This window comes from Triticum urartu, chromosome 2A, assembly GCF_056163025.1.
Source record: "Triticum urartu cultivar PI428250 chromosome 2A, HENAU_Tu73, whole genome shotgun sequence".
Taxonomy (NCBI): domain Eukaryota; kingdom Viridiplantae; phylum Streptophyta; class Magnoliopsida; order Poales; family Poaceae; genus Triticum; species Triticum urartu.
The window spans coordinates 616,712,250-616,784,338 of record NC_141874.1 but is presented as its reverse complement, the minus strand read 5'-3'; the positions used below and the strand labels follow the sequence as shown (position 1 = coordinate 616,784,338).

The window sequence follows — 72,089 nt, the reverse complement described above, 5'->3', positions numbered from 1 at the left end:
AATAGTAATGCTCCAAGTATGTTAATCAAGCAATTATGTCTTATCAAAATACCATAGCCAAAGAAAACTTATCCCTACAAAGTCATATAGTTTGGCCATGCTTCATTTTCGTCACACAAAATGCTCTCATCATGCACAACCCTGATGACAAGCCAAGCAATTGTTTCATAATTAGCCTTTTCAAACTCTTTCAACTTTCACGCAATGTATGAGCGCGAGCCATGGACATAGCACTATGGGTGGAATAGAATATGATGATTGAGGTTGTGTGAGAAGACAAAAGGGAGAAAGTCTCACATTGACGCGGCTAATCAATGGGTTATGGAGATGCCCACCGATTGATGTCAATGCAAGGAGTAGGGATTGCCATGCAACAGATGCACTAGAGCTATAAATGTATGAAAGCTCATCAAAGAAACTAAGTGGGTGTGCATCCAACTCGCTTGCTCACGAAGACCTAGGGAATTTGAGGAAGCCCATCATTGGAATATACAAGCCAAGTTCTATAATGAAAAATTGCCCCTAGTATATGAAAGTGACAAAATAAGAGACTCTCTATCATGAAGATCATGGTGCTACTTTGAAGCACAAGTGTGGAAAAAGGATAGTAACATTGTCCCTTCTCTCTTTTTCTCTCATTTATATTTTTTTATTTGGGCCTTCTTTCTTTTTTCTTTGTTTTGGCCTCTTTTCTTCCCTTTTTTTATTTTTCGTCCGGAGTCTCATCCCGACTTGCGGGGGAATCATAGTCTCCATCATCCTTTCTTCACATGGGACAATGCTCTAATGATGATCATCACACTTTTATTTTCTTACAACTCAAGAATTACAACTCGATACTTATAACAAAATATGACTCTTTGTGAATGCCTCCGGCGGTGTACCGGGATTGCGATGAATCAAGAGTGACATGTATGAAAAAATTATGAACGGTGGCTTTTCCATAAATACGATGTCAACTACATGATCATGCAAAGCAATATGACAATGATGATGTGTGTCATAATAAATGGAACGGTGGAAAGTTGCATGGCAATATATCTCGGAATGGCTATGGAAATGCCATAGTAGGTAGGTATGGTGGCTATTTTGAGGAAGATATAAGGATGCTTATGTGTGATAGAGCGTATCATATCACGGGGTTTGGATGCACCAGCGAAGTTTGCACCAACTCTCAAGGTGAGAAAGGGCAATGCACGGTACCAAAGAGGCTAGCAATGATGGAAGGGTGAGAGTGCGTATAATCCATGGACTCAACATTAGTCATAAAGAGCTCACATACTTATTGCGAAAATCTACAAGTCATCAAAACCAAGCACTACGCACATGCTCCTAGGGGGATAGATTGGTAGGAAAAGACCATCGCTCGTCCCCGACCGCCACTCATAAGGAAAGCAATCAAAGAACACCCCCTGCTTCAAATTTGTCACATAATGTTCACCATACATGCATGCTACGGGACTTGCCAACATCAACACAAGTATTCATCAATTTCACAATTACTCAACTAGCACACCTCTAATATTACCACCTTCATATCTCAAAACCATCTATCAAGCATCCAACTTCTCTTAGCATTTAAAATTTATAACCAAAGTGAATTACCATGCTGTTCTAAAGGACTCTCAAAATGATATAAGTGAAGCATGAGAGATCAATTATTTCTATAAAATAGAACCACCGCCGTGCTCTAAAAGATATAAGCGAAGCACTAGAGCAAAAACTATATAGCTCAAAAGATATAAGTGAAGCACATAGAGTATTCTAATAAATTCCAATTCATGTGAGTCTCTCCCAAAAGGTGTGTACATCAAGGATTATTGTGGTAAACTAAAAAGCAAATACTCAAATCATACAAGACGCTCCAAGCAAAACACATATCATGTGGCAAATAAAAATATAGCTCCAACTAAAGTTACCGATAGACGAAGGCGAAAGAGGGGATGCCTTTCGGGGCATCCCCAAGATTAGGCTTTTTGGTGTCCTTGTATTTTACCTTGGGGTGCCTTGGGCATCCCCAAGCTTAGGCTCTTGCCACTCCTTGTTCTATAATCCATCAAATCCTTACCCAAAACTTGAAAACTTCACAACACAAAACTTAAAAGAAAATCTTCGTGAGCTCTGTTAGTAAAAGAAAAAAAACACCACTTCAAGGTACTGAAATGAACTCATTATTTATTTATATTGGTGTTAAACCTACTGTATTACAACTTTTCTATGGTTCATGAACTCTATTACTAGCCATAGATTCATCAAAATAAGCAAACAACACGCGAAAAACAGAATCTGTCAAAAACAGAACAGTCTGTTGTAATTTGTTGGTTTCCAATACTTCTGGAACCCCAAAAATTCTAAAATAAATTTCTGGACGTGATAAATTTATATATTAATCATATTCAAAAGGAATTAACTAAATATCACTCTGCAGTAAAAAATGGCAGCAATTCTCGTGAGCGCTAAAGTTTCTGCTTTTTTACAGCAAGATCAAAAAGACTTTCCCCAAGTCTTCCCGACGGTTCTACTTGGCACAAACACTAATTAAGCACAAAAAAACACAACCGAAACAGAGTCTAGATAAATTGTTTATTACTAAACAGGAATAAAAATCAAGGAATAAAAATAAAATTGGGTTGCCTCCCAACAAGCGCTATCGTTTAACGCCCCTAGCCAGGCATAAAAGCAAGGATAGATCTAAGTATTGCTATATTTGGTAGGCAATTCTTCAATAAGACACCTATAACTCTTAGGAGTTTCTTTCTTTTTATTAACTATCAAACTCCTAGGCACGAAATCAAGAAAATCATTTGTAGCAAAAGGTTCCTTAAGGATAGTGAGGAAGTTGGGGTGAACACTTATGGATTTGAGGTCTGAACTTCCCTTACTAGAAGTTTCACCCTTATTTTTAGGAACATACATCATTTTAGCAATCTTAGCATTAGAAGGAGTATTTTTCACAGAAGAAAAGGCAGACCCTAGGTTGGTAATAATATCCTAAATTTTATCAATTCTAGTGGAATCTTGATCTATCTTTTCATTAACCATAGGTCCCTTTTCTTTAAAAAAATTAAGAGCAACTCCTACCTTCGATCCATATTGGGTAATTTGGTTATGGATCTTTCTATCCAAATTTTCAATCAACTCTACTGTGGCAACTTTATTTTCAATAATTTCAAGTCGTTGCATCGCGTGTTTCAAAGTTAAAATAGTTCCATTAACCAAAAGAGGTGGTGGGCCAAACAAATCTATCATAGCATTATAAGAATCAAAAGTATGGCTACCCAAGAAATTTCCTCCTGTAATGGTATCAAGAATATATCTATTCCAAGGAGTGATGCCTACATAAAAATTGCGAAGAAGAACGGAAGTAGATTGCTTCCTAGTAGATCTATTTTGCGCATTGCAAATTCTGTACCAAGCATCTTTTAGATTTTCTCCCTCCCTTTGTTTAAAATTAAGGACCTCATTCTCGGGAGATAAAGGAGTAGATAAAGGACTAGCCATAACGACGAAGCAAGCAAAGAAAGGGCGAATGAAAAAGATGGCGAATAAAACGGCAAGGGTGAAGTGGGGGAGGGGAAAACGAGAGGCAAATGGCAAATAATGTAAAGCGAATGATAAGAGTTGTGATGGGTACTTGGTATGTATTAACTTGGCGTAGATCTCCCTGGCAACGGCGCCAGAAATCCTTCTTGCTACCTCTTGAGCACTACGTTGGTTTTCCCTTGAAGAGGAAAGGGTGATGCAGTAAAGCAGCGTAAGTATTTCCCTCAGTTTTTGAGAACCAAGGTCTCAATCCAGTAGGAGACCACGCGCGAGTCACCTCATACCTACACAAACAAGTAAGAACCTCACAACCAACGCGATAAAGGGGTTGTCAATCCCTTCACGGCCACTTGCAAGAGTGAGATCTGATAGAGATGATAATAATAAGATAAATATTTTTGGTATTTTTATGATATAGATTGAAAGTAAAGATTGCAAAATAAAATAGATTGGAAACTTGTATGATGGAAAATAGACCCGGGGGCCATAGGTTTCACTAGTGGCTTCTCTCAAGATAGCATAAGTATTACGGTGGGTGAACAAATTACTGTCGAGCAATTGATAGAAAAGCGAATAATTATGAGAATATCTAGGTATGATCATGTATATAGGCATCACGTCCGTGACAAGTAGACCGACTCCTGCCTGCATCTACTACTATTACTCCACACATCGACCGCTATCCAGCATGCATCTAGAGTATTAAGTTCATAAGAACAGAGTAACGCCTTAAGCAAGATGAATGATGTAGAGGGATAAACTCATGCAATATGATATAAACCCCATATTTTTATCCTCGATGGCAAAAATACAATACGTGTCGTTTCCCTTTCTGTCACTAGGATCGAGCACCGCAAGATTGAACCCAAGGCTAAGCACTTCTCCCATTGCAAGAAAGATCAATCTAGTAGGCCAAACCAAACTGATAATTTGAAGCGACTTGCAAAGATTAACCAATCATACATAAAAGAATTCAGAGAAGATTCAAATATTGTTCATAGATAGACTTGATCATAAACCCACAATTCATCGGATCTCGACAAACACACCGCAAAAGAAGGTTACATCCAATAGATCTCCAAGAGAATCGAGGAGAACTTTGCATTGAGATCCAAAGAGAGAGAAGAGGCCATCTAGCTACTAGCTATGGACCCGAAGGTCTGAGGTAAACTACTCACACATCATCGGAGGGCCATGTAGTTGATGTAGAGGCCCACCGTGATCAATGCCCCCTCCAGCGGAGCTCCGGAAAAGGCCCCAAGATGGGATCTCTTGGGTACAGAAGGTTGCGGCAGTGGAAATAGGATTTTATGGTGCTGCTGGATGTTTTTGGGGTATGTGAACATATATAGGAGGAAGGAGTAGGTCGGTTGAGCCACGAGGGGGGAGGGCACGCCTAGGCGGGTAGGCGCGCCCCCTGCCCCGTGGCCGCCTCGTTCGTTTCTTGACGTCCACTCCAAGTCCTCTGGATCACGTTTGTTCCAAAAATCATGTTCCCGAAGGTTTCATTCCGTTTGGACTCCGTTTGATATTCCTTTTCTATGAAACACTGAAATAGGAAAAAAACAACAATTTGGGCTGGGCCTCCGATTAATAGGTTAGTCCCAAAAATAATATAAAATGTATAATAAAGCCCATTAACATCCAAACCAGATAATATAATAGCATGGAACAATAAAAAATTATAGATATGTTGGAGACATATCAGATTTCTCCTTATCAACAAGTGGTGCGAGGGACAATGAAGACCGCACCCGAAGGTGATACTTCGGGGGCCCAGGGTTTGGGGCATGCAGCCCCTTTGGGGACCAACAATAAAGGCCCCGAACTATCCGGTTTACAGCCGGCGATGACTCTAGAGTCGAACAAACACATCTCTTTGAAGGGAGTCCGTACTCCCATCACCGCTTCCAGGAATCAGGAGGCACCGGATACCTTGATGGACGTGTTGCAACATGCGTCCATCTCAGAGGAACATCGTACCTTGATGGGTACGGTAGCTGAGAGGATTCTGTCCGCGAGAAGCGGATTGAATGAAGCCTTCACAGGCCTGCTAAGTGGCTTCGAGGTATGCAATGTAATATCTTCAATTGCACTTTACATGCAAAAAATGCACCTGTGTATAGATAGTAGCCCCTAAGACTCCGGTTGGCGTCCGATAGGAGGCAATCAGAGGATCAAAAAAGATATGCCCAGGAAATAATCTAACTAAGTGGAACACAGGTTGTTTCATCCACGGCGACTGCCCATGCTATAGAGGTTGCCGATCTGAAGCGGAAACTTGATGTGGCGGATGACGACATCACGCTTATTTACAGGCGGCTTGACGAGGCGCAAGGTATGTTTTGGGGCATTCAGTATATGTATGTATAATGATACGAGCACAAAGCTGAGAATTATATACTGAAATATGCATAACTGCAGATGGTGCTACCGTGGTTGAGACCCTGCGGGCTAAGCTCGTTCGGGCCAAGGAGCAAGCCAGTATGAGTAATATGGCTGCCAAGAAGGCAGCTGAGGAGTTAAAGGCTGAGGGAGTCCTGGATTAGGGGGTCTCCGGACAGCCGGACTATATCCTTTGGCCGGACTGTTGGACTATGAAGATACGAGATTGAAGACTTCGTCCCGTGTCTGGATGGGACTCTACTTGGCGTGGAAGGAAAGCTAGGCAATACGGATATGCATACCTCCTCCTTTGTAACCGACCTTGTGTAACCCTAGCCTCCTCCGGTGTCTATATAAACCGGAGGGTTTTAGTCCGTAGGACAACATACAATCATTCCATAGGCTAGCTTTTAGGGTTTAGCCTCTCCGATCTCGTGGTAGATCAACTCTTGTACTACTCATACTATCAAGAATAATCAAGCAGGACGAAGGGTTTTACCTCCATCAAGAGGGCCTGAACCTGGGTAAAACATCGCGTCCCCTGCCTCCTGTTACCATCCGCCTTAGACGCACAGTTCGGGACCCCCTACCCGAGATCCGCCGGTTTTGACACCGACATTGGTGCTTTCATTGAGAGTTCCTCTATGTCGTCATCATTAGGCTTGATGGCTCCTTTAATCATCGATAGCGATGCAGTCCAGGGTGAGACTTTTCTCCCCGGATAGATCTTTGTATTCGGCGGCTTCGCACTGCGGGCCTACTCGCTTGGCCATCTGGAGCAGATCGAGAGTTACGCCCCTAGCCACCAGGTCAGGTTTGGAAGCTTAAACTACACGGCCGATATCCGTGGAGACTTGATCTTCGACGGATTCGAGCCCCTGCCTAGTGCGCCACACGGTCACGATGAGCATGATTTAGCTCTACCATCGGACAGTGTTCAGGAGATTGCACCGGCAACCGCTCTGACCCTCAATTCGGAACCAGTTGCGCCATCCATGGACGGGTGGATAGACCCCGCCACGGAGGCCATATCCTCAGCGGCGATCGAGCCGAGTATCGACCTTACCCTTCATGAGAGCCGTGATGCCAAGCTGCCGGATCCTTCCCCGGCCACGGACTCCGAACCGCCTGTGCCTGTGCCTATCGAATCCGACTGGGCGCCGATCATGGAGTTTACCTCCGCGGATATCTTTCAGCACTCGCCCTTCGGCGACATACTGAACTTATTAAGGTCTCTCTCCTTGTCAGGAGAGTCCTGGCCGAACTATGTCCGGCAGGATTGGCATGCGGATGACGAAGAAAGTCGCCACCCACCCACCACCCACTTAGTAGCCACTGTCGAAGATTTGACCGACATGCTCGACTTCGACTCCGAAGACATCGACGGCATGGACGACGATGCAGGAGGCGAACAAGAACCACTGCCCACAGGGCACTGGACAGCCACCTCGTCAGATGACATATATATGGTGGACACACCCAAAGAAGGCAATGGCGACGGGACAGCGGAGGATGACCCCTCCAAGAAGCAACCCAAGCGCCGACATCAGCGGTGCCGCTCTAAGTCTCGCCAAGGCAAAAGCGGTGATACTGGCACATGAGATAATAACACTCCGGACAGTGCCGAAGATGACAACAATCCCCTCCAGCAAGATTTAGAACAGGAGGACGGAGAAGCCAGCCCTCCCGAGAGAGCGACAGATGGAGAGGCGGAGGATGATAATTACATGCCTCCCTCCGAAGATGAGGCAAGCCTAGACGACGACGAATTCATCGTGCCTGAGGATCCCATCGAACAAGAGCGCTTCAAGCGGCGACTTATAGCCACGACAAATAGCCTTAAGAAAAAGCAACAGCAGCTTCAAGCTGATCAAGATTTGCTAGCTGACAGATGGACTGAAGTCCTTGCGGCCGAAGAATACAAACTCGAACGCCCCTCCAAGAGTTACCCAAAGCGCAGGTTGCTACCCCGACTGGAGGAGGAAGCACCAAAACATACATCTCCAGCGTATGACGTGGCTGATCGGCCACCTCGTGGCCGCGATAGAGAGGCATTTCAGCCAAAAGCTCAGCCCGCACCCCGACGCCACTCGAATAAAAATGTCAAGGCATGGGGAAATACGCCAGACCTGCGAGACGTATTGGAGGACAAAGCAAAACACGCAAGATCGATCTACGGATCACGAGGGCGCGCCACTATGCGAGACGATAACCATCACGCCGGATACAGTAAAAGTAAATCTGGCCGGGCCGAACACAGCGGACAAGACTCATTTGAGCTGCGTCGCAATATAGCCCAATACGGAGGCACTGCACACCCCCTATGCTTCATAGACGAAGTAATGGATCACCAAATCCAGAGGGTTTCAAACCCGTAAATATCGAATCATACAACGGCACAACAGATCCTGCAGTATGGATCGAGGACTTCCTCCTGCACATCCACATGGCCCGCGGTGACGATCTACACACCATCAAATACCTCCCACTCAAACTCAAAGGACCAGCTCAGCATTGGCTCAACAGCCCGCCAGCAGAATCCATTGGCTGTTGGGAAGATCTGGAAGCCGCATTCCTCGACAACTTCCAGGGCACTTATGTGCGACCACTAGATGCCGATGACTTGAGCCACATAATGCAACAGCCAGAGGAATCGTCCAGGCAATTCTGGACATGGTTCCTGACAAAGAAAAATCAAATAATTGACTGTCCGGATGCAGAGGCCCTAGCAGCTTTTAGGCACAACATCCGCGACGAGTGGCTCGCCCGGCACCTTGGCCAGGAAAAGCCAAAATCTATGGCAGCCCTCACGACACTCATGACCTGCTTTTGCGCAGGAGAAGACAGCTGGCTGGCTCACAGCAGTAATATATCGAAGAACCATAGTACTTCGGATACCAAGGATGGCAATGGCAGGTCACGTCGCAACAAACACAAGCGCCGCATCAACAGCGACAATACCGAGGATACGGCAGTCAATGCCGGATTCAATGGCTCTAAACTCGGTTAGTGGAAAATGCCATTCAAAAGAAGCACTCCGGGCCCGTCCAGTTTGGACCGTATACTCGATCGCTCGTGTCAAATACACGACACCCTCAACAAGCCAGCCAACCACACCAACAGGGATTGTTGGGTGTCCAAGCAGGTCGGCAAGTTAAATGCCGAAAACAAAGATAAGGGGTTGCATAGCGATGACAAGGAGGACCCCCGGCCGCCGAACACCGGAGGACAGAAGAGGTTCCCCCCACAAGTGCGGACGGTGAACATGATATACGCAACCCACATCCCCAAGAGGGAGCGGAAGCGTGCACTAAGGGACGTATATGCGTTGGAGCCAGTCGCCCCAAAGTTCAACCCATGGTCCTCCTGTCCGATCACCTTCGATCGCAGGGACCACCCCACTAGTATCCGTCATGGCGGATTCGCTGCACTGGTCCTAGACCCAATCATTGACGGATTTCACCTCACTCGAGTCCTTATGGACGGCGGCAACAGCCTGAACCTGCTTTATCAGGACACAGTGCGCAAAATGGGTATAGACCCCTCAAGGATCAAACCCACAAAAACGACCTTCAAAGGCGTCATACCAGGTGTAGAGGCCCATTGCACAGGCTCAGTCACACTTGAAGTGTTCTTCGGATCCCCGAATAACTTCCGAAGCGAGGAGTTAATCTTCGATATAGTCCCGTTCCGCAGTGGCTATCAAGCACTGCTCGGGTGAACCGCATTTGCGAGATTCAATGCGGTACCACATTATGCATACCTCAAGCTCAAGATTGCAGGACCTCGGGGGGTCATCAAAGTCAATGGAAACACAGAGCGCTCTCTCCGCATGGAGGAGCACACTACGGCCCTCGCCAGAAGCGCAAATCAGCCTCTTAAGGCAATCCACCAGTTCGGCGATTAAAAACCCGAACACCTTCAAGCGCGCCCGGAGTAATCGGCAACCAGACCGCCTGGCACGTTCCGAGCTCGCATAGCAATGCGGCCCCCGCCCCAGTCCCAGCCAAACGGCGAAATCCGTGCCACGCGTACATAATTACGCATTGAAAATACCATGGGCACAGGTGGGGAGGGGGCACGACTATGGCACGCCCCAAGACGCGGCTCAACCGCACTAGGGGCTTCTCGCTTTGTTCTTTTTCTCTCTTTCAGGACTTTAATCTCTGGAAACCCTGTCCGGCAGTATGATTGCCAGACATACGATGCAACAACCAAGGAGGCAGAAAGCTACGTCGCACCATGGAACTCCCAGGTGGCTTCTGATAACGAGTGAAATACCTGCTTTAAATACCATTCCTCAGCTTGCCCTTGGAGGGGACATGTCAAATAATCCTACTTTTTGCTTATCGCACTACTTGTATCATTCTGCTTCGACGCACCTTATTGAATAAACAATGCATAGCACTAGACTATTATCGCATTCTTTATTCTTCCTTTATATATATATATGTTCATTCACGACATTCAGCACCCGTACACTCTGGTACGGCCAATATGCCAGGGGCTTAAGCATACCCCATAATACGGCATGAGAAGTCCGAACACTTTCGACAGTGCGGCACCCCGAACTTATAGCATTATATGCATCAACTCCGAATCATGTCTTGGGTCAATAGTTGGGTTTGCCCAGCTCCCATGTTTTGGTACCTTACGTTCCGCTATATCAGCTAAGGTAGCACTGGGAGAACTACTGTGATTGTGCCCCGGTTCATATGGGCCAAGCACCTCAGTAGGGAAAGCTAAAACTGACTGTCATGATAAGGCGAGAGCTGCTCGCTGTTCGGGAGGTCTCGAGTCCCTAAAGACTTATGCCGCTTAGAGCGAGGAGTTGGCTTTGTCCGACTTAAGGCGTGTATAGCGCCCCGAATTCGGCCTTCCGAATACTAGGGGCTTTGCCAAAATTTAAAATTGTAGACTTCTATGGCCAAGTGAGAGTGATAAAGCATTATAGTCCGGTTGCCTTGTTCGTTGTGCTGAGCACCTCCCTCGAAGGACCCAACAATGGGAAAAAGAGTGCTCAGGTTTATCCCGAACACCCCAGCACTCGTGGCATGGGGGCAGAAGCCGACGACTGGCCATCTCTCAGATTCGATAAACAGCCGCACATAAGGTAATATTTTAAATTCAAACAAGCGTTGTATAGCGCACATGAACAAGTTTTCATAATACAGGATCACACGAGCAAGTTCATTCAAAAATTACATCCTTCGCACACTCGTCCGCCACAAGACGGGCACCCTTCAGGACACCCTCATAATACATCTCGGGGTGGTGATGCTCCTTGCCCTGCGGCGGCCCCTCCTTCTCCAGCTTCTCGGCGTCCATCTTGGCCCAGTGCACCTTTGCACGGGTAAAAGCCCGGCGGGCACCTTCGATACAGACGGACCGCTTGATGACTTCCAGCCGTGGGCAGGCATCCACAAGCCGCCTCACCAGGCCAAAGTAGCTGTTGGCATGGGAGTCGCCAGGCCACATCCGGACTATAAAGCCCTTCATGGCCTGTTCGGCCGCCTTGTACAACTCGACCAGTTGCTTCAGCTGGTCGCTCATAGGCATCGGGTGTTCAGTCCCAGTATACTGAGACCAGAACAACTTCTCCGTTGAGCTTCCCTCCTCGGCCTGGTAATACTTCGCGGCATCCGACACGCTGCGGGGCAAATCTGCGAATGCTCCCGGAGAGCTTCGGACTCGGGTAAGTAACAAGTAATTTACTTTCACATGCTTGCTTTGCATATTGAATGCCTTACCCGCCGCTATCTTCCTCATCGCCTCAATTTCCTGGAGGGCCTTTTGGGCTTCAGCCTTGGCATGCTTTGTGCTCTCGAGGGCCGCGGCAAGCTCGGACTCTCGCGTCTTCGAGTCAAGCTCCAAAGCCACGTGCTTCTTTACGAGAGCCTGGAGCTCTTGCTGCACCTCGCCCACCCGTGCCTCTTGTTTTTCCCGCTCGGTGCGTTCCTCGGCCGCTTTGTTTTCGGCCTCGGACAATGTTTGCTTCAGGGTCGCCACTTCGGTCGTGGCCCCTGGCACATTCATGATGATCCTGTCATTTAGCAACCACATTTTCTTTTTTATATAGACAAGGTATTACTTACCTTTGTTCTCCTTGAGCTGCCTCTTGGCAAGGCCGAGCTCTTTCTCGGACCGCTCGAGGTCCTGCTTCAGTGCGGCGACCTCCACAGTCAGTGCGGCAGAGGTCAACAGTGAAGCCTGCATACGCATACAGACATACTTATATTAGACTCCTGCAGATATTATTTGATCCTCTATTTGGCTTTTCTTTGTGAACACCAAACAGAGCATCAGGGGGCTACTGTCTATGCGGTAATATTTTCGTATATTTTAAATACTTACCTCAAAACCTGTTAGAAGGCTGGCACAGGCTTCAGTCAGTCCGCTCTTGGTGGACTGAACCTTCTTGATCACCGCACTCATAATAGTGCGGTGCTCTTCGTCGATGGTAGCGCCGCGAAGCGCTCCCAGCAGGTCGTCCGGTGCCTCTGGATGGACAGAGTTCACCGGCACAGATGGCTTGCCCCTTTTGGAAGGGGGCCGCCTGCCCGAGTCCGGAACCACTGGAGGTTCCAGCGCGGTGTTCGGCTGAGGGCCGAACTTGGAGCCCCTGGGAGCCTTGCTCCCTTTGCTCCTGGAGTCCGGAAGGTCACCTTGAGGCGCCTCCGGGACTGTCTCCCCCCGGCTCGGTTCCCCTTGAGACAATACCTCGGCATTGTCCGTAGGGCAAGGAGAGGCGGCGGTTGGAAGTGTATCACTATTCATGTCTGACGAGTCCAAGGAACTGTCCGACGATGATACGTCGATACGGGCTTGGGGTGGACTGCATAATCATATTTGACGTTAGGAGAAGTAGTGCGAGAAAGGTATGCTATGAGTTACTCTGGTGTCCGAATACTTACGACTTCGCCAGTGGCTTGGCCCTGAGCAGCCACTCGTCTTCGCCGTCGGCGGCGGCGATGGAGCAGTCCGGAAGGTGAGTCATTCCCTTCTTGGACCCTTCGGCCTCCCCGGTTGGGGCGGCCTTCCTTTTCTTGTCTCCCCCGGCTGGAGGGGGAGAATCTTCATCTTTCTTCTCCTCGTTTTCACGGGAGGAGTGCGTCGCGGTGTTATCGTACGATGAGTCCGATACCACCTGGCACCGGGAACTCTTTCGGGTTCCCTTGGCCTTCTTCTTGGTCTTCTCCAGCACCTCATAAGGAGCCAGAGTCCGCATCTCCACCAGGAGAGCGTCCGCAGGGTCTTTGGGCAGAGGGGCCGGACAGTTAATCTGCTCCGATGTCTCCACCCAGTCCTGTCAAAGGCATGGGAGCTCAGACCCCGCACATGGTTAAGCTATGGGAAATAAATATCCTACAAGATGTACAGAACTTACCGAATTCACAGGGCGCTTCGCGCTTAGCCCGCAGTCCTCGGTAAGAGAAGGAGGGACCTCGGCGCCCTTGAACAACACCCTCCAGACGTCCTTATGCGACGTGTCGAAGAGCTCGTGTAGAGTCTGGTGCTGGGCCGGGTCGAACTCCCATAAGTTGAAATCCCGTTGTTGACACGGGAGGATCCGGCGGAAGAGCATGACCTGGACTATGTTGACAAGCTTAAGTTTCTTGCTTATCATGTTCCGGATACACTTCTGGAGTCCGTCCAGCTCCACCAATGAACCCCAGGACAGTCCCTTCTCCTTCTAGGAAGTGAGCCGCGTGGGGATTCCGGATCAAAACTCGGGGGCCACCACCTAGTTGGTGTCGCGCGGCTCGGTGATGTAGAACCACCCCGATTGCCACCCCTTTATGATCTCCACAAAGGAGCCCTCGAGCCATATAACGTTGGGCATTTTTCCCACCATGGCTCCGCCGCATTCCGCTTGTTGGCCGCCAACCACCTTCGGCTTGATATTGAAGGTCTTCAGCCACAGGCTGAAGTGGGGCCGGATGCGGAGGAAAGCCTTGCACACGACGATGAACACCGAGATGTTGAGGATGAAATTCGAGGCCAGATCATGAAAGTCCATCCCATAATAGAACATAAGGCCGTGGACGAATGGATGGAGGGGAAACCCCAGTCCACGGACGAAGCGGGGAAGGAAAACCACCCTTTCGTGAGGTTCCGGGGTAGGGACGACCTGCCCCGTGGCTGGCAGCCGGTGCATGATATCCGCGGCTAAGTATCCGGCTCCATGTAGCTTTTTGATGTGCCCTCCATGACGGACGAGGCCATCCACTTGCCTCCTGCTCGGGACATGTTTGGAGAGAGTTGAGGAGAAGGATGTGGACTTGGGCGTTGGAGCTCGAGTGCGCGAGAATGGATGAGCAAGGAGGAAGAAGTCGTGGGTAGAAAAAGGTGAAACCTGATCCCTTTATAAGGGCGGACGAAACTATGCACCCCCACCAGCCTGGTAAAACTCGCTTATCCCCCAAGCGCCGTAATTGGTGGCGCGGTTGGGTTACCCACGCCCGTATTGATGGGAATCCCGTAATAAGGGGAACACGATCTCTGCTTTGACAAGACGTGTCAAGAAACCGCCTCGCATTATGTGCAGGGCTGGTTAAAGAAAAACGGTTCGAATAATTACCGGGCCATGGCGTGATGTCATGCTGCCAAAACATGTCAGCAGATTAGATTTGTGGAAATATTATTCTCTCTACAGTGGTATGTGGAACTTTTTTTGCAGGGTCAGACACTATCCTTGTATTCAAACTCTTCTGTGGTGTATTCAGAGGAGGAACCCGCCTTGCAATGCCGAAGACAACACTACGCGCCGGACTCATCGTCATTGAAGCCTGGTCCAGGGGCTACTGAGGGAGTACTGGATTAGGGGGTCTCCGGACAGCCGGACTGTTGGACTATGAATATACGAGATTGAAGACTTCGTCCCATGTCCGGATGGGACTCTACTTGGCGTGGAAGGCAAGCTAGGCAATACGGATATGCATTCCCCCTCCTTTGTAACCGACCTTGTGTAACCCTAGCCTCCTCCGGTGTCTATATAAACCGGAGGGTTTTAGTCTGTAGGACAACATACAATCATACCATAGGGTAGCTTTTAGGGTTTACCTCTACGATCTCGTGGTAGATCAACTCTTGTACTACTCATACTATCAAGAATAATCAAGCAGGACGTAGGGTTTTACCTCCATCAAGAGGGCCCGAACCTGGGTAAAACATCGTGTCCCCTGCCTCCTGTTACCATCCGCCTTAGATGCACAGTTCGGGACCCCCTACCCGAGATCTGTCGGTTTTGACACCGATAAAGGCCGAACAGGCTGCTCAACGCCAGTGCGAAGAAAAAATATCTTCCATAGAGCAAGATCTAAAGGATGCCACTGGAAAATGCCAAGCACCCGAGGAGGAGAACAAGGCCAAAGTAGCCGAACTTGAGAGGGCATTACGAGAGGCGAGAGAGGCACGATCCGAGTCAAGAGCGGCTTGGGAGGAGATCCGGCAAGCCAGGGAGATAGCGGCCGGTAAGCCCTTTCTATTACAGACTAAATTCGGCGATCCGAAGTATGCCCTGCTAAATCAAATGTGGAGTTCTCCAGACGGATTCTTGGACTTGCCGAAGAGTACCTCCGATGCGACGCAGTTTTACCAAGCGCAAGAAGGGTGTGCAACGAAGAAGCTTTTCTGGTCACAATTCGGCACGATAAAGAACCCGCTGTTGCTGAACGAACAGATGGCCCAGTGGGCCGAGCTCCACAAGATATCCGGTTCTGCCATGAAGGACGTCATTGTCCAGCTGTGGCTGACTGAGCCAGTCCCGAATAGTTATTTTGGTTTGGTGCAGCGACTTGTGGATGTGGTGTCGCGTATCGACGCGATGAAGCAATCAACGTGCATTGAAGGTGCACAGATGGCCTTTGCCCGTGTCAAGACGTATTGGGTGAAGATGAAGGCCACCGATATTGCAGCGAAGAGTCCACCCGAGGGCAAGGACAAACACATGCCGGAGCAGTATTTTGAAGATGTGCTAGAGGGCGCCCGCTTAATAGAGGGCCAGTGCTTGAAGGATATGATCTTCGAGTGAATGTACCAAGATTGTAAAAAACAATTGTCGGAGTCAAAACCGGCGGATCTTGGGTAGGGGGTCCCGAACTATGCGTCTAAGGCGGATGGTAATAGGAGGCAGGGGACACGATGTTTTACCCAGGTTCGGGCCCTCTTTATGGAGGTAAAACCCCACGTCCTGCTTGATTTATTCTTGATGATATGGGTATTACAAGAGTTGATCTACCATGAGATCGGAGAGGCTAAACTCTAGAAGCTAGCCTATGGTATGATTGTATGTTGTCCTACGGACTAAAACCCTCCGGTTTATATAGACACCGGAGGGGGTTAGGGTTACACAAGGTCGGTTACAAAGGAGGAGATATCCATATCCGTATTGCCTAGCTTGCCTTCCACGCTAAGGAGAGTCCCATCCGGACACGGGACGAAGTCTTCAATCTCGTATCTTCATAGTCCAACAGTCCGGCCAAAGGATATAGTCCGGCTGTCCGGAGACCCCCTAATCCAGGACTCCCTTAGTAGCCCCTGAACCAGGCTTCAATGACGATGAGTCCGGCGCGCAATGTTGTCTTCGGCATTGCAAGGCGGGTTCCTCCACCACAGAAGAGTTTGAATGAAAGGATAGTGTCCAACCCTGCAAAATAAGTTCCACATACCACCATAGAGAGAATAATATTTCCACAAATCTAATCTGCTGACACGTTTTGGCAACATGACATCATGCCATGGCTCGACGATTATTCGAACCGTTTTTCTTTAACCAGCCCCACACATAACGCGAGGCAGTCTCTTGACACGTCTCGTCAAAGCAGAGATCGTGTCCCCCTTATTACGGGATTCTAATCAATACGGGCGTGGGCAACCCAACCGAGCCTAGGACTCCTAGATTTTAGGCAAGTCGCAAACGACCACGAGGAGGACGCTTGATATTCACCTTCTTTATAAAGGGACAAGGCTTTTACTTTTTTCCCTCCCATGCTCAATCGAATCCTTCCCCCGCCTCGAGTTCTAACACCCATAGCCCAGGTCAAGCGCTTCGGACCTTCAATCATGTCCGGATCCAGCCTTCAGGGCCAGTGGATGCCCTCTTCCGTCACGGAGGAGGACATCAAAAAGTTGAGGGAGGCCAGATATCTGACCGCCGAGATTTCACATAGGTTGCCCACCCGAGGGCAGGTCATCCCTACTCCCGAACCCAATGAGAGCGTCGTGTTCGTCTCCCACTTCCTCCGAGGACTAGGCCTTCCTCTGGATCCCTTTGTCAGGGGTCTTATGTTCTATTACGGGCTAGATTTTCATGATCTAGCCCCAGATTCCCTCCTACACATATCGTCATTCGTTGTTGTTTGTGAGGCCTTTCTCCGGATTACCCCTCACTTCGGCCTGTGGCTCAAGACTTTTGACGTGAAGCCGAAGATGGTCGAAGGGCAGCACGCAGCGTGCGGAGGTGCTCTAATAAGCAAAATTGCTGGCGCTTCATGGCCGAAGGGTTCCTTTCCAGAGGTATCCGGATTATGTCAACAAGAGTGGTTTTACATCATAGCTCCTAGAAGTGCCAAGTGGGTAGCTGCCCCTGCTTTCCGCTTGGGCCCTCCACCACAATTGATGTCATGGATTAGAGAGGGCTGAGCTGGGGTCCAGCCAAGGACGTGCCAATACTGCAGAGCTGCATTCAAGATCTCTTCGAAGGAGATTTCAGTCTGGTTATGGTGGTGCACGTCCTGCTGGTTCATCGAGTCCAGCCTTGCAAATGCCGGCCCCTCCGCACGTGGGAGTTCAACCCAGAAGGACCGCGTACTATTCAGAATTTCCTTGGCCTGACGCACGAGGAGATGTATAAATCATTCTTTGGACCCCAAATAGAGTGTCCGGATACTACCGAGGACGTGGGCCTGAGCAGCAACCGCACCGCCGACCAAGTAAGTAATCCTCTAGCCGAACACACCGTCTTTCATGACGTCATTCTGAGAAATCACTTTTTGACCAGGACTAGCTATCAAAGGCAAAGATGATTCGGTGTTCGGCCCCCCTTCCTGAGGGTTTGGACAATCCGGTACTGGAAAAGATGCTCGAGCTAGCACCTTGCCCGGAGCCCTCAAAGGAAGATAAAGGGGGGGAATAATGAGGGCGAAAGCGGGCCCCCATCACTACCAATTCCGACCGAGGGAGTGAGCGCCTCCGTGAGGGAGGATAACCAAGGGGAGGAATCTGACCTTCTCTCGCTCCGGGGAAGGAAGAGGAATGCTTCTGAAGATCCGGAAACCAAGGCTTCCAAACGGGAGAAGAAGTCTCTACCAGAGGGTCCTGCCTCGGAGGGTGCTCTTGCCGCACAAAGTCCGCGCGGGGATCAGCCCTCTAATGAGCCGTAACTGATCAAAAAATGCTTAATAGTAAAGATATTCTACCTTACTTCCGAGGAAAATAACCGAAGCATTTATCTTGCAGTTCGGACCTTAGCCCTTCTCAACAGAGCTCGTCTTCAGGGGATCTTCTTCCGGAGATGATGGAGAGCGAAACGCCTCTCCCGGACTCCCCCGCTCAAGAAGCGGGCGACCTTGAAGTGTCGTCACGGAGGGCCTCCCCGGGTCCGGTGAGGCCAGAAGATAATCCTATGGTCACCCGAAGTCCCCAGTATCCGGCTCTTGAAGAGGGCAAACAAAAGAGTCTGCCGCCGTCTGGTATGCGGTCAGATGCACTGAGGGATCTGCTGAAGCGAGCGACCATCTGAGAAGAACACCGTACGTTAATGGGTACGGTGATGGAAAGGATTTCGTCCGCCAAAAACGGGTTGCATGACGCCTTTATGAGTCTACTAATAGGCTTTGAGGTACATGAAATGATATACATTTGTGATAGTACCGCACATTTTTAGGTGTGCCCTGTGTAGATAGTAGCCCGTGAGACTCTGGTTGTCGCCGAGAATGGCGGCAAACAGAGGATCGTAGTCCCAGGTAATAACCATACCGCTTTTATGTGCAGGTGGTGGAAGCTCCGGTGACTAGCCGGACTAATGAGTTTGCCGAACTAAAGCGGCAACTGGATGCGGCAGATGCCGACATCGAGCTTGTTAATAAGCGGCTTGACGAGGCACAGGGTAAGTGATGTTTTCTGGTGAATGTCACATAGTAAGAGCAGCGTGATGCCAGTATCTTTAATATGTTGTGACTGCAGATGGAGCTGCCACCGTGGAGACCCTTCGGGCGGAACTTGCCCGAGCCAAAGAACAAGCAAGGAGTAGTAATGCGGCTGCTTTGAAGGCGGCCGAAGAGTTAAGAGCCGAGAAGACCGCGCATTGTGAGAGCAAAGAGAAAATGGCCAAGATGGCTGTAAAGTTAAAAGACACTGCCGACCGTTGCCAGTTCCTTGAAGAATAAAACCAAGCGAAGGCGACGGACCTTGAAAAGGCCACGATGGCGACCAAAGACACCCGCTCTGCCATGAGAGCGAAGGAGGAGATGCATGAAGCCGGTGATATTGTGGCTAGGAAGCCCTTTTTGCTGCGGAGGAAGTTCGGAGATCCGCGGTATGCCCCTCTGGATCAGCTGTGGAGTTCGGCAGACGCATATCTGGATTTATCGGCGAGTGCTGTCGATGCGGCCGAATACTTCCGAGATCAAACAGATCGTGAAGTGGACAAGCTATTCTGGTCGCAATTTAACGTTCCAGAGCGTCCGCTTCCACTAACTGACCAGTTTGCCAAATGGGCCGAACTCAATAGATTGTCCGGACTCGCCATGAGGTCCGTCGTAGATCATCTGTGGCCGAAAAGGCCGAAGCCGAACAACTATTTTAGCTTAGTGCAACAGTTCCTTGGTGCGGTGCCGCGCATCAATGCGATGAACAGGTCGGCGTGCATAGAAGGCTCGCGGATGGCCCTTGCCCGTGTCAAAGCATACTTGGCGGAGATGGATGGTACCACTGTTGCGGCGCAGGGTTCGGCCATAGGCCGAGTGGCTGCCGAGCGCTATTTTGAAGAAGTTCTTGAGGGTGCTCGTTTGATAGAGGCCCAGTGCTCGAAGAATATTTTGTTTGAGTGACATGTATTCCCATTGTAAAAACAATGTTTTATTAAATTTATCAAGGCTATATTTATACTTTTGCCCGAAAGTAATATGATGCCTCCTATGCGGCCGTTTACGTATATATATATGTATATCCTGAAAGATTGCAGTCGTCAGCTTCAGCCCCCACGCATATAATGCGGGGGTGTTCGCAGAAGACGCGTGTTCACACTTAATCCAACGTGCACTATAATGCTTTAACACTTTCACTTAGCCAGATGAGTTTGACAGTGGGGCTACTATATAGCCCCTGGTGGCTCCGCACTCACCCGAGTTCGGGGTGCGTACATTCCTGGCCGGGAAACGGCCCTTCGTTAAGGCGGAGGAATTCTAAGATTCCGATAGGTCATCGAGTGGTTTACCAGTCTCACGCTATATCATGACAGTCAGTTTCCGGCTTTCTCTACTGAGCTGCTCGTCCGGATGAACCAGGGCACAATCGCAGTAGTTCTCCTGGTGCCGCCTTAGCCGATAGAGCGGAACGTAAGGCAGCAAAACACAGGAGCCGGGCAAACCCAACATTTGACCAAAGACATGATTCAGAGCTGATGCATATAAGGCCAAACTTGCGACGTCGAACACTCCCTAAGGTATTCGGTCTTTATGGTGTAAACTGGGCCTAAATAGTGCCCTTTGTAAGAAGCCCCTGGTGTCCAGGTACGTGCATTATTCTGACGTGGCCACATGCCAAGACGTCAGCATCTTTCTCAATTGTACCGAGAATCCGAGGGATGTGTATCAACAAGAGACAGGAAAAAAGGTTGACGCAGGGTCTTAATCTAAAAATAATCCTTGGAACGGGTCCCTACTGCACGTCTGTGCCTGTGTCTCCGTTGTGCCGTATCCTGGACGGGTGTAGCACGATGGTTATCTGTAAAAGAGAGGAACTTAGGTGAAAAGTTGTCGTGCAAAAAGGTAGGTTTAAAGGAACCATGTACAATTCAAGATGAGTAAAAATTGCCACTTGTCTGCGCGCGTTGAGCCCCTTGTATTTGTAAGAGGGGTGTGGCCATCAAACCTGTATGAATTACACATAGCCTGGCTGACAAGTGTGAAGAAGCTCAAGGTTCTCGTGAGCGCATGAAGAGCCTGGCTGACAAGTGTGTGAAAGCCTACAATGAGGCTGAGAAGCGCAAGGCCCTTGGTCGTCCTGGCATCGATCCCAGGATGGCTGCAAAGAAGAAGAAGAAGCCGGCTGTGGCCGAACCCGAAGCACCAAGGCAGGAAGCACATCCCATTGTCTTCCCAGCCAGCATGACTGGCTCGAAGCCAAAGGTTAGGTCAACCGCTTCAGAACTGAAGAAGACGAGGACTGCTGAGGCTGAAGCGAGAAAGAGGAAACATCCTGAAGCCTCTGATGCTGCTCCCTCCAAGAAGAAGCACAAGACCAAGAAGGATCGGGCTGCTCCCACAGAGCCCTTAGTTGTTGAACCTATCTCCATGGTTCGCCCTGCAGCTGAACATCAAGAGCGCCAACTGACTGTCCATGAGCCTGCTTCCACAGAGGCTCATGAAGCTGAAGACATTCCAGCAGCTGATCCCACCGCTGGTGAAGACATTGGTCACCATGCCAATGTTGAAGATGATGTAGTTCTTCCTCAGATCGAGCACAACTTGGTGTCATCGCCTGTTCTTACGCACAGCGAACTCATCAGCATTGGTCGTCCTCTGACGCCAATTGCTCAGGATGCATCATGGGCTGATCACCCACAACAACAAGTCACACCACCCCGGCAAGAAGAAGAAGATGACTTTGAGGCCCAGCCAACTCCGTCTCCAGAGGCGTCGCCAGCGTTACGCAGGCTTCGCAAAGGACCAAGGTCTCAAGTCCCTCTTTCGAGCGTTCAGAAGGAGAAGTGCCCCACCAATCTGTTGCACGTCAAGTGTTTCTAGATGCCACTCCTACTGTGAATGTCTCCGAGTCTGAGGCTAAAGCTGCTGAAGACATTCCGGCTACATCAGCCAACGACACACGAGAAGAAGAACATGTCCCTACTCTCCCCATTAATGAAGAAGCTGTTCTCGAGGAGAACGTGTCTGTGCCCGACCCTCCGGCTCATCAAGTGGAGGTTGAGAATCTTGAGGCTGCCACCACCAACACAAATGAAGCCAATGACGTAGTCATGGCTGAAGCAAATGTGGAGCCTGCACCAACAAATGTGCCAGAAGTCAGTGAAGCCAATGATGCTACTGCTCCTATTCCTGCGCCTTGTGCTGGTCCTCAGTTTGACTATCACGTTGAGCACAGGCCTCAGGTACAGAAGCCAATGCCAAGGTTGCCCAGGTTTCCAGGTCCTGCATCAGCGCCTGGATCCTTTAATGTCAACGGCTTCAAAGCAGACAACACCTTCTTCAATAGCGCCAAGAACCCCTACTCAAGGGAAAGAATATCTTCTGATCGGTTCTGGAGCTATCCGCAGCGAAGTTATTACTCATGCATTCTATACAATCAAGGTCGCATTTTCCCTCATATGCGTCTTGACACTGAAGCCATAACTGGTCTGCCTTGCTTGGAAGAAGCTCTGGATTGCTTCAAAGAGTTTGGATTGTTGCCTTTCGTCACCGACCAAGAGCACTGGAACGAAGAGTTGCTGCTCCAATTCTATGCCACTCTTCACATTCGTGGCTGCAACAGAGATCCGAAGACTTGGGTCATTGAGTGGATGACCGGCAATGTTCATCATGAAGCCAAAGCCTTTGATATCATTGAGCTCACTGGTCTGCCCACTCCTGGAGATCTTTATGAACCTGGTTGTCAGCTTCACAGTGCAGCTATGGAGAGCATCTTTCAGAAGCCTGAACCGAACATGAGTCAGATGCTTAGCATGATGAAGCCTTTGCCTCCAGATGCTGCATATCCTAAGGAGTTCTTTGTTGAAGATCTTGAGTATCTGCCACACACTATCTATCACATTATCAGGCGAACTCTCTGGCCCATCAAAGGACATTCTCCACATGCAAAGCTGGAAGGTGCAATGAAGACTTTGGTCTTTTATATTCTTCACGGCAAATGCTTCAATGCACAAGACTTCTTCATCCACCAACTTGCTGCATCAGGATTTGATCTTTTTAGCTTGAAGTTTTACGCTCCATGGATAATGTGGCTGATCAAACTACACTTAGCTGTCTCATATCAGCCCTCTGCTCGCAATCATCGGATCTTTCTGCCTGACGTTGATATGTCCGTTGAAGCCATCTATCCAGAGCCTGCCAAGGAGCCTCTTAGTCTTCAGAATGCTGAGCATCAAAGTTTCTCTCAAAACATTGAAGGAGTTGAAGCAGTCACTCATGTTTATCCTCTGGCTGGTACTACACGTGCACCTCATCGTGCCCTCACTGAAGCCACTGAAAGCACTATTGCCCAACGGCCCAAGAAGCGATCTCGTGTTCTCAATGACCGAGAGCTTCTGGTTGCCCTTCATCAGAAACTGGATAGGCATCATGACTGGCTGAAGCGCCAAATGCAAAGCCTCTTGGTGGATGTCAACCGCATTCGCAATCTTGCCACCAAGAATGCCTTTGTTGCCCATGAAACCTATCGGCGTACATGGAAAGGGCTGACGCTTATGTGTTCTGAAGATGATCTTCAAGAGGATGGCTTCTCTGAACGTTTCAAGTTTGACTCCACACCTCCAAGAAGGACTGTGCTGCGACGAACTCCTGCTCTTGAAGACTCTGAGTTCTCTTCCTCTGCGGCAAATGTGAATACCAGAGTGATCGAGGACGAAGACGATGCCACTTCACCGCTCCCTACTTCTGCATGCATCGACACTGCCCCGAGTTCGTCTGCACCACCGAACAACACCGACGACCTTGCTGCTTCCCCTACTCCTCATGGGAACGAGTAGATGCTCTATGTCTTCAAACCTTTTTGGTCCTTACTGACAAAAGGGGGAGAAGCATATGAGTTTGATAGTCTTCAAGCGGGTCCATATGGGCGGTTGCCTTATGTTTTTCCTAGTGTTTACAACTCTCGTTTTGATACATTTCGTTCTTTGAGTTGTAACACTTAAACTCGATGGTCGTCTGCTACTTATTTGCTATTCTGTGATGCGATGATAAATTCCGCATGTGCGACGATAAATTCTGCACTTAGATCATTTTGCAGACATCCATTTTTCATTATGCATGTCATTATCTTCACATACTTTTCATGCATGATGAATTGTCATCATAAGTTGGAGAGGATCTCCACTAGTACAACCTGCCATGTGCATTTGCATTCCAAAAGCAAATTACTTATATGCACATCTTCAGGGGGAGCCCTTGCAACTTATGAAGACAATTCCCTATCCTTTACAATTTCACATATTATATTCCCCGTTGAAAACTTCAACTAGTTTGTCATCAATCACCAAAAAGGGGGAGATTGTAAGTGCATCTAGTGCCACCCCTAGTTGGTTTAGGAGTATTGACGACAAACCTAGTTGAGGGACTAATGTGTTTGTGAGAATTGTAGGATAACACAGGTAGAAGTCCCTCATTGATTCGGTTTTCCTACCAGAGATGACCCCTAAAAATGTATGAAGACATTGAAGTCAAAGGTGGTATGTGAAGACATTCACATTGAAGACTATGACAAGAGAAGACATCGCGTGAAGACTATGGAGCGCGAAGACTTAGCAGTTTCGTCGTTCTGTGTTTTTCTTTGTTGAGTCATAGGAACCACCGTACTGTTAAGTGGGGTCCAAGAGAACCAATCAGAATGACTGAAGTGATGCTTAACCAAAATCCTATGTCTTCGAGTGAAGACTCTGAGATCAAATCTTGTCCAGAGTTGGATAAGTCAGCTTTGCTTGTAGCTCAAGTAAAGTTACCGTGTGTGTTTGAAATCTGACCGTTGGAACACGTGTCAGTTCCTTAGTGACCCAGGGTCATTTCAGACAAATCAGGTCGGGTTGCCTAGTGGCTATAAATAGCCCACCCCTACAACCATACACGGTTGGCTGCTCAGAGTTAGAGTACAGCTTTTGTCGTTTGAGAGCAACCCACCTCGAAGCTTTTGAGAGAGAATTCCTTGCGAGGATAAAGCCCTAAACACCCAGAGCCAAAGAGTGTTAGGCATCACTTAAGTCTTCCTGTCTGTGTGATCTGAAGACTTATTACACTTGAGGACTGTGAATCCTCCAGCCGGTTAGGCGTCGTGTTCTGAGCATCCAAGAGTCATTGTGGATCGCTGGTGAACGAAGTTTGTGAAGGTTTGGAAGTCTACCTTGAAGACTTACCAGAGTGATTGGGTGAGGACTGGGTGTCCTTAGCTCAAGGGGAATAAGGTGAAGACGAGGTCTTCTAAGTTGAATCTCAGCCTCCCTAACGAGACGTACAGTTGTCACAGCAACTGGAACTGGTCCAACAAATCATTGTCTTCAACGAGTCATTGGTTTCATCCTTCCCTTCCCTTTACTTACTGTTGGTCCTTGTGAAGTCATTGTACGATTGCATCACCATTTGGCTTCACTGAGTGATTACTTGTTCTGATTGGCTTCACAATATCTTCCTACCTGATCCTTATTGACTAGCTGCTATTAGTCATTGTGCTTTCACTTCATTGAATACTTGACTATGGTTTGCCTAGTGTAGTCTACCTTCCGCTGCATGGTAATAGGTTTATTTCTATCGTTTGTCTTCGAAACTTACATGTTTTGAAGACTTCCATAAAAATCGCCTATTCACCCCCCCTCTAGTCGATCACTAGCACTTTCAGCTACATCATGATTTCCCGTTTCCATCTCTAACTTCGGATGTACTTGGGTTGCTGGTGCTGCATCGGGCTAGCCAGCTGTCCACGCCCGCGCAAAAGCGGGTCATGAGGCTTGTTAATGCTGCCATTGTTTCTCGGCTTTTCTGGGCCGAGGTGTCTGGCAAGCCATTCGTCTTGGACGCTGTGCTTAAAAGCTGCCAAGGCTTCGGCGTCCGGACAGTCTACTATTTGGTTCTTTTTAGTAAGAAACCTGTTCCAAAGCTTTCGGGTTGACTCTCCGGGCTATTGAGTTATATGACTCACGTCTGCATCCGGAGGTCGGACATAAGTCCCTTGAAAATTCGCCCGAAAAGCATCTTCGAGCTCTTCCTAGCTTCCAATGGAGCTTTCGGGGAGGCTTTTAAGCGAGTGCCGAGCTGGCCCTTTGAGCTTGAGGGGTATGTACTTGATGGCGTGGAGATCATCTCCTCGGGCCATATGGATATGGAGGATATAGTCCTCAATCCAGACCCCAGGGTCTGTTGTTCCGTCGTATGCCTCTATGTTTATGGGTTTGAATCCCTCTAGAAATTCATGGTCCAGCACCTCGTCGGTGAAACATAGGGGGTGTGCGGCACCCCTGTATCCGGGTGTACCGTGGTGTTCGGATGTTTGTTGTGTTGCATCATATGCTGGAGCGCGCTTGCGTGGTCCATAAATGGATCTGGTTGCGCCATCCTTTTGATGCGATCCCTCGCGTGGATCGCGTATTGGCTTATGTGCGGCGTTGTTTGCCGCTCTATGTTGGCCGTGAGGTCGTCTATCCGGCTAGATGGCTGTTTTAATTTTTGGTTCCGGGGGATCTAAGGCCTCCTCATCGAATTCAGGATGCAACTTCCGCTTCGGGTAGCTCTTGGTGTGGCGATTACCGCCGTTCCTCGCTGATGTGCTGAGTACTTTACTCCATCTGATTCTGAGTGTGTCTTGCGCAGCCTTGAGCCTTTGCTTCTGTTTTTTTAGACTCCTCGCGGTGGCAACAAGCCTTTGATGGGCATTCTGTTGCTCCGGGTGTCTGTCCGGTGTGATGTCGTCCGGATTATTATCTTTGATAGAGTCGGGCTGTTCCGTTTGATTCTCCGTGTTGCCGTGGTCCGGCGATGGTTCACCCTGCTCTAACGCTGGGTCTATATGATCGTTATTTCTGCCGAGGCGGGATTTGGGGTGGCGCTTACACCGCCGCTTTGACTGCTTCTCGAGGGGACAACCCTTCGTTGCGTCCTTCCGTTCCTCGTCGCCGTTTTCTTTTGGTGTGTCCACCATGTATACGTCATGTGATGAAGTGGGCGTCTGGTGCCCTGTGGGCAGTGGTTCCGGTTTGTCTCCTGCATCGTCGTCCATACCGTCGATGTCTTCGGAGTCGAAGTCGAGCATGTCAGTTAAATCGTCGACAGTGGCTACTAAGTGGGTGGTGGGTGGGCGGCGAATTTTTTCGTCATTCGCATCCCAATCCCGTCGGAGGTAGTTCGGCCAGGATCCTCCTGACAAGGAGAGAGACCTTAATGAGTTCAGTATGTTGCCGAAGGGCGAGTGCTAAAAAATATCTGCGGAGGTAAACTCCATGATCGGCGCCCAATCGGATTCGATAGGAACGGGCGCAGGCGGTTCGGAGTCCGTGGCCGGAGAAGGATCCGGCAGTTTGACAACACGACTCTCATGATGGGTAAGGTTGATATTCGGCTCGATCGCCGCTGAGGATACAGCCTTCATGATGGGGTCTATCCACCCGTCCATGGATGGCGCAACTGGCTCCGAATTAAGGGTCGGGGCGGCTGCCGGTGCGATTTCTTGAACACTGTCCGACGGTAGAGCTAAATCATACTCATCGTGACCGCATGGCGCACAAGGTAGTGGCTCGAATCCGTCGAAGATCAAGTCTCCGCGGATATCGGCCGTGTAGTTTAAGCTTCCCAACCTGACCTGGTGGCCAGGGGCGTAACTTTCGATCTTCTCCAGATGGCCAAGCGAGTTGGCCCGCAGTGCGAAGCCGCCAAATACAAAGATCTATCCGGGGAGAAAACTCTCACCCTAGACTGCATCGCTATCGATGATAGTAGGAGGCATCAAGCCTAACGGCGATGACATAGAGGAACTCTCAATGAAAGCACCAATGTCGGTGTCAAAACCGGCGGATCTCGGGTAGGGGGTCCCGAACTGTGCGTCTAAGGCGGATGGTAACAGGAGGCAGGGGACACGATGTTTTACCCAGGTTTGGGCCCTCTTGATGGAGGTAAAACCCTACGTCCTGCCTGATTTATTCTTGATGATATGGGTATTATAAGAGTTGATCTACCACGAGATCGGAGAGGCTAAACCCTAGAAGCTAGCCTATGGTATGATTGTATGTTGTCCTACGAACTAAAACCCTCCGGTTTATATAGACACTGGAGGGGGTTAGGGTTACACAAGGTCGGTTACAAAGGAGGAGATATCCATATCCGTATTTCCTAGCTTGCCTTCCACGCCAAGGAGAGTCCCATCCAGACACGGGACGAAGTCTTCAATCTCGTATCTTCATAGTCCAACAGTCCGGCCAAAGGATATAGTCCGGCTGTCCAGAGACCCCCTAATCCAGGACTCGCTCAACAATATTATGATATATTAAGGCTACGTTTTTATACCTTTTCCTAAAAGTTTTGGTTCCTCTTGTGTGGCCGTCCTTGTATAATTTGAAAGTTTTCCAGTCGTCAGCTTCGGCCCCCATGCATAAAATACGGGGCTGTTCGGAAAAGCACTTGGTCACTCTTGACCCAATGTCTTGGTCCGTGAAGGAGGAGTCATGGCAGAGAACTAGGCAATAGGACTATGGGGCTTTAACACTTTCAGTTAGCCATAGGAGTTTGACGACGAGTCTATGATATAGCCCCTGGTATGTACGCGGTTGTCTGCTACCTCTTGAGCACTGCATTGGTTTTCCCTTGAAGAGGAAAGGGTGATGCAGCAAAGTAGCGTAAGTATTTCCCTTAGTTTTTGAGAACCAAGGTATCAATCCAGTAGGAGGCCACACAAGAGTCCCTCGCACCTACACAAACAAATATAATCCTCGCAACCAACGCAATAAAGGGGTTGTCAACCCCTTCACGATCACTTAGGAAAGTGAGATCTGATAGATATGATAAGATAATATTTTTGGTATTTTTATGATAAACATGCAAAGTAAAGAAATCAAAATAAACGGAAAAGGAAATAGCTTGTTGACGGAAAATTAATATGATGGAAAATAGACCCGGGGGCCATAGGTTTCACTAGTGGCTTCTCTCAAGAGCATAAGTATTACGGTGGGTAAACAAATTACTGTTGAGCAATTGATAGAATTGAGCATAGTTATGAGAATACCTTGGTATGATCATGTATAGAGGCATCACATCCGAGACAAGTAGACCGACTCCTGCCTGCATCTACTACTATTACTCCACACATCGACCGCTATCCAGCATGCATCTAGAGTATTAAGTTCAAAAGAACAGAGTAACGCTTTAAGCAAGATGACATGATGTAGAGGGATAAACTCATGCAATATGATATAAACCCCATCTTGTTATCCTCGATGGCAACAATACAATATGTGCCTTGCTGCCCCTACTGTCACTGGGAAAGGACACTACAAGATTGAAACCAAAGCTAAGCACTTCTCTCATTGCACGAAAGATCAATCTAGTAGGCTAAACCAAACTGATAATTCGAAGAGACTTGGAAAGATAATCAATCATACATGAAAGAATTCAGAGAAGATTCAAATATTGTTCATAGATAAACTTGATCATAAACCCACAATTCATCGGTCTCAACAAACACACCGCAAAAGAAGATTACATCGAATAGATCTCCACAAGAGAGGGGGAGAACTTTGTATTGAGATCCAAAAGGAGAGAAGAAGCCATCTAGCTAATAACTATGGACCCGAAGGTCTGAAGTAAACTACTCACACTTCATCGGAGAGGCTATGGTGTTGATGTAGAAGCCCTCCGTGATCGATGCCCCCTCTGGTGGAGCTCCGGAAAAGGCCCCAAGATGGGATCTCACGGATACAGAAAGTTACGGCGGTGGAATCAGGGTTTTGGCTCCGTATCTGGTAGTTTGGGGGTACGTAGGTATATATAGGAGGAAGGAGTACGTCGGTGTAGCAACATGGGCCCCACGAGGGTGGAGGGCGTGCCTGGGGGGGCGGGTAGGCGTGCCCCCCTACCTCGTGCCTTCCTTGCTGATTGCTTGACGTAGGTTCCAAGTCCTCTGGATCATGTTCGTTCCAAAAATCATGTTCCCGAAGGTTTCATTCCGTTTGGACTCCGTTTGATATTATTTTTCTGCGAAACCCTAAAATAGGCAAACAACATCAATTCTGGGCTGGGCCTCCGGTTAATAGGTTAGTCCCAAAAGTAATATAAAAGTATATAATAAAGCCCAATAATGTCCAAAACAGGATATAATATAGCATGGAACAATGAAAAATTATAGATACGTTGGAGACGTATCAAGCATTTCTCGTGAGCGCTAAAGTTTTTGTTTTTTATAGCAAGATTAAAAAGACTTTTCCCAAGTCTTCCCAACGGTTCTACTTGGCACAAACACTAATTAAACACAAAAAACACAACCAAAACAGAGGCTAGATAAATTATTTATTACTAAACAGGAACAAAAAGCAAGGAATAAAAATAAAATTGGGTTGCCTCCCAACAAGCGCTATCATTTAACGCCCCTAGCTAGGCATAAAAGCAAGGATAGATCTAGGTATTGCCATCTTTGGTAGGCAATCCATAAGTGGCTTCCATAATAGATTCATATGGTAATTTAATTTTCTTTCTAGGGATGTGTTCCATGCCTTTCCTTACCAGAAATTGGAATCTAATATTCCCTTCCTTCATATCAATAATTGCACCAATCATTCTAAGGAAAGGTCTACCAAGAATAATAGGACATGAAGGATTGCGATCTATGTCAAGAACAATAAAATCTACGGGCACACAATTCCTATTTGCAACAATAAGAACATCATTAATTCTTCCCATAGGTTTCTTAATAGTTGAATCCGCAAGGTGCAAGTTTAAAGAGCAATCATCAAAATCACGGAAACCTAGCAAATCACACAAAGTCTTTGGAATCATGGAAACACTAGCACCCAAATCACACAAAGCATAGCATTCATGATATTTAATTTTAATTTTAATAGTAGGTTCCCACTCATCATAAAGTTTCCTATGGATAGAAACTTCCAACTCAAGTTTTTCTTCATAAGATTGCATCAAAGCAGCAACGATATGTTTGGTAAAGGCTTTATTTTGACTATAAGCATGAGGAGAATTTAGCACGGATTGCAACAAGGAAATACAATCTATCTACGAGCAATTATCATAATTAAATTCCTTGAGATCCAAAATAGTGGGTTCATTGATATTTAAAGTTTTGACTTCTTCAATCCCAGTTTTAACAATTTTAGCATCAAGATCTAAAGACTCAGAATTTTTGGAACGTCTTCTAGGTAAAGGTGGATCATATTCAGTCCCATCATTATCAAGATTCATATTGCAAAAGAAAGATTTAATAGGGGAAGCATCAATAACTTTTAGATCTTCATCTTTATTATCATGGAAACTAGAAGAACACGCTTTTATAAGACAATCTTTCTTAGCACGCATCCTAGCGGTTCTTTCTTTGCACTCATCAATGGAAATTCTCATGGCTTTGAGAGACTCATTGATATCATGCTTAGGTGGAATAGATCTAAGTTTCAAAGGTTAAGGTGGAACAATAAAAAATTATAGATACATTGGAGACGTATCATTGTCCCAATACGGTGCGCTACATAGGTGACCTTAAAAACGGTCCTTCGTGTAATACAGAAGGAATCACGAAAGATTCTTATAAGTCATCGAGTGGTTAACCAGCTCTCGCCGCATCATGAAAACCAATTGTCGGCTTTCTCTACTGAGGTGCTTAACCAGATGAACCGGAAACACAATCGCAGTAGTTCTCCCTTTACTACCCTAGCCGATAGAGCGGAACGTAAGGCAGTAAGCACAGGAGCCAGGCAACCCAACTATTGACCAAAGACATGATTCGGAGCTGATGCATATAAGGCCAAAACTCATGAAGCTGAGGTGTGCTGTAAAGCTGTTCGGACTTGTCGGCGACTCACTTGTTCCCATATCGAGCCCCTGGTAATTTGTGCCGAGGTGCGTGTGTGAAACAACCGAAGAAGCAAAATTCGGTTCTGTAGAAAAAGCGAATACAGATTATGTTCACTGGGACCTGATTGATACGTCAATCGCCATCTTACATATAATAACGCCACAACCCAGGCTATTTGACATGCCGGGGGTCGAAGGCTGAGGAAAAAAGGCACTTTATAGGCTCGAAATAGAGAGTGTGGTCTACAAAGAATTATTTGGACCTCCTGTCGCACTTCTGCGCCGCCTTGCCTCGATGAAAGGACTCCTTAACAGGAATAGCCTTTGAGTAAGTTTATGAACCCGAACTCCGAAAGAGTTCGAGAGATGACCAGCCTTTGAGCCACCCGTGGTAAAAGATAAAAAATGGTTTTAGAAAAGAAAAATAGGCTATGGGAGCGCTTATCCGTATTGTGCCTCCGCCAACGACCAGGGTACTTTAAGTGCATAATTATGTATGCGCGGTATAGACTTCGCAGGCATATGAGGCGAATGACAAAGGCCGAACTGCTAATCCAGCCCTGAGATTGATCGGCCCTGTTTGATAGAGACCGGCGGCTGAATGGCCGATAAGATATGCGGCTTGATGAGGCCGCTTTGAACTTCGGCTGTGTTAGCCGTAGTGTGACCCTCTGTACGGAGGGAGCGTTCCGTATTTCCATTTATTGTTATGACGCCGCGTGGACTGGACATCTTAAGTTTTGCATGGGCGTAGTGTGGGACCACATTAAAACGAGCAAAAGCAGTACGCCCCAGAAGTGCATGGTAGCCAATGCGGAATGGGGCAATATCGAAGGTCAAGCCTTCGCTTCGAAAGTTGTTCGGCGAACCGAAAACTGAAGGAAATATGCCCTAGAGGCAATAATAAAGTTATTATTTATTTCCTTATTTCATGATAAATGTTTATTATTCATGCTAGAATTGTATTAACCGGAAACATAATACATGTGTGAATACATAGACAAACAGAGTGTCACTAGTATGCCTCTACTTGACTAGCTCGTTAATCAAAGATGGTTATGTTTCCTAACCATAGACATGATTTGTCATTTGATAAGCGAGATCACATCATTAGGAGAATGATGTGGTTGACTTGACCCATTTTGTTAGCTTAGCACTTGATCGTTTTAGTTTACTGCTATTGCTTTCTTCATAACTTATACATGTTCCTATGACTATGAGATTATGCAACTCCCGATTACCGGAGGAACACTTTGTGTGCTACCAAATGTCACATCGTAACTGGGTGATTATAAAGGTGCTCTATAGGTGTTTCCGATGGTACTTGTTGAGTTGGCATATATCGAGACTAGGATTTGTCACTCCGATTGTCGAAGAGGTATCTCTGGGCCCTCTCGGTAATGCACATCACTATAAGCCTTCCAAGCAATGTAACTAATGAGTTAGTTGCGGGATGATGCATTACGAAACGAGTAAAGAGACTTGCCGGTAACGAGATTGAACTAGGTATTGAGACACCGACGATCGAATCTTGGGCAAGTAACATACCGATGACAAAGGGAACAACGTATGTTGTTATGCGGTTCGACCGATAAAGATCTTCGTAGAATATTAGGAGCCAATATGGGCATCCACATTCCGCTATTGGTTATTGATCAGAGAAATGTCTCGGTCATATCTACATAGTTCTCGAACCCATAGGGTCCGCATGCTTAACGTTCGTTGACGATATAGTATTTATGAGTTATGTATGTTTGTCGGCGTTCTGGGAACGGGGGTCCCCAGACTAGCCCGCCTGCGGCCCACGGTGTGGCATTGTTGGCAGGCCTGTACGACCATCTTCATCAACAAGGAATAAGACCCTCCCGAGGGGCCAAGCCTCGCGAGGCGGACGACACAAGACTTCCTCAGGAGCGGCCTCACCAGGCTGGTTCGTGAGGGGCGGAGAGTTCAAGGTCGGGCAAACCTCGCGAGGTTCTCGTGACGTAAGCCATGACGACCGAGACCAGGCGGGCGCCAGCGCGCGCAGCATCCTTGTTTCCTCTTTGGTGCTAAGGGGGCAAGCGCAGGCGCAGAGTACCGAGGCATCAAGCAAAGGTTTCCATATTGGTGCAATGAGACCAAGACCAGAAGGACGGCAAGACGGAGGTCACCATGGAGCCCAAGACGGCGTCACCACCAGAACCCTTGGCAGGTGAAGACCACCTTTTGTCAGGATAGCTTGTACTATTTATCCCCCTTCAAACTGGCCGTTGTGGGATCCCTTCCTGCTCAATATTTGGGAAGAGGATCAGGGCCCCTATAAATAGGACTAGCCACCACCATAGGGGAAAAGGGAAAAAAGATCATCCTCAACCACACAAGTTCACCAAGCACAAGAATGCCTCAACCTCAGGAGGTTGTTCTTCCCCTTGTATTGTTCGTCCTCAGCCCAAGAGGCAATCCACCACCACCACACTGGAGTAGGGTATTACACCACAACGGTGGCCCGAACCAGTATAAATCTTGTGTCCTTTGTGTTGCGAGTTCGTCGAGTTAGTTCGTGAGATCTTAGCTAAGTTAGGACGTGGATCGATAGGGGGGAGATCTTCGCGCGCACCCCAAGTTCGAACCTTAAGGATTTAGCCGGAACCCGTGATCCAACATTTGGCGCGCCAGGTAGGGGTGCGCTGGAGTCTTCGTTCCGTCGGCTCGCGCTCCACCATCTCCACGCCCGCTCCCCATGGCGGACGCCCCTCCAGCTGGATCTACCGGTGCCCACGACGGTGCTTGGGGGCTCCGAGCCCTTGCCCCCGCCTTGCGGAAGGTGCAGTGGCCACCCAAGTTCAAGCCAGAGATGCCGCCGCGCTACGATGGCGCGGCGGACCCGTCGGCTTTCTTGCTAGCATACGAGGAGGCCGTTCTGGAAGCCCGGGGTGACGACAAGATCATGGCCAACTGGTTCCCAACGGCCCTTGTGGGCGCACCGCGCGCCTGGCTCCTCACTTGCCGGAGTCTTCTGTCACCACCTGGGAGGGGCTGCGCAGCCTCTTCGTCACTCACTTCGGGGAACCGGCGGCCCCCGTCGTCGCAGCTCTACTCGGCGGTTCGCAAGCACCACCCTTAGATCAGCACGTCAAGCTATACCTTCACCAGATCGGCGTCGCTTCCAAGCGCCCGGGGGCTCCGCTCGGCTGGGCTGCGCCTGAGGCCAACCTCACCTTCGACTCAGAGGACCATCCTGCCTACATCGTCGGTTCGGGTGCGCTCCCGATGCCGTGCGCACCCACCATCTGCCATGTATCCATCACCAAGACGCTCGTCGACGGTGGCGCCGGCCTCAATGTGCTCTCTGTTGAGGCCTTCAGCCTCCTTCACGTACCGTTCGAGCGAGTGCGCCCTAGCAAGCCCTTCTCGGGAGTTGGCGGAGGCCCCGCCCGCTCCCTGGGACAGATCCGCCTCCCCGTGACCTTCGGCACGCGCGACAACTACCGCACCGAGCTCATCGACTTCGACATCGCCCGCATTGGCCTCCCATACAACGACATCCTCGGGTACCCAGCTCTGGCCCAGTTCATGGCAGCAACCCATCCTGCTTACAATCTCATGAAGATACCGGGGAGCCAGGGTGTCCTCACCATCAAGGGGACACCAAGGAGGCCCTGGCGGTGCTCAAGCTTGCCCTAAAGGCTGCCGCGACAGCACGACCCACCGACGCGGATACCTCCAAGGCCAAGGGAGCCGTGCCAACCAAGAAGAAGCAGTTCTTCACTCAGGCCATGGCAGAAACCAAGCAAGTGTTGGTCGAGGAGGACGGGTCCTCAGGGGCAACCTTTATCATAGGCGCCCGCTGTTGGGGAACATAGTAATTTGAAAAAATTTCCAACGCACACGCAAGATCATGGTAATGCATAGCAACGAGAGGGGAGAGTGTTGTCCACGTACCCTCGTAGACCGAAAGCGGAAGCGTTAGCACAACACGGTTGATGTAGTCGTACGTCTTCACGATCCGACCGATCAAGTACCGAACATACGGCACCTCCGAGTTCAGCACACGTTCATCCCGATGACGTCCCTCGAACTCTGATCCAGCCGAGTGTTGAGGGAGAGTTTCGTCAGCACGACGGCGTGGTGACGATGTTGATGTTCTACCAACGCAGGGCTTCGCCTAAGCATCGCTACAGTATTATCGAGGTGACTATGGTGGAGGGGGGCACCGCACACGGCTAAGAGATGATCAACTTGATCAACTTGTGTGTCTAGAGGTGCGGCCAGCCTTGGGGAGCACCAGGAGGAGTCCTACTCCCACCAGGAGTAGGACTCCCCCCTTTCCTAGTTGGAATAGGACTTGGGAGGGGGGAAGAAGGAAAGAGGGGGCCGGCCCCCTTTGCCCTAAAACAATTCGGTTTGGGCCTTGGGGGGGGGGCGCCCCACACTTCCCTTGCTTCCCTCATTTTGCACTAAGGCTCATGTAGGCCCATTAAACCCTCGGGGGGTTCCGGTAACCTCCCAGTACTCCGGTAAAATCCCGATTTCACCTGGAACACTTCCGATATCCAAACATAGGCTTCCAATATATCAATCCTCATGTCTCGACCATTTCGAGACTCCTCGTCATGTCCGTGATCACATCCGGGACTCCGAACAACCTACAGTACATCAAAACATATAAACTCATAATATAACTGTCATCGTAGTGTTAAGTGTGCGGACCCTACGGGTTCGAGAACTATGTAGACATGACCGATACATGTCTCCGGTCAATAACCAATAGCGGAAACTGGATGCTCATATTGGCTCCTACATATTCTACGAAGATCTTTATCGGTCAGACCGCATAACAACATACGTTGTTCCCTTTGTCATCGGTATGTTACTTGCCCGAGATTCGATCGTCGGTATCTCAATACCTAGTTCAATCTCGTTACCGGCAAGTCTCTTTACTCGTTCCATAATACATCATCCCGCAATTAACTCATTAGTTGAAATGCTTGCAAGGCTTAAGTGATGTGCATTACCGAGAGGGCCCAGAGATACCTCTCCGACAATCGGAGTGACAAATCCTAATCTCGAAATACGCCAACCCAACAAGTACCCTCAGAGACACCTGTGGAGCACCTTTATAATCACCCAGTTATGTTGTGACATTTGGTAGCACACAAAGTGTTCCTCCGGTAAACGGGAGTTGCATAATCTCATAGTCATAGGAACATGTATAAGTCATGAAGAAAGCAATAGCAACAAACTAAACGATCAAGTGTTATGCTAACAGAATGGGTCAAGTCAATCACATCATTCTCCTAATGATGTGATCCTGTTAATCAAATGACAACCCATGTCTATGGTTAGGAAACTTAACCATCTTTGATCAACGAGCTAGTCAAGTAGAGGTATACTAGTGACACTCTGTTTGTCTATGTATTCACACATGTATTATGTTTCTGGTTAATACAATTCTAGCATGAATAATAAACATTTATCATGATATAAGGAAATAAATAATAACTTTATTATTGCCTCTAGGGCATATTTCCTTCAATCTCCCACTTGCACTAGAGTCAATAATCTAGATTACACAGTAATGATTCTAACACCCATGGAGCCTTGGTGCTGATCATGTTTTGCTCGTGGAAGAGGCTTAGTCAGCGGGTCTGCTACATTCAGATCCGAATGTATCTTGCAAATTTCTATCTCTCCCACCTGGACTAGATCCCGGATGGAATTGAAGCATCTCTTGATGTGCTTGGTTCTCTTGTGAAATCTGGATTCCTTCGCCAAGGCAATTGCACCAGTATTGTCACAAAAGATTTTCATTGGACCCGATGCACTAGGTATGACACCTAGATCGGATATGAACTCCTTCATCCAGAGTCCTTCGTTTGCTGCTTCTGAAGCAGCTAAGTACTCCGCTTCACGTGTAGATCCGCCACGACGCTTTGTTTAGAATTGCACCAACTGACAGCTCCACCGTTCAATGTAAACACGTATCCGGTTTGCGATTTAGAATCGTCCTGATCAGTGTCAAAGCTTGCATCAACGTAACAGTTTACGATGAGCTCTTTGTCACCTCCATAAACAAGAAACATATCCTTAGTCCATTTCAGGTTTCAGGATTTTCTTGACTGCTGTCCAGTGATCCACTCCTGGATTAATTTGGTACCTCCCTGCTAGACTTATAGCAAGGCACACATCAGGTCTGGTACACAGCATTGCATACATGATAGAGCCTATGGCTGAAGCATAGGGAACATCTTTCATTTTCTCTCTATCTTCTGCAGTAGTCGGGCATTGAGTCTTACTCAACTTCACACCTTGTAACACAGGCAAGAACCCTTTGTTTGCTTGATCCATTTTGAACTTCTTCAAAACTTTGTCAAGGTATGTGCTTTGTGAAAGTCCAATCAAGCGTCTTGATCTATCTCTATAGATCTTGATGCCCAATATATAAGCAGCTTCATCGAGGTCTTTCATTGAAAAACTCTTATTCAAGTATCCCTTCATGCTAGCCAAAAATTCTATATCATTTCCAATCAACAATATGTCATCCACATATAATATTAGAAATGCTGCAGAGCTCCCACTCACTTTCTTGTAAATACATGCTTCTCCAAAAGTCTGTATAAAACCAAATGCTTTGATCACACTATCAAAGCGTTTATTCCAACTCCGAGAGGCTTGCACCAGTCCATAAATGGATCGCTGGAGCTTGCACACTTTGTTAGCTCCCTTTGGATCGACAAAACCTTCCAGTTGCATCATATACAACTCTTCTTCCAGAAATCCATTCAAGAATGCAGTTTTGACATCCATCTGCCATATTTCATAATCATAAAACACGGCGGTTGCTAACATGATTCGGACAAACTTAAGCATCGCTATGGGTGAGAAGGTCTCATCGTAGTCAATCCCTTGAACTTGTCGAAAACCTTTCGCAACAAGTCGAGCTTTGTAGATAGTAACATTACCGTCAACGTCAGTCTTATTCTTGAAGATCCATTTATTCTCAATTGTTTGCCTATCAGCGGGTAAGTCAACCAAAGTCCACACTTTGTTCTCGTACATGGATCCCATCTCAGATTTCATGGCTTCAAGCCATTTTGCGGAATCTGGGCTCACCATCGCTTCTTCATAGTTCGTAGGTTCATCATGATCTAGTAGCATGACTTCCAGAACAGGATTACCGTACCACTCTAGTGCGGATCTTACTCTGGTTGACCTACGAGGTTCAGTAATAGCTTGATCTAAAGTTTCATGATCATCATCATTAACTTCCTCACTAATTGGTGTAGGTGTTGCAGAAACCGTTTTCTGTGATGAACTACTTTCCAATAAGAGAGTAGGTACAGTTACCTCATCAAGTTCTACTTTCCTCCCACTCACTTCTTTCGAGAGAAACTCCTTCTCTAGAAAAACTCCGAATTTAGCAACAAAAGTCTTGCCTTCGGATCTGTGATAGAAGGTGTACCTGTCGTGGTTCTAACTCTGACAGTGATGTAGGGGGGTATGTATGGAGAGGCTAGATCTTAGCTATGGAGGAGTTGTAAGCACATGAGGATTACGAGTTCAGGCCCTTCTCGGAGGAAGTAATAGCCCTACGTCTCGGTGCTCGGAGGCGGTCGACTGAATTATGTGTGTATGAATAACAGGGGTGCCCACCCTTGATACTGAGGAGGGGGGTGGCTTATATAGAGTTCGCCAGGCCCCTCCAGCCCTCAGTAATGCAAGGTTTAAAGTACATTAAGACTGGGGTTACTGGTAACGCCCCTATTAAAGTGCTATGATGACCATAAAATCTACTTAATGACCGACCGTTTGCGTGCAGGGTGACTTTAGATCTCCTGGCAGTCGAGTGGTTGGAATTTGGTCGAGTGATTGCTTCGTGGTCGAGTGTCTTGAATCTGTCGAGTGGGATACCTCCAAGTCGATTTAAAGGTGACTTCTTCTAGGGATGTCCTTGGGTAGGGTACTTAGGACAGGTCCATGCCCCTATCCTAGGTACATAGCTTCATCATTAGCCCCCGAATGGATCGAGGTTCGAGTGGGGAAGGAGTTGGGGATCTTTCCGACTGGTTCTTCATGTTATATGAACGTCTTGTTTTGGATCAATTGTCATGGATGACGTCGTCAACTTCTTTCAGTCGCCTTGATCCATTCTTGGCCTCTTGTCGAGTGAATTTCTTTACTTGTGAAGTTCCAAGTGACGGTGTGAAAGGGATCTTCTGTTTGACGAGTTGTTCTGTGGCCCGTGGATTTTGCGGGATTTGAATTTCGGGAAGCGCGCGGGACGGGGGCAGCCGCAGTAATTGTATGGGATAGGACGGAAGCTCCTCGATCCCCGCGCCACCTTTTTCGCCAAGTACCGCGCACGCGCCTGTTGCGGGATTTGACGGGATTGCCTGGGCCTACCAGTCAGCCACTCGGAAGCGACCTCTTATAAGCTGCCGGCTTGGGACCCCCGAACAGTGCGCCTTCACTTTTCCCCCTTCCTTCACAAGATCCTCCGCCACCTCCGCTCCCACCTTGGTGCCGTAGGTCTGTTCGAGCTTCGCCGGCGACGATGGTAAAGGAGAAGACGTCGGCTCTGGAGCGCGCGAAGAAGGCAGCGGTGCAGGGGAAGGGGAAGAAGTCCGCTCGGGGCGGATCTTCCTCAAGGACTGCTCTGCCCAACGATTGGATCCAGGGCGACTGGATGCCGTCGGTGATTCGGTAGGATGATCTCGATGATCTGGTCGAGGGGGGATTCATTCCCCACGAATCTGCGCGCCTCCCGGGGAAAGAAGTCGAACCCCAGCCTCTTGATGGTGAGTGCATCCTCCTCGCCACCCATATCGATCGTGGATTCTCTCTGCCTCCTCATCCTTTTTTCCGGAGCTTCTTGAACTTCTTCGGAGTGCAGATCCATCACTTTACTCCTAATTCTATTGTGTATCTTGCTGCTTTCGTTTCCTTGTGTGAGAACTTCTTGGGTTGCCGCCCCCATTGGGGACTCTTCAAGCACATCTTCACTTGCCGCTCTCAGTCGGTCAAGAAGGCCAAGTCGAGTGAGGAACGGATGTAGGTGATCCAGCTGTGCGGGGGCCTGGCGATCCAGATGAGGGGAAAAAGTTCCTTTCCGTCTATCACTTTTCCCGAGTCAGTCCGTGGGTGGCAGTCGACTTGGTTTTACTGTAAAGACCAGGTGACCCCAGGATAGTCGACTGGGCTTCCCCCTTTTTCTCTGAATCGAGCACAAAAACCTGCCTCTCTGAAAGTGACGCCGGAGGAAAAGGCGCAAGTCAAGGTGCTGGTCGGCCGAGTGGTTCAGCTTGTCCGTGAGGGTGTGACTGGCATGGACTTGTTGGAAGTCTTCCTTCGGAGGCGCATCCAACCGCTTCAGGCTCGTGACCACCCGATGTGGCTGTACTCGGGTCTCGAAGACACCACTCAGATTCACCCAGAGGAGGTCACTAACGATATGTTGGAAGGGTGGCTGTCGAGTATCACAGGGAACAAGGACAACCCCCGAGGAGCCAGGAGGATTCCTCCACTCGACCAAACATACGAAGTGGACAAGGTCTGACCTTGCGTTTCCGACCGTGATCTTGCTTTCTTTATTTGTTCTTTTTGGATTAGTCGATTGACTTTTGTCTCGTTTGTTGTCCTCTAGGCCACTACTGAGATGTACTTGACACCCAATGGAGCACAGGAGCAGGCCGAGGAAGGAGAGGCGAGCGGAGGTGAAAGTGGAGATGAGGGACAAGAGTGGGAATCTGATGGCGAAGGAGAGGGGGATGACGACGACGACTCCAGTGAAGAGGAGGAGGCAAAAGTCGAACCTCCCCACTCGGAACGGTGATCCAAGCTTACACACGACCCTGCGCGGGAACGTGGTAAGGCGACTGTCCCTGTTGGGCAGTCGTCGAAGCGCCCTCGGACCTCATCTCCAGCGCCGACAGAAAAAGCTCCCAAGCACCCACGCGCGACGCTGTCCAAGCCGCCCAAGGCTCTGCCCAAGATGAAGATGACTGTCCCCACCATTTCTGGGTAATAGTAGAATTTGTTTTCCTTTGTCGAACGTGACAGACTCTTGGTCGACTCATTGAATAAGCTGACTGACTTTCGAAATTTGCAGTGCTGCCACCTCAGAGATCTCCGCCAAGGACGATGATCAAGAGATGGAAGACACTGTTACCTCCAACCCTGGTACGATTACTGATGCTCTGCTTTTAGTCGACTGACGATTTCTTATAATTCCGGTCGATTGGATTTTTCTTGTAGCTCCTCCTCATGTCATTGACCTCCCTGATGATGACGACGAAGTGCCGCTGAGGGCGCGAAGGAACAGGAGGGCGCCGACTGGCAAGACCCCACAAACTACTCCGGCGCCTGAGGCTGCAGTCCGGGAGGGTGGTGATACCACTTGGGTTTCTGTGACCTTCGCTGAACCTCTGACGAGTGTCCGGCCTTCGACGTCGACTGCAAATCCGCCTTCGCTTTTTGGCACACCCCACGTCCCTGAGGACCAAGTGGGTGCCGCTAAAGAGGCTATACGCCAGGTGGGGATCATGATGGAGCAAGTGAAGGTGGTTCGGGAAGCCAGCCAAGCAGCTTATGACGCGAGCTCAGCTCTTTAGAGCAACGTCCAGGTCAGTCGATTCACCGCTTGTTCTGTTAGGATATGCTATCTGAAGAATCTATTTTCTGAAGATCTTTATATCTGTACGCCCACTGGGTGTGTCTATTAATCTTTTTGATGAGTGGGGGCACACTAAGTGCACCCACTGGGTGTAGTCCCCGAGACTACGGTGGACTGCTGGCAGTCGACTGTAGTCTTTATATTGTGTTGCTTTAGCTGAACTTCTTCACTCGGTCTGGTCAGGCCATGTCGAATGGAACTGTACACGGTCGGCTGCGGACAGTCGATTTTTTTTGGTCGAACCAGTGGGGGCACGCTGAGTGCACCCACTGGGTGTAGTCCCCGAGACTACTGTCGAATGTTTTTGATTCGGCTGTAGTCTTAGAAACGCCATCATTGTCTCTTGGTTACTCGGAAACAACTTATCTTGGATGTCTGTCGACTGATTTTTTGCAGAAATCCTGCGAACTTGTGGCTCGCTACACTGAGTTGGAGAAAAAACAGATCCAGCTGAACCTTGACTTGAAGCTTGCTCAGGAGAACTTGCAGAAGGCGAGGGACGAAGCAAAAGGTATGGCTGGTGAGCTTTTGTCGACTGTCCTTTCTTTCTGGCCATCCTCGATGTTGATCTCACTTGTTGTTTCGCAGACAAAATGGAGGAGGCTCTGAAGAAGAAGGATCAAGACCTTGTCGAAGCGCAGAAGGAGGCCCTGAACAAAACGAAGCTTGCTGAAGAAAAACTAGCTTCAGTCGGTACTCTTGAAAAGGAAAACTCCAGGCTGAAAACTGCTCTTGACGCGGCTAATCGAGAGGTCAGCCGTCTGAAGAATGGCAATATAGCTCTGAATGACAAGGCAAGTGAACTGGCGGGGAAGAGGAATGATCTGGAGGCTTATCTCGATGGACTCGCCAAGAAGCTGTTCGTCATGCTTGAGGGTAGTTACTCCGGCCTGACTGACTTGCAGTTACCAAATCTGCGTAGAGCCACTGACTTATCCTTGAATTGTGTTTACAGAATTCTGCCAGAACATCGAAGAGGAGACCAGTCGAGTGGAGATAGACTTGGACCCCATCAATTCTCCAGTGAAGGACGAGGCTGCTATGAACGTGCTCCGACTGGAATCTCGTGTTGCCGGCGTTGTTGACTATCTTGCTCGGTTGAAGGTTGCGATGTCACGGATTGACACGTCGCTCTGGCCTAGGACGACACTTCAGAATGACCTGGAGTCCCCGATGACTCGACTGAATGAAGTCCCAGGTCGAGTGGCGGAATGGAAGAAATCTTCTGCTAGATGTGGCGCTGACGTCGCTCTGTCTCTGGTCCGCGTCCACTGCAAGGAGGCGCGAGAAGAAAAGTTGGCCGCCATCCAAGTTGCCAATACTAGGAAGCACAACTTTCAAGACTTCATGGAGACTTTCATTGCTGCCGCCACTCGCATTGCGGACGGGATCGACTTGGACGAGTTCGTCGCCCCTTCCAGTCCTCCGCATGAGGAATAACAACTTTTATGCTTCACTTTAAATTTGCCTCGGAATGCCGAGTGGATTTTGTAACCGTTAAACTCTGTCGAGCTGGAGGCTCGAGTACTTTGACCTACGGTCTAGAACCTTTGGATCTTATCTGAACTTGATTTATCGTTGAATATCTTCATGAATTATCTGTCGAGTGGAACTTGTTCTTCACTCGAAATAACTTTGTATTTGTGGTGCAACTCCGAAGGAGAAGGTAGCAGTTGATTTGCACCTCGTCGTCCTTGCGGATTGGGATGTGTTCCATACTTAGGCGAGCACTGGGCTGCAGCTAAGCCTCCGAGTGGAAGGTCTGCTCTCCATCGGTAGGATTTTAAAAACTTAGGCGAGTACTGGACTGCAGCTAAGCCCCCGAGTGGGAGGTCTGCTCTCCACTCGGTAGGATTTTTTCAAACTTAGGCGAGCACTGGACTGCTGCTAAGCCCCCCGAGTGGGAGGTCTGCTCACCACTCGGTAGGATTTTTAAATACTTAGGCGAGCACTGGGCTGCAGCTAAGCCTCCGAGTGGGAGGTTTGCTCTCCACTCGGTAGGATTTTTAAACACTTAGGCGAGCACTGGGCTGCAGATAAGCCTCCGAGTGGGAGTCTGGCTCACCACTCGGTAGGATTTTTAAACACTTAGGCGAGCACTGGGCTGCAGCTAAGCCTCCGAGTGGGAGTCTGGCTCACCACTCGGTAGGATTTTTAAACACTCAGGCGAGCACTGGGCTGCAGCTAAGCCTCCGAGTGGGAGTCTGGCTCACCACTCAGTAGGATTTTTAAACACTTAGGCGAGCACTGGGCTGCAGCTAAGCCTCCGAGTGGGAGGTTTGCTCTCCACTCGGTAGGATTTTTAAACACTTAGGCGAGCACTGGGCTGCAGCTAAGCCTCAGAGTGGGAGGTTTGCTCTCCACTTGGTAGGATTTTTAAACGCTTAGGCGAGCACTGTGCTGCAGCTAAGCCTCCGAGTGGGAGTCTGGCTCACCACTCGGTAGGATTTTTAAACACTTAGGCGAGCACTGGGCTGCAGCTAAGCCTCCGAGTGGGAGTCTGGCTCACCACTCGGTAGGATTTTTAAACACTTAGGCGAGCACTGGGTTGCAGCTAAGCCTCTGAGTGGGAGGTTTGCTCTCCACTCGGTAGGATTTTTAAACACTTAGGCGAGCACTGGGCTGCAGCTAAGCCTCTTAGTGGGAGGTTTGCTCTCCACTCGGTAGGATTTTTAAACACTTAGGCGAGCACTGGGCTGCAGCTAAGCCTCCGAGTGGGAGTCTGGCTCACCACTCGGTAGGATTTTTAAACACTTAGGCGAGCACTGGGCTGCAGCTAAACCTCCGAGTGGGAGTCTGGCTCGCCACTCGGTAGGATTTTTAAACACTTAGGCGAGCATTGAGCTGCAGCTAAGCCTCCGAGTGGGAGTCTGGCTCACCACTCGGTAGGATTTTTTTTTACAAACTTAGGCGAAACGGATTCGCAGCTAAGCCACCCACTGGGGGATTTCACACGCAAACAAAAGCAACAAAAATTATAGGAAAATTTGTAACACTCTTGTCTTTGATAAATAGACTACAGAAGTTTTTCTTATTACATCTCATCCGAGTGAGAATTCAAGTGTGAAAGGGGCGGAGCAGTTCTACATTCCAAGCTCGTGGCTCATCGATCTGGCGATCGACATTGTAAAGGTGATACGCTCCATTGTGGAGGACTCTGGTGACGATGAAGGGACCTTCCCAAGTAGGAGCGAGCTTGTGTGGTTTCTGTTGATCCACTCGGAGGACGAAATCTCCTTCTTGGAAGGCTCGACTCTTCACATTTCTGGCATGGAATCGACGCAAGTCTTGCTGATAAATGGTCGATCGGATCATAGCCATTTCTCTTTCTTCTTCCAGGAGGTCGACTGTGTATTGCCGGGCTTGTTCTACTTCATCTTCGGTATAAAGCTCGACTCGGGGTGCATTGTGAAGTAGATCACTCGGCAGGACTGCTTCCGCTCCGTAAACCAGAAAGAACGGATGTCTTCCAGTCAACCGATTCGGGTCCTCAATCCCCACAGAACTGACGGAAGCTCGTCGACCCAAGCGCCTGCTGCGTGCTTGAGATCACGCATCAGCCGAGGCTTTAGTCCTTTGAGAATCAGACCATTTTCGGGTGGGCGACCGATGCGTAGTCGACTCGTGTGCCTTGAGAGGCGCAAAAAGCTCTGAACTTGTCTGAATCAAAGTTTGACCCATTGTCGGTGATGATGCTATGCGGGACTCCATATCTGAATGTTAACACTCTGACGAAACTGATAGCAGTGCAAGTATCAAGATTCTTGATAGGCTTAGCTTCAATCCATTTGGTAAACTTGTCGACTGCCACAAGCACATGTGTGAAACCGCTCCTGCCTGTTCTCAATGGGCCAACCATGTCCAGTCCCCAAACAGCGAAGGGCCAGACGAGTGGAATGGTCTTCAGGGCTGATGCAGGCTTGTGCGACATGTTGGAGTAGAACTGGCACCCTTCACACTTGTCGACTATCTCTTTTGCCATTTCATTCGCTCTTGGCCAGTAAAATCCCGCTCGGTGTGCTTTAGCCACAATGGTCCGAGAGGACGCATGATGACCACAGGTCCCCGAGTGGATATCATCAAGGATTATCTAACCTTCTTCTGGTGTTATACACTTCTGACCGACTCCAGTCGCGCTTTCTCTATACAACTGTCCCTTTATGACTGTAAAGGCCTTGGATCAACGGACGATCTGTCAAGCCTCTTCTTCGTCCTCCGGGAGTTCCTTTCTCAGGATATACGCGATGTACGGTATCGTCCAGTCAGGGGTGATTGCCAAAACTTCCATGATTAGGTCGACCACTGCCGGAATTTCAACTTCAGTCGGATCTGTGGCACTCTTTGGCTGCGGGGCTTCATCTGTAAAAGGATCTTCTTGGACTGATGGCGAGTGGATGTGTTCCAAAAACACATTGCTGGGGATGGCTTCTCTCTTGGAGCCTATCTTTGCCAAATCATCAGCCGCTTGATTTTTCAGTCGGGGGATGTGATGAAGCTCTAACCCCTCGAATTTCTTCTCTAACTTTCTCACTGCATTGCAATAACCAGTCATAGCTGGACTTCTGACGTCCCATTCTTTCATCACCTGATTAACCACCAAATCTGAGTCGCCATAGACCATGAGGCGACGGACGCCGAGTGAAATGGCCATGCGCAACCCATACAAAAGTGCTTCATATTCTGCTTCGTTATTAGAGGAATCAAAGTGAATCTGGAGAACATATCTGAGCTTATCTCCTCGGGGGGAAACCAATACTACCCCAGCACCAGAACCATTCAGCATCTTAGATCCATCGAAGAACATGGTCCAGTGCTCCGAGTGAACTTGAGTCGGAAGTTGCTGTTCGATCCACTCGGCGACGAAATCTGCAATTTCTTGGGACTTGATAGCTTTCTTTGCCTCAAACTTGATATCTAGGGGAAGAAGTTCAATCGCCCATTTGGCCACTTGACCAGTTGCATCTCTGTTGTGCAAAATCTCTGATAGTGGAGCGTCGCTGACGACTGTAATGGAATGATCAGAGAAGTAATGTGCAACCTTCTTCGTGGTCATATAAATCCCATATACAAGCTTCTAGTAATAAGGATATCTTTTCTTTGAAGGAGTCAAAACTTCAGAAACATAATATACTGGGCGCTGAACTTTGAAGGCCTTTCCTTCTTCTTCGCGCTCGACCGTAAGTACTGTACTGACAACTTGTCCTGTGGCTGCAATGTAAATCAGCAAAGGCTCCTTGCTGATTGGGGCAACAAGCACCGGCTGGGTGGAGAGCAGAGCTTTGAGCTCTGTAAACGCTGCATCAGCTTCTGGAGTCCACTCGAACTTGTCGGACTTCTTCATCAATCGGTAAAGAGGCAATGCCTTTTCACCGAGGCGAGAGATGAATCGACTTAAAGCGGCCAAGCATCCTGTAAGCTTCTGGACGTCATGCACACGCACAGGACGTTTCATCCGGAGTATAGTACCAATTTTTTCAGGATTGGCGTCGATTCCTCGTTCGGAAACGAGAAAACCGAGTAACTTCCCACCTGGAACTCCGAACGTGCACTTTGACGGATTGATCTTGATATCATACCTCCTGAGGTTGGCAAAGGTTTCAGCAAGGTCAGTCAGCAGGTCAGAACCCTTCCGTGACTTGACCACAATATCATCCATGTATGCCTTCACATTCCGACTGATTTGAGTGAGCAAACACTTCCGAATCATCCTCATGAATGTGGCTCCGGCATTCTTGAGGCCGAACGGCATGGTGACATAACAGAAGCACCCAAATGGAGTGATGAATGCTGTTTTGATCTCGTCGGGCCCGTACAGACGGATCTGATGGTACCCGGAATAGGCGTCTAGGAAACACAAACGCTCACATCCCGCAGTCAAATCGACTATCTGGTCGATGCGGGGGAGAGGAAAATGATATTTCAGGCAGGCCTGATTGATATGCTTGAAATGAATGCACATGCGAAGTGACTTGTCCTTCTTGGGGACCATGACAACATTGGCGAGCCACCCGGAGTGGTAAATTTCTCGGATGAACTCCGCTGCTAAGAGCCGAGCCACCTCCTCGCCAATGGCCTTCCTCTTCTGGACGGCGGACCGTCGAAGATGTTCTTTCATAGGTTTAAATTTTGGGTTGACTCGTAGACGGTGCTCAGCCAGCCCCCTGTGAACTCCAGGCATGTCAGCAGGCTTCCATGCGAAGATGTCCTAGTTCTCACAGAGGAACTGGATGAGTGCTTCTTCCTATTTGGAGTCGACCGTCGTTGAGATGTGAGTCGGAGCAGCGTTTGGATCGGTCGGGTGAATGTGAACTGCCTTCATTTCACCGGACGACTGAAAAGCTGATTCTGAAGCAGGCTTCTTAGCTCGTAGCAACTCATTCGGATCTGCAGTCTTCTGATACTCTTGCAGCTCGACCACCGCCATGTGAGCGTCAACAATCTTTGTGCCTTTCTGAAAATACTCTTCTGCTTTCTTCCGATTGCCTGTAACAGTGATCACACCTTTGGGACCAGGCATCTTCAATTTGAGATACACATAACATGGTCGAGCCATGAAGCGTGCATAAGCTGGCCTGCCCAAAATAGCGTGATAAGCACTTTGGAAATCCACAACTTCGAATGTCAACTTTTCCTTGCGGTAATTCTTGGAATCACCGAAGACCACATCAAGAGCAATTTGGCCGAGTGACTCGGCTTTCTTCCCAGGAATGACTCCATGGAAACTCATGTTACTGGTGCTGAGCCTGGACATCGGAATGCCCATCCCTTTCAATGTTTATGCATACAGTATGTGCAAACCGCTGCCTCCATCCATCAGGACTTTGGTCAGTCGAGTGCCTTCGACAACTGGGTCGACCACCAGAGTTTGCCTCCCAGGGGTGGCAATGTGCGTAGGGTGATCAGACTGGTTGAATGTGATGGCAGTCTGGGACCACTTCAGATAATTGGGTGTTGCCGGAGCAACCATATTTACCTCACGGTTAATAACCTTCAGTCGACTTTTGCTCTCAACATCAGCAAAAATCATTAGGGTGGAATTGACCTGGGGGTACCCATCATCACTATCTTCCTTGTCCTCAACGTTGTCCGACTCCTTTTCCTTATCTTTGGACTGCTTGCCCTGAAACTGCTGGATCAGAAGCCGACACTGTCGAGTGGTATGCTTTGGGTAAATGAGTTTACCCTCTTCATCTTTCTTGGTGTGGATGTGACATGGTAGATCCAAAACATCATTTCCATCTTGGTCTTTAACTTTCTTGGGGTTCCAAGGTCCTTTGGGTTTTCCCTTAAATTTCCCCTGGGTTACGGCCGGGGCCTCCCCAGGAGCGGCTGGCTCGGCTTTCCGCTTCTGTTTCCGACTGGAATTTCCTCCGGTTTCCTGGGCGACTGCTTTATGCTTGCCACTCCGGAGTCGATCCTCATCTTCACCATTAGCGTATTTGGTGGCAACCTCCATCATCCGATTCAGAGACATCTCTCCGGTTTGACTAAATTTCAGATTCAATTCTCTGTACTTAACGCCTTCTTTAAAGGCACAAACTGCTTGATGATCTGGTACATTTTCAACTGTGTGATGCAATGTGATCCACCTCTGGATGTAATCCCTCAGAGTTTCACTCGGTTTCTGCACGCAAGACTGCAATTCCGTAAGGCCTCCAGGTCGCTTGCATGTTCCTTCAAATGTGGTGACAAACACTCGGGAGAGATCCTCCCAAGTGTAAATGCTGCTGGGTGCTAACTGATTCAACCATGCTCTGGCCGAGCCTTCTAACATGAGAGGCATGTGCTTCATGGCTACCTCATCGTTCCCACCGCCAATCTGGATAGCCACTCGGTAATCTTCGAGCCAAGTATCGGGCTTGGACTCACCGGTGAACTTACTAACTCCAGTCGCCAACCTGAAGTTGGGAGGAATTACAGCGGCTCTGATGGCTCGACTGAAACACTCCGGCCTCGAAACATGTACTCTGCTACTGGTAGGCGCATCTCTGTCGTGGCCTTCTCGGTGAGCTCTATTCCTGTCGACCAAACCTTGAATGAGAATGGTTCTCGCATCAAAGCCTGGTTCCCTGGGGTCGACTGGAATTCTCCGCCCAACACTATGAGGGTGTCTGTCAACCTGCTGTTGAGGCACATATGATCCACTCCTCGGGGGAGGGGTTGGCACTCGACGTCGATCATCACGATCGAATCGGTGATCATACTGCTCATTCCTTCTTTACTGATCACGCCGGTCTCCACGTCCCTCACGCCTCGGAGGCGATCTTGGGCTGTGAGCCGACCGGACTGTATCTGCTGCAACGGATCAACTGTGGATCCTGTTCCGCGACTGAGAAACAGCGGAATTCTGGTCTCCCGCTGCCCGGAGCAACGCTCTGATTTGCAACAAGCCTCTGCCAGCCTCTGGCTGGGAGGGCTGAATTGACTCTGCTATACGGGCCGCAGCCGCCAAATTCTGAATCGGAGTACGATATACCTACGGGGGCGGAAAGAGTTGACGTCGACTGGATTCTGGAGCCCGTTGACGCGCTCGCTCATCGAGTATTCGCTGGAGTTTCTCCAGTCGAGTGCGCTCGGCCAAGTTAGCCAAGCGCGCGTCCTCCAAGGCTCGGGCCTCGGGGGTTTCCCCAACGATAGGAGTGTGGAGTGCATCCATGTTCTGGCGGCGAAGCTCCTCCCGCCGCAATGACGTGAGAGGCTCGGGGAGATACTCCTCGTGAGGATGCGACGGGTCGCCCCCATCCGCGCCTCCGTCAGCGCGGGGGAAACCGGGAGGATTGTGTGGCCCATCGATCACCAGAACCTCTGCAGCTGGGTCACTGCTGTCGCATTCGGATGCGGTCTCTGTGGAGCCAGTCGACAGGTCGAACATGCCATAGAGGGATTCGTCGGGCTCGATTGCCGCGACTTGTGGGGTGGCCGACTGGCGGGCCACCACATGCCTCACCCACCTCTGAAGCCTTGACCGACCGGAGCGCTTGCGCCGGCGAGAAACAGGGCGGGGAGATGCCACGGGAGCCGACCGATATTGGGTCGACGGCTGCCGCAGGAGGACACCACGGACGCATGCGCGAAAGTGCGTCGCCCCGCGGACGGGGAGCGCGTCGACGTCGAGTGGAGCCTCCTGAAGCCAAGCAGAGTCGTCGGCGATGAACGTGAGCGCGCCGAGACGGATCTCGCGGCCCTCCACCAAAGCTCCGCCTAAAACCATGATCAAGGAGATCGGAAAAAATCGCAACTTCTCAAACTAGGCGCTAAGACTCCTAGCCCCACGGTGGGCGCCAACTGTCGTGGTTCTAACTCTGACAGTGATGTAGGGGGGTATGTATGGAGAGGCTAGATCTTAGCTATGGAGGAGTTGTGAGCACACGAGGATTACGAGTTCAGGCCCTTCTCGGAGGAAGTAACAGCCCTACGTCTCGGTGCCCGGAGGCGGTCGACTGAATTATGCGTGTATGAATAACAGGGGTGCCCACCCTTGATACTGAGGAGGGGGGTGGCTTATATAGAGTTCGCCAGGCCCCTCCAGCCCTTAGTAATGCAAGGTTTAAAGTACATTAAGACTGGGGGTTACTGGTAACGCCCCTAATAAAGTGCTATGATGACCATAAAAGCTACTTAATGACCGACCGTTTGCGTGCAGGGTGACTTTAGATCTCTTGGCAGTCGAGTGGTTGGAATTTGGTCGAGTGATTGCTTCGTGGTCGAGTGTCTTGAATCTGTCGAGTGGGATACCTCCAAGTCGATTGAAAGGTGACTTCTTCTAGGGATGTCCTTGGGTAGGGTACTTAGGACATGTCCATGCCCCTATCCTAGGTACATAGCTTCATCAGTACCCAACAGTCTCCTTTGGGTATCCTATGAAGACACATTTCTCCGATTTGGGTTCGAGCTTATCAGGTTGAAGCTTTTTCACATAAGCATCGCAGCCCCAAACTTTTAGAAACGACAACTTTGGTTTCTTACCAAACCACAGTTCATAAGGCGTCATCTCAACGGATTTCGATGGTGCCCTATTTAACGTGAATGCGGCCGTCTCTAAAGCATAACCGCAAAACGATAGCGGTAAATCTGTAAGAGACATCATAGATCGCACCATATCTAGTAAAGTACGATTACGACGTTCAGACACACCATTACGCTGTGGTGTTCCGGGTGGCGTGAGTTGTGAAACTATTCCGCATTGTTTCAAATGTAGACCAAACTCATAACTCAAATATTCTCCTCCACGATCAGATCGTAGAAACTTTATTTTCTTGTTACGATGATTTTCAACTTCACTCTGAAATTCTTTGAACTTTTCAAATGTTCCCGACTTATGCTTCATTAAGTAGATATACCCATATCTGCTTAAATCATCTGTGAAGGTGAGGAAGTAATGATATCCGCCACGAGCCTCAACATTCATCGGACCACATACATCTATATGTATGATTTCCAACAAATCTGTTGCTCTCTCCATAGTTCCGGAGAACGGCGTTTTAGTCATCTTGCCCATGAGGCACGGTTCGCAAGTATCAAGTGATTCATAATCAAGTGGTTCCAAAAGTCCATCAGTATGGAGTTTCTTCATACGATTTACACCGATATGACCTAAACGGCAGTGCCACAAATAAGTTGCACTATCATTATCAACTTTGCATCTTTTGGCTTCAACATTATGAATATGTGTGTCACTACTATCGAGATTCAATAAGAATAGACCACTCTTCACGGGTGCATGACCATCAAAGATATTACTCATATAAATAGAACAACCATTATTCTCTGATTTAAATGAATAACCGTCTCATATCAAACAAGATCCAGATATAATGTTCATGCTCAACGCTAGCACCAAATAACAATTATTTAGGTCTAATATTAATCCCGAAGGTATATGTAGAGGTAGCGTGCCGACCGCGATCACATCGACTTTGGAACCGTTTCCCACGCGCATCATCACCTCGTCCTTAGCCAATCTTCGCTTAATCCGTAGCCCCTGTTTCGAGTTGCAAATATTAGCAACAGAACTAGAATCAAATACCCAGGTGCTACTGCGAGCGTTAGTAAGGTACACATCAATAACATGTATATCACATATACCTTTGTTCACCTTGCCATCCTTCTTATCCGCCAAATATTTGGGGCAGTTCCGCTTCCAGTGACCAGTCTGCTTGGAGCAGAAGCACTTAGTTTCAGGCTTAGGTCCATACTTGGGTTTCTTCTCTTGAGCAGCAACTTGCTTGCTGTTCTTCTTGAAGTTCCCCTTCTTCTTCCCTTTGCCCTTTTTCTTGAAACTAGTGGTCTTGTTGTCCATCAACACTTGATGCTCCTTCTTGATTTCTACCTCCGCAGCTTTTAGCATTGCGAAGAGCTCGGGAATTGTTTTATTCATCCCTTGCATATTATAGTTCATCACGAAGCTCTTGTAGCTTGGCAGCAGTGATTGAAGAACTCTGTCAATGACACTATCAATCGGAAGATCAACTCCCAGCTGAGTCAAGTGATTATGGTACCCAGACATTCTGAGTATATGTTCACTGACAGAACTATTCTCCTCCATTTTGCAACTATAGAACTTATTGGAGACTTCATATCTCTCAATCCGGGAATTTGTTTGAAATATTAACTTCAACTCCTGGAACATCTCATATACTCCATGATGTTCAAAACGTCGTTGAAGTCCCGGTTCTAAGCCGTAAAGCATGGCACACTGAACTATCGAGTAGTCATCAACACGCAACTGCCAGGCATTCACAATGTCTGCAGTTGCTGGCGCAGGAGGTACACCTAGCGGTGCTTCCAGGACGTAACTCTTCTGTGCAGCAATGAGGATAATCCTCAAGTTACGGACCCAGTCCGTGTAATTGCTACCATCATCTTTCAACTTTGCTTTCTCAAGGAATGCATTTAAAATTCAACGGAACAACAGCACGAGCTATCTATCTACAATCAACATAGACAAGCAAGATACTATCAGGTACTAAGTTCATGATAAATTTAAGTTCAATTAATCATATTACTTAAGAACTCCCACTTAGATAGACATCCCTCTAATCCTCTAAGTGATCACGTGATCCAAGTCAACTAAACCATGTCCGATCATCACGTGAGATGGAGTAGTTTCAATGCTGAACGCCACTATGTTGATCATATCTACTATATGATTCACGCTCAACCTTTCGGTCTCTGTGTTCTGAGGCCATATCTGTTATATGCTAGGCTTGTCAAGTTTAACCTGAGTATTCCGCGTGTGCAACTGTTTTGCACCCATTGTATTTGAACGTAGAGCCTATCACACCCGATCATCACAAGGTGTCTCAGCACGAAGAACTTTCGCAACGGTGCATACTCAGGGAGAACAGTTATACTTTGATAATTTAGTGAGGGATCATCTTATAATGCTACCGTTAATCAAAGCAAGATAAGATGGATAAAAGATAAACATCACATGCAATCAATATAAGTGATATGATATGTCCATCATCATCTTGTGCTTGTGATCTCCATCTCCGAAGCACCGTCATGATCGCCATCGTCACCGGCGCGACACCTTGATCTCCATCGTAGCATCGTTGTCGTCTTGCCAATTTTATGCTTCCACGACTATCGCTACCACTTAGTGATAAAGTAAAGCATTACAAGGCCATTGCATTGCATACAATAAAGTGACAACCATATGGCTCCTGCCAGTTGCCAATAACTCGGTTACAAAACATGATCATCTCATACAATAAAAAATTTCATCATGTCTTGACCATATCACATCACAACATGCCCTGCAAAAACAAGTTAGACGTCCTCTACTTTGTTGCTGCAAGTTTTACATGGCTGCTATGGGCTTAGCAAGAAGCGTTCTTACCTACGCATCAAAACCACAATGATAGTTTGTCAAGTTGGTGCAGTTTTAACCTTCGCAAGGACCGGGCGTAGCCACACTCGGTTCAACTAAAGTTGGAGAAACTGACACCCGCCAGCCACCTATGTGCAAAGCACGCCGGTAGAACCAGTCTCGTGTAAGCGTACACGTAATGTCGGTCCGGGCCGCTTCATCCAACAATACCGCCGAACCAAAGTATGACATCCTGGTAAGAAGTATGACTTATATCGCCCACAACTCACTTGTGTTCTACTCATGCATATGACATCTACGCTTAAAACCTGGCTCGGATGCCACTGTTGGGGAACGCAGTAATTTGAAAAAAATTACTACGCACATGCAAGATCATGGTGATGCATAGCAACGAGAGGGGAGAGTGTTGTCCACGTACCCTCGTAGACCGAAAGCGGAAGCGTTAGCACAACGCGGTTGATGTAGTCGTACATCTTCACGATCCGACCGATCAAGTACCGAACGTACGACACCTCCGAGTTCAGCACATGTTCAGCCCGATGACGTCCCTCGAACTCTGAACCAACCGAGTGCTGAGGGAGAGTTTCTTCAGCACGACGGCGTGGTGATGATGTTGATGTTCTACCGACGTAGGGCTTCGCATAAGCACCGCTACAGTATTATCGAGGTGACTATGGTGGAGGGGGGCACCGCACACGGCTAAGAGATGATCAACTTGATCAACTTGTGTGTCTAGAGGTGCCCCCTGCCCCTGTATATAAAGGAGCAGGGGGGAGAGGTGCGGCCAGCTTTGGGGCGCGCTAGGAGGAGTCCTACTCCCACTGGGAGTAGGACTTGGGAGGGGGGAAGAAGGAAAGAGGGGGCTGTCGTGGTTCTAAGTCTGACAATGATGTAGGGGGCTAAGTATGGAGAGGCAAGATCTTAGCTATAGAGGAGTTGTAGGAACGCAAGATTTACGAGTTCAGGCCCTTCTCGCAGGAAGTAATAGCCCTACGTCTTGGATCCCGGAGGCGGTTGACTGGATTATGCGTGTGTGAATTACAGGCGTGCGAACCTCTGTTTCGGAGGAGGGGGGTGGCTTATATAGAGTGCGCCAAGACCCCAGCCAGCCCACGATACAAAGGGTTCAATGTACATTAAGCCAGGGCGTTACTGGTAACGCTAGTAATAAAGTGCTATGATGACCATAAAAGCTACTTACTAACCGACCGTTAGCATGCAGAGCGCCTTTAGGTCACCTGACCGTCGAATGGCTTGGTCTTGGTCGAGTGATTGCTTCTTGGTCGAGTATCTTCAAGTCTGTCGAGTGAGACACCTTCAAGTCGATTGGAAGATGATTTCTTCTGGAGATGTCCTTGGGTAGGTCAGTTTGGACAGGTCCATGACCCTACCCTAGGTACACAGCTTCATCATTAGCCCCCGAATGGATCGAGGTTTGAGTGGGACAGGGCTTGAGCATTTTTCTGACTCGTTTTCATGCCGCGAGCATACCTTGTTTCGGATCAATGAACCTGAGTGTTGACAGCGACTTCCTTTCCAGTCGCCTAGATCCATTCTTAATTCTTCGTTCAGTGAGTTTCTTTACTAAAAAGGCTCCGAGTGACGGTGCGGAGGAGATCTTTGGTTTGACAAGTTGTTCTGCTGTCCGCGGATTTCATGGGATCCGAATTGTGGGAAGCGCGCGAGACGGGGGAGGCCGCAGTAATCGGATGGGATAGAGCGGAGCCGCCTCAATCCCCGCGCCACCTTTTTCGCCACGTATCGCGCGCGCGATTATTACGGGATTTGACAGAGCCGCCTGGGCCTACCCGTTAGCCACTCGGAAGCGGCCTCATATAAGGCGTTGGACCGGGGTCTCCCGAACAGTGCGTTCCCATTACCTCTTCTCCTCTTCACGCCCCTCCGCTGCGCTCGCTCTCGCCCCAGCGCCACCGCTCCGTACGCGTCTCGCCGGCGACAATGGGGAAGGAGAAGACGACGGCTCTGGAGCGGGCAAAGAAGGCGACGGCGAGGTCGAAGGGGAAGGCGACCAATCGGGGCGGATCTTCCTCGCGAACCGGCCTGCCGAAGGGCTGGATCCAGAGCGACTGGATTCACTCGAGGATCACCCAAGAAGACCTCGATGACCTGGCCGAAGGGGGGGCTGATCCCCTATGACTCGGCGCGGCTTTCGGGGAAGGAATATGAGCCACAACCTCGGGAGGGTGAGCGTGTTCTTCTTGCCACCCACGTTGACCGTGGATTTTCCTTGCCTCCTCACCCTTTCTTTCGAGGGTTTCTGAACTTCCTTGGGGCACAACTCCACCATTTTACTCCCAACACAATCATTTATCTCGCTGCTTTCATTTCTTTGTGTGAGAACTTCCTGGGTTGCCGGCCTCACTGGGGTCTTTTCAAGCACATTTTCACTTGTCGCTCCTAGACGGTGAAAAAGGCTAACCCGAGTGACGAGAGGACGTAAGTGATTCAGATGTGTGGGGTCTTGGTATCCAGATGAGAGGGAAAATTTCTTTTCTGGCCATGATTCTTCCCGACTCAGTCTGCCGATGGCAGTCGACCTGGTTTTACTGTAAGGACCAGTCGACGCCAGGGCAGTCGACTGGCCTCCCTCCCTTTACCATGGACCGAGTGAGGAAACCCTCCCCTTTAAAGGTGCTGCCGGAGGAGAAGGCGCAGGTGAGGGTGCTGGTCGATCGAGTGGTCCAGCTTATCCGTGACGGGGTCACCGGTATGGATCTCTTGGAGGTCTTCCTTCAGCGGCGCATCCAACCTCTTAAAGCCCGAGACCATCCAATGTGGATGTATTCGGGTCTTGAAGACTCCACTCGGATCCACCCGGAGGAGGTCGACGATGACACACTGGAGAAGTGGCTGTCGGGCATTACCGGGAACAAGGACAACCCCAGGGGAGCCAGGAGAGTCCCTCCATTCGACCAGTCTCATGCACCAGAGAAGGTCTGATTCTGAGTTTTTTGCTTTGTAATTTGAATTCGCTCTTGCATACACTGCGTCGACTGACTTTGTTCTCCCCGCTTTCTTTCAGGCCATTATTGAAATGTACTCAATGCCCAACGGAGAGCAAGAGCAAGCTCTGGAAGGCGAGGCAAGCGGCGGCGACAGTGGCGAGTGGACTTCTGATGGTGAAGGGGGTGGAGGAAGCGACGACTCAAGTGATGGAGAAGAAGTCGAGTCGCCTCCTCGCCGGGAGAGGCGATCCAAGCTCGACCAAGAACGATCGAGTGCCCGTGAAAAGGTAACTGCTCAGGCTGATCAGTCTTCGAAGCGTCCTCAGGTCTCTTCACCAATCCCGACTGAGAAAGCGCCAAAGCACCCCAAAGTTGCAGAGCCGAAGACTCGGAAGGCGTTGCCGAAGATTAAGATTGACATCCCCGTTGCTTCCGCGTGAGTGTCTCCTTTCGTATTCTCTCGACGCTTCATGCTGTTTGTTTTTCTTGTTTTAACTGGATGGACTTTGGAATTGTTAGTGGTGCCACTTCCGGGACCTCAGCTTACAGGGACGAGCACGAGGTGATGGAGGATGCGGTCACTTCTAATCTGGGTATGATTTCTGCCATACTGTCTTTGTTTGGTCGATCCAATTGCAATGTGCATCATTGAGTGATGTGACTTTGGCAATTGAACTCTGCATAGCTCCCAACGTTATTGACCTCCCAGACGATGACGAAGAGCCCGAGAGGCCTTTGACGAGGAAGAGTAGGCAAGCTCCTACAAGCGAGGCGCTACAGTCGACACCGAGGGCGGAACCAGTCATTCAGGATGCTGGCGATGCCAATCGGGGTTCTGTTACCTTCGCTGTGCCACGGTCGAGTGCCTTGCCTTCTTCGTCGACTGCTCAGGCCTCTGTCGACCCACCTTCGGTTTTTGCGACCCATCATGTCCCGGAGGACGAAGTGAACGCTGCCAGGGAAGCTATATGCCAGGCGGGTGTCATGATGGAGAAGATGAAGATGGTGCGAGACGCCAGTCAGGCTGCCTACGACGCCAGCTCGGCTCTCCAAAGCAACGCTTAGGTTAGTTGGTTGCCGCTTGTTCTGTTAGGATATGATATCTGAAGACTCCTTTCTGAAAATCTTTGCGTTAGTACACCCACTGGGTGCTTTGCTTGAACTTAGAATTAGTGGGGGCACGCTGAGTGCACCCACTGGGTGTAGTCCCCGAGACTGCGGTGGACTGCGGGCAGTCGACTATAGTCTTTGTATCTTGTCGAGTGTAAACCGAATTGATAGTTTGTCTCTTCCACTCGGTCTGGTCGAGTGGGGTCGGAACCGGTGGGGGCACGCCAAGTGCACCCACTGGGTGTAGTCCCCGAGACCGCGGCCGACTGCTGGCAGTCGACTGTGGTCTGAGCTCTTTCTGTCCCCCCTTTTTTTTACTCCCTGCACTCGACTCTGGCGGGCCGGTCGAGTGGGATCAGAACCGGTGGGGGCACGCAAAGTGCACCCGCTGGGTGTAGTTCCCGAGGCTATGGTGGAGTGCGGGTAGTCGACCGTAGCCTTAGTAACTTTTTTTGCTGTAAAAATAACTTCTCCCCTTTGATTTCAGAAATCTTGTGATCTTGGAGCTCGCTTTGCTGACTTGGAGAAACAGCAGATCCAACTGAACCTTGACTTGGAGCTGGCCAAGACAGAGCTACAAAGGGTCAAGGACGGCGCCACTGGTAAGACGAATTTATCGACTGATCTGTCTTAAGCTTGAGTACCCTTCTGCTCTTTCTGAATCATGCATCATTTCTTTGTAGAGAAACTGAGAGAAGCTCTGGCGAAGAAGGATCAGGATTTGGATGCTGCTCGAAAGGAGGCTGACGACAAAACCGCTCTAGCTGCACAGAAACTGGCTTCGGTCGGCCAGTTGGAAGAAGAGAATACCAGGCTGAAATCGGCTCTGAATGACGCCAACAAGGACTGCTCGCACTGGAAGAAGGAGAATCTCATCCTGGGCGAGAAGATGGAAAGCATTGCTCGCAGGAGGGACGATCTGGAGAGCTACCTGAATAGTCTTGCCAAGAAATTGTTCATCAAGCTTGAAGGTGCACATTTTGTTCCGACTGATTTTTTGCGTCGACTCCGTGTATGTAAATTGACTTATCCTTGGATCGTGATGCAGAGTTTTGCCAGAGCTTCAAGGAGGAGACTGGGCGGATCGAACCTGGTTTGGATCCGATCAATTCTCCCGTGAAAGATGAAACTGCCATGAATCTGCTCCGACTGGAATCTCGCATTGACGGTGTCGTGGACTACTTGGCTCGACTGAAGGTCACCATGTCACGGATCGACCCGGCACTTTGGCCAGAGGCTGTGCTCCAAAATGATGTTGAGTCCCTCATGACTCGACTAAATGAAATCCCTGACCGAGTGCAGGAGTGGAAGAAGTCTGCTGCTCGGTGTGGCGTTGATGTGGCTCTGTCTTTGGTTCGTGTCCACTGCAAGGAGGTGCGACAAGACAAACTGGCAGCAATCAAGGTCGCCAACGCCCAGAAGCATGACTTCTGAACTTTTATGGACACTTTCATCGCTGTAGCCACTCGGATAGCCGACGGCGTCGACCTGGATGAGTTTGTCGAGCCTGCCAGCCCTCCTCCTGCGGAGTGAACAAACTTTTATGCCTCACCTTAAATTTGCCTCGGAATGCCGAGTGGTTTTTGTGACCGTTAAACTCTTTCGGCCTGAATGCCCGAGCACTTTGATCTGTGGTCCGGAAACCTTTAGGATTTATCCGAACTTGGTTTATCGTTGAATATCTTTATGCATTCCCCGTCGAGTGGAAATCGTTCTTCATTCGAGACAACCTTTGTATTTGCGGCGCAGCCCCGAAGGAGACGGTAGCAGTCGACCTGTACCTCGTCGTCCTTGCGGGTCAGTGATGGAGTGCACGTTGTATTTGTGGAGAAGCTCCCCAAGGAGGAGGTAGCAGTTGACCTGCCCCTTGTTGTCCTTGCGGGTCATCAGCGCATGTTGTATTTGTGGCGAAGCTCCCCAAGGAGGAGGTAGCAGTCGACCTGCCCCTTGTTACTGCAGAGCAAGATGAAGTGCGCGTTGTATTTGTGGCGAAGCTCCCCAAGGAGGAGGTAGCAGTCGACCTGCCCCTTGTTACTACAGAGCAGGATGTGTTTCAAACTTAGGCGAGTGCCTGACTGCAGCTAAGTCCTCAAGTGAGAGTACTTAGGCGAGTACTGGACTGCAGCTAAGTCCCCGAGTTGGAGGGCTGCTCTCCACTCGGTAGGATTTTTTCGAACTTAGGTGAGTGCCTGACTGCAGCTAAGTCCTCAAGTGAGAGAACTTAGGCGAGTAGTGGACCGCAACTAAGCCCCAGAGTGGGAGGACTGCTCTCCACTCGGTAGGATTTTTTCAAACTTAGGCGAGTGCCTGACTGCAGCTAAGTCCTCAAGTGAGAGAACTTAGGCGAGTACTGGACTGCAGCTAAGCCCCCGAGTGGGAGGACTGCTCTCCACTCGGTAGGATTTTTCCAAACTTAGGCGAGTGCCTGACTGCAGCTCAGTCCTCAAGTGAGGGAACTTAGGCGAGTACTGGACTACAGCTAAGCCCCTGAGTGGGAGGACTGCTCTCCACTCGGTAGGATTTTTTCAAACTTAGGCGAGTGCCTGACTGCAGCTAAGTCCTCAAGTGAGGGAACTTAGGCGAGTACTGGACTGCAGCTAAGCCCCCGAGTGGGAGGACTGCTCTCCACTCGGTAGGATTTTTTCAAACTTCGGCGAGTGCCTGACTGCAGCTAAGTCCTCAAGTGAGGGAACTTAGGCGAGTACTGGACTGCAGCTAAGCCCCCGAGTGGGAGGACTGCTCTCCACTCGGTAGGATTTTTTCAAACTTAGGCGAAACAGATTCGCAGCTAAGCCACCCACTGGGGGATTTCATTCGCAAACAAAAAACAATAACAATCACTGGGAAAATTATAACGCTCTTGTCTTTGAAAAATAAACTACATGAGTTTTTTCTTATTACATCTCATCCGAGTGAGAATTCAAGTATAAAAGGGGTGGAGTAGCTCCGCATTCCAGGCTCGCGGCTCATCAACCTGGCGGTCGACATTGTAGAGGTGGTATGCTCCATTGCGAAGGACTCTGGTGACTATGAAGGGGCCTTCCCAAGTAGGGGCGAGTTTGTGTGGTTTCTGCTGATCCACTCGGAGGACTAAGTCTCCCTCTTGGAAGACTCGACCCTTCACATTTCTGGCATGGAATCGACGCAAGTCTTGTTGGTAGATGGCCGATCGGATCATGGGCATTTCTCTTTCTTCTTCCAGGAGGTCGACTGCGTCTCGCCGGGCTTGTTCTGCTTCATCTTCAGAGTAGAGCTCGACTCGGGGAGCGTTGTGAAGCAGGTCACTCGGCAAGACTGCCTCGGCTCCGTAGACCAGAAAGAATGGGGTTATTCCAATCGATCGGTTCGGGGTTGTCCTCAATCCCCAAAGGACTGATGGAAGCTCGTCGACCCATGCACCTGCTGCGTGCTTGAGATCACGCATCAACCGGGGTTTCAGTCCTTTGAGAATTAGGCCGTTTGCCCTTTTTGCTTGCCCGTTCGACTGGGGGTGAGCGACCGAAGCATAGTCGACTCAGGTACCCAGAGAGGCGCAAAAGGCCCTGAATTTGTCAGAATCGAAGTTTGACCCATTGTCAGTGATGATGCTGTGCTGAACTCCATATCTGAATATCAACACTCTGACAAAACTGATAGCAGTGCAAGCGTCAAGATTCTTGATAGGCTTGGCTTCAATCCATTTGGTGAACTTGTCGACTGCTACTAGCACATGAGTGAAGCCGCTCCTGCCTGTTCTCAGTGGTCCAACCATGTCCAGCCCCCAAACAGCGAAGGGCCAGACGAGTGGAATGGTTTTCAGGGCTGACGCGGGCTTGTGCGACATATTGGAGTAATACTGACATCCTTCACACTTGTCGACTATCTCTTTTGCCATTTCATTGGCTCTTGGCTAGTAGAATCCCGCTCGGTATGCTTTAGCCACAATGGTCCGAGAGGACGCATGGTGACCACAGGTCCCCGAGTGGACATCATCAAGGATCATCCGACCTTCTTCTGGTGTAATACACCTCTGACTGACTCCAGTTGCGCTTTCTTTATATAACTGTCCTTTTATGACTGTAAAGGCCTTGGACTGTCGGACGATCTGTCGAGCCTCTTCTTCGTCCTCTGGGAGCTCTTTCCTTAGGACGTATGCAATGTACGGTACTGTCCAGTCGGGAGTGATGACCAAGACTTCCATGATCAGGTCGACTACATCTGGAATTTCAACTTCAGTCGAATCTGTGGCGCTTTTTGGCTGCAGGGCCTCTTCACTAAAGGGATCCTCCTGAACTGATGGTATGTGAATGTGTTCCAAAAACACATTGCTGGGGATGGCTTCTCTTTTGGAACCTATTTTTGCCAGATCATCAGCTGCTTGATTTTTCAGTCGGGGTATGTGATGAAGCTCTAACCCCTCAAATTTCTTCTCGAGCTTTCTCACTGCATTGCAATAGCCAGTCATGGCTGGACTTCTGATGTCCCATTCCTTCATCACCTGATTAACCCCCAAATCTGAGTTGCCATAGACCATGAGGCGACAGACGCCGAGTGAAATGGCCATGCGCAACCCATACAAAAGTGCTTCGTATTCTGCCTCGTTATTGGAGGAATCAAAGTGGATTTGAAGAACATAACTGAGTTTATCTCCTCTGGGGAAGACCAACACTACTCCGGCACCGGAACCATTCAGCATCTTGGAACCGTCGAAGAACATGGTCCAATGCTCCGAGTGAACCTGAGTCGGCAGCTTCTGTTCAATCCACTCGGCAACGAAATCTGCGATTGCCTGGGACTTAATAGCTTTCTTTGCCTCAAACTTGATATCTAGAGGAAGGAGTTCAATCGCCCATTTTTCCACTCGACCGGTTGCATCCCTGTTATGTAGGATCTCTGACAATGGAGGATCGCTGACGACTGTAATGGAATGATCAGAGAAGTAATGAGCAACTTTCTTTGTGGTCATATAAATCCCGTATACAAGCTTCTGATAATGAGGATATCTTTGCTTCGACAGGGTCAAAACTTCAGAAATATAATATACTGGGCGCTGAACTTTGAAGGCTTTTCCTTCTTCTTCCCGCTCGACCGTAAGTACCATACTGGCGACTTGTCCCGTGGCTGCAATGTAAAGCAGCAAAGGCTCCTTACTGATTAGGGCAGCAAGCACCGGCTAGGTGGAGAGTAGAGCTTTGAGCTCTGCAAACGCTGCATCAGCTTCAGGAGTCCACTCGAACTAGTCGGACTTCTTCATCAATCGGTAAAGGGGCAATGCCTTTTCACCGAGACGAGATATTAATCGACTTAAAGCGGCCAAGCAACCAGTAAGCTTCTAGACGTCGTGCACTCGCATAGGAGTTTTCATTCAAAGTATAGTGCCGACTTTTTCTGGATTGGCGTCGATTCCCCGTTCAGAAACGAGAAAACCGAGTAATTTTCCGCTAGGAACTCCGAATGTGCACTTTGATGGATTAAGCTTGATATCATACCTCCTGAGGTTGGCAAAGGTTTCAGCAAGGTCAGCCAGCAGGTCGGAACCCTTCTGCGACTTGACCACAATATCATCCATATACGCCTCCACATTCCGACTGATTTGAGTGAGCAAACACTTCTGAATCATCCTCATGAATGTGGCCCCAACATTCTTGAGGCCGAACGACATGGTAACATAACAGAAGCACCCGAATGGAGTGATGAAAGCTGTTTTGATCTCGTCAGTACCATACAGACGGATCTGATGGTACCCGGAATAGGCGTCTAAAAAAGACAATCGCTCACATCCCGCAGTCGAGTCGACTATCTGATCGATGCGGGGGAGAGGAAAATGATCTTTCGGGCAGGCCCGATTGATATGTTTAAAGTCAATGCACATGCGAAGTGACTTGTCCTTCTTGGGGACCATAACAACGTTGGCGAGCCACACGGAGTGGTAAATTTCTCGGATGAACTCCACTGCTAAGAGCCGAGCCACCTCCTCGCCAATGGCCTTTCTCTTCTGGACGGTGGACCACCGGAGATGTTCCTTGACAGGTTTTACTGTTGAGTCGACTCTCAGGCGATGCTCAGCCAGCTCCCTGGGAACACCTGGCATGTCAGAAGGCTTCCATGCGAAAATGTCCCAGTTCTCACGGAGGAACTGGATGAGCGCTTCTTCCTATTTGGAGTTGAGTGTTGTCGAGATATGAGTCGGAGCAGCGCCGGGATCGGTCGGGTGGATGTGAGCTGTCTTCGTATCGCCAGTCGACTGGAAAGCCGATTCTGTGGCAGGCTTCTTGGCTCGCAACAAATCACTCGGGTCTGCAGTCTTCTGGTATTCCTGCAACTCCACCATTGCCATCTGAGCATCAGCGATCTTCGAACCTTTCTAAAAACATTCTTCCGCTTTCTTCCGATTGCCTGTAATAGTGATCACACCTTTGGGGCCAGGCATCTTCAATTTGAGATACACATAACATGGTCGGGCCATGAAGCGTGCATAAGCCGGCCTGCCCAAAATAGCATGGTAGGCACTCTGGAAGTCTACAACTTCAAATGTCAACTTTTCTTTGCGATAATTCTTGGAATCACCGAAAACCACATCAAGAGCAATCTGGCCGAGTGATTCAGCCTTCTTCCCAGGAATGATTCCATGGAAACTCATGTTGCTGGCACTCAGTCTGGACATCGGAATGCCCATCCCTTTCAACGTCTCAGCATACAATATGTTCAAACCACTGCCACCATCCATTAAGACTTTGGTCAGTCGAGTGCCTTCAACCACTGGGTCGACCACCAGAGCTTGCCTCCCAGGGGTGGCAATATGCGTTGGGTGATCGGACTGGTCGAACGTGATGGCAGTCTGAGACCATTTCAAATAACTTGGTGTCGCCGGAGTAACCATATACACCTCTCGGTTGATGACTTTCAGTCGACTTTTGCTCTCATCATCAGCAAAAATCATCAGGGTGGAATTGACTTGGGGGTATCAATTGTCGCTATCTTCCTTGTCCTCAAGTTTGCCTAACTCCTTTTCTTTATCTTTGGGCTGCTTGCCCTGGAACTGCTGGATTAAGAGTCGACACTGTCGAGTGGTATGTTTTGGGTAAATAAAATTACCCTCTTCATCTTTCTTGGTGTGGATGAGGCACGGCAAATCCAACACATCATTTCCGTCCTGGTCTTTAACTTTCTTGGGGTTCCAAGGTCCTTTGGGTTTCCCCTTAAACTTTCCTTGAGTCACAGCCAAGGCTTCCCCAGGAGCAGCTGGCTCGGCTTTCCGCTTCTGTTTCCGATTGGAATTTCCTCCAGTTTCCTGGGCGACTGACTTCAGCTTGCCACTCCGGAGTCGATCCTCATCTTCTCCATTAGCGTACTTGGTGGCAATCTCCATCATTCGGTTCAGAGACATATCTCTGGTTCGACCGAATTTCAGATTCAGTTCTCTGTACTTGACGCCTTCTTTGAAGGCACAGACTGCTTGGTGGTCAGGCACATTCTCTACCGTGTGGTGCAACGTGATCCATCTCTGGATGTAATCCCTCAAGGTTTCATTCGGCTTTTGCACGCAGGACCGCAGTTCCGTCAACCCTGCCGGTCATTTGCATGTTCCTTCGAATGTGGTGACAAACACTCGGGCGAGATCTTCCCAAGTGTAAATGCTGCTAGGTGCTAACTGGTTCACCTCGTCATTGCCGCCGCCAATCTGGACGGCCACTCGGTAGTCTTCAAGCCAAGTATCGGGCCTGGACTCGCCAGTGAACTTGCTGACTCCAGTCGCCAATTTGAAGTTGGGAGGAATCACAGCGGCCCTGATAGCTCTACTAAAGCACTCTGGCCCCGAAACATGTGCTCTACTGCTGGTAGGAGCATCTCTGTCGTGTCCTTCCTGGTGAGCTCTGTTCCTGTCAACCAAACCTTGAACGAGAATGGATCTCGCATCGAAGCCTGGCTCCCTGGAGTCGACTGGAATCCTTCACCCAACACTACGAGGGTGCCTATCATCCTGTTGTCGAGGCGCATATGACCCACTCCTCGGGGGAGGGGTGGGCACTCGACGTCGATCATCACGATCGAATCGGTGATCATATTGCTCACGGTTATCATGCTGATTACGCCGGTCCCCACGTCCCTCACGCCTCGGGGGCGATCTTGGGCTATGAGCCTACTGGACTGTGTCTGCGGCAACGGATCACTGTGAATCCTGTTCCGTGACTGAGAAACAGCGGAATTCTGGTCTCCTGCTGCCCGGAGCAACGCTCTGATCTGCAGCAAGCCTCTGCCAGCCTCCGACTGGGAAGGCTGAATCGACTCTGCTATGCGGGCTGCAGCTGCTAAATTCTGAATCGGAGTTCAATATACCTGCGGGGGCGGGAAAAGCTGACGTCGACTGGATTCGGGAACCCGTTCTCGCGCACGCTCATCGAGTGCTCGCTGGAGGTTCTCCAGTCGAGTGCGCTCGGCCAAGTTTGCCAGGCGCGCGTCCTCCAAGGCACGAGCCTCGGGGGTTTCTCCAATGATAGGAGTGTGTAATGCATCCATGTTCCGGCGGCGAAGTTCTTCTCTCTGCACCGACGTGAGAGGCTCGGGAAGATATTCCTCATGAGGACGCGACGGGTCGCCTCCACCCGCGCCTCCGTCGGTGCGGGGAAGACCGGGAGGACTAGGAGGTCCATCGACCATCAGAACCTCTGCCACCGGATCGCTGCTGTCGCACTCGGATGCGGTCTCTGCGGAGCCGGTCGACAGGTCAAACAGGCCGTAGAGGGATTCATCGGGCTCGATCGCCGCGACTTGAGGAGTGGCCGACTGGCGTGCCACCGCGTGTCTTACCCACCGCTAGAGTCTCGACCGACCAGAGCGCTTGCGCCGGCAGGAAACTGGGAGGGAGGACAACACAGGAGCCGACCGGTAGGGGGTCGACGATTGCCGCAGGAGAACGCCGCGGACGCACGCGCTAAAGTGCGTTGCCCCGCGGACAGGGAGTGCGTCCACGTCGAGCGGAGCCTCCTGAAGCCACGCGGAGTCGTCGGCGATGAACGTGAGCGCGCCGAGACAGATCTCGTGGCCCTCCACCAAAACTCTGCCGAAAACCATGATGAATCGGGTCAGAAAAGATCTCAACTCCTCCAACAAAATGCTAAAACACCTGCCCCACGGTGGGCGCCAACTATCGTGGTTCTAAGTATGACAGTGATGTAGGGGGGTAAGTATGGAGAGGCAAGATCTTAGCTATAGAGGAGTTGTAGGAACGCAAGATTTACGAGTTCAGGCCCTTCTCGGAGGAAGTAATAGCCCTACATCTCGGAGCCCGGAGGCGGTCGACTGGATTATGCATGTGTGAATTACAGGTGTGCGAACCCCTGTTTCGGAGGAGGGGGGGTGGCTTATATAGAGTGCGCCAAGACCCCAGCCAGCCCACGATACAAAGTGTTCAATGTACATTAAGGCAGGGCGTTACTGGTAACGCTAGTAATAAAGTGCTATGATGACCATAAAAGCTACTTAATAACTGACCGTTAGCATGCGGAGCGCCTTTAGGTCACCTGACCGTCGAATGGCTTGGTCTTGGTCGAGTATCTTCAAGTCTGTCGAGTGAGACACCTTCAAGTCGATTGAAAGATGATTTCTTCTGGAGATGTCCTTGGGTAGGTCAGTTTGGACAGGTCCATGACCCTACCCTAGGTACATAGCTTCATTAGGGGACCGGCCCCCTTTGCACTGAACCAATTCAGTTTGGGCCTTGGGGGGCGCGCCCGACACTTCCCTTGCTTCCCTCCTTTTCCACTAAGGCACATGTAGGCCCATTAAACCCCCGGGGGGTTCCGGTAACCTCTCGGTACTCTGGTAAAATCCCGATTTCACCCGGAACACTTCCGATATCCAAACATAGGCTTCCAATATATCAATCTTCATGTCTCAACCATTTCGAGACTCCTCATCATGTCCGTGATCACATCCGGGACTCCGAACAACCTTCGGTACATCAAAACATATAAACTCATAATATAACTGTCATCGTAGCGTTAAGTGTGCGGACCCTACGGGTTCGAGAACTATGTAGACATGACCGAGACACGTCTCCGGTCAATAACCAATAGCAGAAACTGGATGCTCATATTGGCTCGTACATATTCTACGAAGATCTTTATCGGTCAGACTGCATAACAACATACGTTGTTCCCTTTGTCATCGGTATGTGACTTGCCCGAGATTCGATCGTCGGTATCTCAATACCTATTTCAATCTCGTTACAGGCAAGTCTCTTTACTCGTTCCGTAATACATCATCCTGCAATGCTTGCAAGGCTTACGTGATGTGCATTACCGAGAGGGCCCAGAGATACCTCTCCGACAATCGGAGTGACAAATCCTAATCTCGAAATACGCCAACCCAACAAGTACCTTCGGAGACACCTGTAGAGCACCTTTATAATCACCCAGTTACGTTGTGACATTTGGTAGCACACAAAGTGTTCCTCCGGTAAACGGGAGTTGCATAATCTCATAGTCATAGGAACATGTATAAGTCATGAAGAAAGCAATAGCAACAAACTAAACGACCAAGTGCTATGCTAACGGAATGGGTCAAGTCAATCACATCATTCTCCTAATGATGTGATCCCGTTAATCAAATGATAACTCATGTCTATGGTTAGGGAACTTAACCATCTTTGATCAACGAGCTAGTCAAGTAGAGGCATACTAGTGACACTCTGTTTGTCTATGTATTCACACATGTATTATGTTTCCAGTTAATACAATTCTAGCATGAATAATAAACATTTATCATGATATAAGGAAATAAATAATAACTTTATTATTGCCTCTAGTGCATATTTCCTTCACCAGCCTCGAGCCTGCTCAGGAGGAGGAGCTAGTGAAGATTTTGCGTGCAAACAAGGGAGTGTTCGCCTGGGAGCCTGATCAGCTGGTAGGGGTCCCAAGAGAGGTAATAGAGCACCACTTGAAGGTGTGCCCCAATGTACGCCTTGTGAAGCAGAAGGCAAGGCGGCAGTCCACGGAGAAGCAAGCTTTCATCGTCCAAGAAACTCGCAAGTTGGAGGCTGCGGGTGTCATACGCGAGGTTCGGTACCCCGAGTGGCTGGCGAACCCCGTCGTCGTCCCCAAGAAAGGCGGGAAGGAGCAGATGTGTGTCGACTTCACCAACCTCAATAAGGCCTGCCCCCAAGATCCGTTCCCACTTCCACGCATCGACCAGATCGTCGACTCCACTGCCGAGTGCGACTTGCTATGCTTCCTGGATGCGTTCTCAGGGTATCACCAGATCAAGATGGCGGTAGAAGATGTGGAGAAGACGGCCTTCCTGACCCCATGTGGGATGTACTGCTACACCTGCATGCCGTTCGGGCTGCGCAACACGGGTGCAACCTTCCAGCGACTCATGCACATCACCTTAGGGCAGCAGCTCGGGAGAAACACCGAAGCCTACGTTGATGACATCGTGGTGAAGTCTCGGGAGGCGGGGACATTGATCCAAGACCTAGAGGAGACCTTTGAAAGCGTTCGCCAGGTGGACTTGCGGCTCAATTCGGAGAAATGCGTGTTTGGCGTCCCCTCCGGCAAGCTACTGGGTTTCCTGGTGTCCCACAGGGGGATCGTGGCCAACCCAGAGAAGGTGAAGGCCATTGAAGACATGAGTCCACCATAGACCCTCAAGGAAATGCAGAAGTTGGCTGGTCGGGTGACTGTGTTGGGGCGCTTCATCTCCATGCTGGGAGAGCGCGCCCTACCCTTCTTCAAGATGGTGAAAAAGAAGGGCCCGTTCGAGTGGACCCCACAGGCCGACCAAGCTTTCCAAGACATCAAGAGATACCTGACCAGCCCTCCAGTGATGGTGGTGCCACGACCTCGCGAGCCCCTAGTGCTCCATCTTGCTGCCACCCCGTACTTAGCCAGCGCGGCCTTGGTGGCGGTTCGGGAAGAACACCAAGCGAAGTGCGCATCATGTCGTGCCATGCCTCCAGCTGAGACAATGCAAGACCAGAAGGGCGCCACAAGGGCCGCAGCAGCAGCGGCAGAGGATCAGGCTCGGCAGGACGCCGCCCCCATACCCGCGAAGACTTCGGCAAGCGACCAAGCGTCGGGGGCTCTACCCCCTCAGGATACACCCTAGCTTCCAGAAGACGCAAATCTCGTCAGCACACCAACCCTCGCCGAGCATCCGGTATACTTCGTCAGCACGGTGTTGCGGGATGCACGAGTGTGGTACCACATGCCTCAGAAGCTCCTACTCACACTCCTAGTAGCCTTGCGAAAGCTGCGGCACTACTTCTAGGGCCACCCCATCAAGGTCGTCTCAGCTTACCCATTGGAGAGAGTGCTCAGGAGCCCCAACTCTGCTGGAAGAGTCGCTGAATGGAACATCGATTTGCAAGCATTCCAGCTGGAGTTCAGTACTACCAGGGTCATCAAGGGGGCCGCGCTCGCTAATTTCGTGGCAGAATGGATGGACGCGCCGATGCTTGAAGAAGGCGAAGACTGGTCCCTCTCGCCAGGAAGCGAGGCGCCTGACGGCTGGGTCATGTATTTCGATGGTGCCTTCATGCACTAGGGTGTGGGGGCTGGAGCAGTACTCATCTCACCCACTCAGGACAAGCTCTACTACGCTGTGCAGCTCTGCTTCCAGCAGGGCGAGAAGGTCTCCAACAATATTGTAGAATACGAGGGCCTCATAGCCGGCCT

General features: G+C 49.4%; 1 protein-coding gene across 1 annotated transcript; it reads left to right on the top strand.

Moving 5' to 3' along the window:
- Window positions 1-34,587: 34,587 nt before the first annotated feature.
- LOC147986238 (uncharacterized) lies at window positions 34,588-43,959 on the top strand. The gene is made up of 3 exons (XM_087541931.1): window positions 34,588-34,821; window positions 35,001-35,222; window positions 43,468-43,959. The coding sequence occupies exons 1-3, from the start codon at window positions 34,588-34,590 to the stop codon at window positions 43,957-43,959; spliced, it is 948 nt and encodes a 315-aa protein (XP_087398057.1).
- The last annotated feature ends 28,130 nt before the right edge of the window (window positions 43,960-72,089 follow it).

Excerpts from the sequence above, each read along its gene's own strand:
- LOC147986238 (XM_087541931.1), top strand. The coding sequence starts at position 34,588 with ATGGCGGACGCCCCTCCAGCTGGATCTACCGGTGCCCACGACGGTGCT. Across the intron at positions 34,822-35,000 it reads ACTGGTTCCCAACGGCCCTT|ATCGGCGTCGCTTCCAAGCG; the intron begins GTGGGCGCACCG and ends TACCTTCACCAG. Across the intron at positions 35,223-43,467 it reads AGGCCTTCAGCCTCCTTCAC|TTTACAGAATTCTGCCAGAA; the intron begins GTACCGTTCGAG and ends CCTTGAATTGTG.